Source organism: Schistocerca americana, chromosome 6, assembly GCF_021461395.2.
Source record: "Schistocerca americana isolate TAMUIC-IGC-003095 chromosome 6, iqSchAmer2.1, whole genome shotgun sequence".
Lineage (NCBI taxonomy): Eukaryota > Metazoa > Arthropoda > Insecta > Orthoptera > Acrididae > Schistocerca > Schistocerca americana.
In genome coordinates, this window is record NC_060124.1 from 11051926 (window position 1) to 11124014 (window position 72089).

Below are 72089 nucleotides of genomic sequence, written 5' to 3' on the forward strand. Positions count from 1 at the left end.
AATACACAAAGGCATGTGAGCCATATCGGTGCAAAACTGTACAATGCACTGCCAGTCAACATCAGGCAGTTACAAGATGATAACAAATTTAAAACAGAATTTAAAAAATTTCTAGTAGAACAATGTTTTTATTGTGTAAATGACTATGTAGGTCAATAAATTTTTTCTAATGATATTTATAAAGGCAAAATGGAAAATACTCAGTATGTACCTAATCATTCATTACCTAATCATTCATTACATTTACATACTTAAAGGACAGCTGTTGTGTGATGTAAATATGTACTTAAACAGTGTTGTGTATATAAGGACTTGCGGTTTAGGGAGGACAAAACTAAAGCCTTATGAAAAACAGACTATGCATTTAAAATAACAAGCAGGGATGTATATAGGCTATATTACTTTCATTGTATTATTATTAACCTCATTGTATTATTTTGTTTTGTACTTTTTTACGTATATATTGTTTGTGTCCATTTCTTTGAAATGGCTTGACAACATCCATACAATATTTATTGTCAATGGATGGATAAATAAAATAAATAAATAAAATATTTTATATTCTGTCCAGCAAACTGGCTCACTTATATAACATCACAATCTGATCCATTGGTCAGTATACAAAATGCTTCATGTCTCGACTTTGCCGCAGCAGGGTGGTACCCAAGTTAATCACAATGTACATGCTCACCTGCTCATCCACAAAGAAATGTCTTGTTATACTGTCAGTGACCACCCACATCCACTGACTGTAGTGCTGGCACTTATCTAACACATACTTGTAGCAAAATGGCCACAATTTTAATGCACTTTAACACTTTAAATAGTCCCCCAAAACCTTAATAACTTCTATCATAATTAGCATGAATATCAACTCTGGCCATAGTGCCATTTAAGTAAGCAGGTAGCATACAATTTTAATCTTACACTATTCTAAAAGACTTGATAATATATACAATTAAAGTAGCATGCCCTTTTAAATACAGCAGTGCTTGTAACATTCTCCTGAAGTGCACCCATTATATTAGATTTGAGCTCAGTGTGACTTGAAACACCTGCAAGAGTCATGCAATGTACAGTAAGGATGCACGTTGTTTTAGCACCTACAGAGCACAACAGTTGTGTGGACACAACCACCGTGCTGATAACACCTTCTTATCACAGCAACATAACACAGTACATATTAATTCAAGTTGCATTAGTCAAATATCTCTGCTATGTACCATTTATAAACACAGTGTATTTCACTCTGCCTAAAACAGAAAACTAATAGAAGGTGTGTTCTTCTGCCATGAATTCTGTTTAAAAGAGTTCACTTACTGTTTCGACACAGTGCCCAACAGCATCATTCAATTGAGCAGATTCAGTCTTCATGCAGTCCCACAAGCATATATCAATGGTAATGTCAACATTGAGTGCAGGCTGGACAGCTTTCCCTTCCAGACCACAGGAAGCAGTAGTATCCAGCAAAAGTCACACTGCTTGGGTGGGATATACAGGTCTATCTGACAACCAACTGATGACTCCTTTGTTAGAAGTCCATTCTATCTGCCTCATACTGCTCAATGATACTGACTGTCCTAACTGCTGCTGAGTATGCTTCTTGCCACTGCCTCAGGGTGGCACTACTGTACTGTACAGATTACTTCATGCTAAACATGTGCCAACTCATGGCATAATATGTCATAAATAACATTTGGATCTTAGTTTACTGAGAATGATTTTCTGAAAAATTATTTTTGTTGGTTGATGGATATGTAATGCAGTAGTTACATGGCTGCTGCAAAAAGAATGAAAATTTTAGGTTTTTCTTTTTTCAATTTTAATTTAATATGCTTATCAAACTACATGATTCCTGCTAGTATTACACCACTTTAAGCTTGATATAGTGTTGAGTTTTCTGTCGTTTGCTGTGTCACATATCACATTGTTGTCCTTTTTTTAAATGGGATCCATATGATGACGTGTTTCTTCTTTATCATCAGTAATATTTTGATTCTGTGAAAATATCATTTTTCAGTATAACATATAAATCTTAATTCTGCATAGCTATATAAAATTCATGTCAATATATAAGAAAGTAGTCAAATTTAAATGTATTTCATATGAAGAGAAAAAAAATTCTTTGCATCAGTATCTGTCAAAATTATGAAAATGCACACAATAAATAAGCCAGCTTTGACACACAATGTAACCCAATAACAACAAATTCTCCATTGTATATAAAATATCATCGTCACATGGATCACATTATTCTGGATAACGAAGATGGATTATGAAAATGGACAAAGCCCAAAGCTAGTCAGCCGGTAAATAAACAGCAACTTTGGTGTTAAACATAAAAAAATGTCTTTTTTTCAATAATTGAGAGCTGCAAGACATGACATAATAATAATGTCCATCCTAGAATGTTGCTCAAGTGAGTGGAATCCATACAAAATTGGACTAATAGGGTTTACTGAACATATGCACAGAAGGACAGCATGAATGGGCACAAGTTTCTTTGACTCATGGGAGAGTGTTATAGAGATGCAGAAGAAACTGAACTGGCAGACTCTTGAAGATCATGTAAATTATCCCTACAAAGCCTGTTTACATAATTTCAATAACTGGCTTTAAATGATGACTAGGAATATACTAGACTTCCCCCTCCCTTTACATATTACTCCTGTAGGGATTATGAGTGCAAGATTAGATTAAGTACAGCACAAATGGAGGCATTTCAATAGTTATTATTCCCACATTCCATACATGAATGGAATGGGGCAAACTGTGGTAACTTGTAAAGTGGGATGTATATTGTGTCATGCTCTTCACAATGGTTTTCAGAGTATAAATGTAGATTCCTTCTTTTTAGTAGCACTGCATTTGTTTATACTTGCAAGCATGAATGAGAAATATTAGTTGTAATTTTTGTCTGTGCAATGTAATACCTTTAATAATTGCCTGTAGCACTGACTGTACTCCTCTTCTCTGTCTAAGTGAAGATTGACAAGGCAAAGGTATGCCCAGATATTGGGACACTGTGGATCTAGCATATTAGCCTCAGTAAATGCTTTCTCTGCTTCTTCCACGTCACCTGCCTAGTAGAAGGAAAGATTTACTTACATGATCATGATAATTATGATTTCATACAGAGTACAGTACTACTTTGGAGTAATTCACTGGGTTTCTGTACCATATTCAAGTGGCAGAAGAAAGCAATTAGATGTAAATTAGGTCTAGCACAAATACAAAGCTGCAAAAATCACATTGAAGTACATAAGGTAATGACATTGCCTAGGAGGTATACCTACATTTGTTTAATATATGGTAAAGAATTTTAACTTAAGATACAAAGTGCATGTCAGTAATACTAGAAATAATAGTAATGTAGATCTTTCATACTCAGGGCTGACATTGACACATAAGAGCCATAAGTAGCTAAGTTTGAAATTCATAAATTCATAAAGACAGTGAGGAATCGAATTCTTAACAGCTTTAAGTACGTCATGGAAGTGCGGTTCATACTCACACATTAGTCCCATGCCTATCGCAATGTACAAAATGTGCATGATATAGGACATTGTCATGTAAATACAGAATATATGTTAAACACAATATATAGGTTACATAAGAGAAAATAAACACACAAAAATGTTTTGCCTTTTATTATATAATTTAAGAACAGATTCAAATTGGGGAACAGGTTTTATCAGCTAATCAAATGTTCAAAGTCTTAAAAACACACACAGATGAAAGGTATTATGATTGTCACCTTCCTCCCTTCCTCGTTATTATAATGATAATAATGTCAATGACTAGTGTAGGTTTGCCTTCATGCACTTACACTCATCAACAGTGTGGAAAATATTTTTTGTAAGTTATTATTTTTTTGACATTTTTTTTAAATGTACTTTTGTTCCATGTTATGGTGGAGCAAATAAAGAAAATGGCAACATGTTTGCTTCCTTAAAAGTTGGTTTGGTTATAGTATGTGGAACTAGACAATTAATGATTTTTAAGATTTTTAATTTTCTTTACTTATTTTTTACATTAAGAATTTTTTTCTGATATTAACACTTCCGTCTTCCTCTCTGAAAGGGTTGCCACATTAAATACAAAATGTGCCAAACTATGGTATGCTGTTTTTGCTGTATTAATGTTGCAGGATTGGCTAGGAATTCTGATAACATAGAAAAGGCTGTTTAATTTCTTTAGCAGTTTTTCTCTATTTTTTTCCCATTGCAGTTAGTTATCAGTCCATACACCTAAGAATTTAGTGGTGACACTTGCTTGATTTTACTGTCTTCTATTTCTACAGTCACTATGTGGGTCAAGTATTGTCTGGATGTATAGAATAAAATGTGTACTGTTTTGCTAATATCCAACAGCAACCCATACTTAAAGTCAAAATAGTAGCCTGCTAATAGCATATCTAAACTCAGTTCTCATTTACTGAGCTGAGCATGATTATTGCATTATAAGAAGATCAAGACAACGTTATTTGTCATTAACTCTTAATTGGAGAGGAAAAATACCATAAAATATCCCAAATTTTTCTGTTCATATTGGTGATCATAAATTTTAGACAACATTATTAGATCCCTTGTTACTTAACTTTGGAAAATTTCTAGTTTCTTTCAGCTACAAAATCCCTCTCTTGGAACAATAAGCAGTGGGCCATATTTGCCTCAAAAAGCAATCATCATATAAAAATTCAACGAGAGCCAAAAACCTTTCTGTTTGGCAGTCAAAAAAAAAAAAAAAAAAAAAAAAAAAAAAAAAAAAGTGAGAGAAACAGAGTTGCATCTGGAATTTTATCCTACATGCATTAATTAAATGTTCCTGGCTGAAACAGAAACAGTTTACCCACATTTGGCACAGCTTTTGTGACAGAATAATGAGTGAGGTAATCAATGATCAACTCCAATTCAATGGAATGGTGCTGCTGTGGGTGGGATTGGTACCAGATGCCTGGAGGTAAATGCAGCTTGTGTTTCCATCATTGGGATTCCTTACAGCGGCTCACACAGTGTCTAAAGGATTAATAGAGCTGCTGGCCATACATCCATACATTAATCCTTGTTCCATAGATCATGAATACAACACGTCATAACGATGTGGAACATGTCACTTTAACATAAGTTTTCTTTACACAAAATATATTTTTTTTAATACTACTTCATATCTATGAATTCATCTATTGAGTAGAAGGAGTTGTCATTCAGAAATTCTTTTAATTTGCTTTTAAATGTTGGTTGGCTATCTGTCAGACTTTTAATACTATTTGGAAAATGACCAAAGATTTTTGTGCCAGCATAATTCACCTCTATCTGTGCCAAAGTGAGATTTAATCCAGAATAGTGAATATCATCCTTTCTTCTAGTGTTGTAGGTATGCACGTCGCTGTTATTTTTGATTTTATGTGGGTTATTAATGACAAATTGCATAGGTGAATATATGTATTGCGAAGGTACTGTGAATACCTGTTCCTTAAATAAATGTGTGCAAGGTTATCTTGGGTGGGCTCCAGCTATTATTCTGATTACACGCTTTTGTGCAATGAATATGTTCTCTCTTAATGATGAATTGCCTCAAAATATGGTACCAGATGAAAGCACTGAATGAAAATAGGCATAGTAGGCTGATTTACTGATATGTTTATCACCAAAATTTACAATAACCCTAATAGCATAAGTAGCTGAACCTAATCGCTTCAGCAGATCATCGACGTGTTTCTTCCAATTCAATTTCTCATCAGTGCACACACCCAGAAATGTTGAGTATTCTACCCTAGCAACAGACTTCTGTACATAGTCTATATTTATCAATGGTGTTGTGTCATTTACTGTACAGAATTGGATATACTGTGTTTTCTCAAAATTTAGTGAGAGAGCATTTGCAGAGAACCACTTAATAATTTTCTGAAAGACATTATATCCAATTTACTCAGCTGATTCTTGCTTCTTGGGTGTGCTTACTATTCTTGTATCATCAGCAAAAAGAACTAACTTTGTATCTTCATGAATATAGAGTGGCAAGTCGTTAATATGTATTAAGAACAATAAGAGACCCAAGACTGAACCCTGTGGGACACCATTCTTGATAATTCCCCAGTTAGAGCACTCTGCTGGTTTTTGTAGACTTTAGAGCACTCTGCTGGTTTTTGTAGACTATCTGTACTGTTAATTTCAACTTTCTGCATTCTTCCAGTAAAGTATGAATTAAACCATTTTTGCACTGCCCCACTCATACCACAATATTTAAGCTTATCTAGAAGAATTTCATGATTCACGCAATCAAAAGCCTTTGAGAGATCACAAAATATCCCAATGGATGATGTTTGGTCATTCATTGCATTTACTATGTGATCAGTGAAAGCGTATATAGCATTTTCTGTTGAAAAGCCTTTCTGAAAACCAAATTGACATTTTGTTAGTACTTCATATTTACAAATATGTGATGCTACTCTTGAATACATTACTTTTTCAAGAATTTTGGAGAAATCTGTCAGAAGTGAGATTGGGTTGTAGTTGTCAGCATCAGATCTAGCCCCTTTTTTATGCAATGGTTGAACTATAGCATATTTCAGTCTATCTGGAAAAATTCCCTGTTTCAGTGAGCTACTACATATGTGGCTGAGAATCCTACTTATTTGTTGAGAACAAGCTTTTAGTACTCTGTTGGAAATGCCATCAATTCCATGTGAGCTTTTACTTTTGAGTGAATTTATTATTTTTCTAATTTCAGTAGGAGAGGTGGATTGAATTTCAATTTTATCAAATTGTGGAGATACTGCCTCTTCCACATACTGCCCTGCATTTTCTAATAAATAGCTGGAACCTATTTTCTCTGCAACACTTAAAAAATGATTATTAAAAATGCTTTCTACTTCTGACTTCTTGTTAACAAACTTTCCATTGTGTTTGATAGAAATACAGTCTTCCTGTGCTCTCAGTTGGCCTGTTTCCCTTTTCACAATATTCCAAATTGTTTTAACTTTATTATCAGATGTGCTAATCTCAGACATAATGCACATACTTCTGGACTTTTTAATAACTTTTCTTAATACAGTGCAATAATGTTTCATTGTTTTGGGATGATTACTCCTCCTAGCTATAAGATACATTTCCCTTTTCTGTTTACAAGATATTTTTATCCCTTTAGTAAGCCATGGCTTTTTACATGGTTTCTTACAATTATATTTCAATATTTTCTTAGGGCCACTCTTTTCCAATATATGCCCAAAGGTATCATGAAATAGGTTAAATTTTAAATTAGCATCATGTTCCCTGTACACCTCATCCCAGTCTAACTGTTGCAAGCTTTCCCTAAAATTTTGAAGAGTTAAATCGTTAATGGAATGCACTATTTTTGAGGACTGTTTTCCATTACTGTATGGAGCTACATCATATACTGTAACTAGCTGTGCATCATGATCAGACAGACCATTCTTAACAGGAAAAGTTTTTATTTGATTGAATTTATCTTGGTCTATGAAAACGTTATCTATCAGTGTGCTGCATTCCTGTACCAGCCGAGTAGAAAAATCAAAAACTGATCTCAAATTGAAAGAACCAAGTAATACTTCAAGGTCAAGCTTTCTGTCTGACCCTTTCAGAAAATCTACATCGAAATCCCCACAAACAATAATTTGCTTTCCTTTGTCTGACAGGTGGCAGAACAAAGAATCAAAGTTTTTCAAAAATAGTTGAAAATTTCCTAATGGGGACCTATACACAGCTACAATTATAAAAATGGCTTTATTTAGTTTAAGCTCACATGCACATGTTTCTATGTGTTGCCCTATACAAAATTTTTTAGTTTCCAAATTTTTCACACTATGACTGATTTTAACATGGCAACTCCTCCTCTCTCCATAGTGTCTCTCCTTACATGTGCTGAAAGCTTATATCCACCTATATATACCACTTCCATATCTGTGACTATATGATGATAACTATATCTGATCCTGTCTAGAGGCTTCATGAATCCCAGGTGAGCAGATGTTGATGTGCTGTAGGAAAACTTCAGGATAGCTGGTCATAGAAGAACTGGAATTGCAAGCACCATTTCTCATGTACAATGTTCCCTTTTATTAATTTTAATTGTTGTTTGGTCAGTTCCTCTTTCTTCAAGGCTTCTATGGTTTTCAGCAGTGCTGTATCTCCTCTCTGTCCAGCAGCAATGCCATTTAATGCAGCAATGACAAGTTTTACCCATACTGCTGTGTTCTGCCTGAGGATTTCTTGAAAGGCAGTCAATGTCCTTGCATTTGTGTTTAGTTTTGTATATCACTGTGATGTCATATCTCTGAAGTCTCAGTGCCCATCATGCCAGTCAGGCTCCAACTCTGGGTAGCTGTATGAGTATAACCACAGAGCAGCAAATTGAGTGTTCAACATTTTGTGTTTTTTCCTCATAGCATATTTATTAAATTTTGTGCGTGTTTCCCTGTTTAAGAGGTTTAATATCACATTTTTGTAAGTATAAATTCATTCAGTCTCTAGCACAATGGTTGCTCACTGAACAGCCAGCTATATAGCTCATTAACATTTCAGCATCCACTGGTGACACATGAGGAGGATAGCTAATTGCATTTCTAAACTGTCTGCTTTACTTGTTCACCTCTTCAGTTAGTCTTGCTAGGATGGCTAGAATGTGTGCATGCTGTGAGCAGATGCAGGAGGAGCTGGCCACAGTTCACAAACAGCTGAATGTGCTTTTGGCTATGGTCAGTCACCTTCAGGCTGCTGCCTCAGGGTGTAGCAGTGGCAGAGAATCTGGTGCATCATATGGAACATCTCAGGTTTCACTTGTTTTGCCCAGGGGCTCTGCTTCTGAGGCACCTCCTAGTGCACTGAATGTGATGGATCCGCCCTCACAGCAGGATAAGTGGCGCGTGGTAATGCATTCGCATCACTCAAGGTGGAGGGCCAATGGCCAATCATGTACAGGGGGAAGGGGGGGGGGGGGGTTTACTAGTTATTGGGAGCCCCAAACTTTGGCATGTTACGGACTCCCTTAGACAGATAGTGTTCAGAGCTGTAAATGAAGCCAATGTTCACACAGTATGTCTACTGGGGGAGGGCTCATCTGAGATGTTGAAGTGGCCTTGCCTGTGGCTATCGAGGGAGCAGGGTGCAGTCATCTGCATGTTGTGGGTCACGTTGGCACCAAAAACACCTGTCACATGGGCTCTGAGACTTCATTTTGCATAGGCGGTTGTCAGAGGTGATGAAGACTGCTGGTCTTGTGCACAGGCTGCAAGCACAACTCACAATTTACAGCATCATTCACAGAGTTGAGGAGGGTCCTTTCATTTGGAGTTGAGTGGAGGGTTTCAACCAAAGGCTTTGTTGACTCTGTGATGGTCTTGGCAGCAGATTTTTAGGCCTGCATTATCATGTGGGGATTTGTAGGACTCCCCTTGATAGATCAGGTGTGCACTACACAAAGGAAGCAACTACGTGGGTAGCAGAGTACTTGTGGAGTGCACATGAGGGTTTTTTTAGGCTAGGCAGTAGTTTGAGGTGCTCTAATGAAAACTTACCATTCGATACACAGCAAGGGAAGTCAGTGTTCAGAATAAAAAAACTTCAACCATCAAAATTTTATCAGTAAGCTGTCAAAATATTCATAATAAAGTTCCTGAATTTATTGCCCTCCAGGAAAGTTCTTGCATTCAAATTATTCTTCGGACTCAGAGCTGGCTAAAACCTGAAGTGTAAAGCTCTGAGATATTTAGGGAATTGTGGAACATATATCAGAAAGACAGATTAGAGGCCATAGGAGTGGAAGTGTTCATTGTATTTTTCAAAAATATTGTCTCTACTGAGGTTGAAGCTGAGTGTGACCGTGAAGTCATCTGGTTGCTTATAACAGGTGTAGGTGAAACCAAGTTCATCGTTGGATGTTTTTACCAGCCACCTGATTCCACTGTGACAGTTATATAGTCATTCAAAGTAGGTGTACGGTCAGTAGCGCATAAATACTAGTTAGAGGCAACTTTAGCCTGGGGTGTCTATGTGTTCATTGTGGGAGGGGTGCTACAGGCAGAAAGTTATGCAAAATACTTTTGCACACTTTTTTTGAAAATTGTCTTGTGCAGCTAGCTCGGCATTCCACAAGCAATGGAAATAGCTTAGACCTTGTAGTTACAAATAGGCCTGACCTTATTGACAATGTCAGTATAGAAACAGGGGTTAGTGATAATGATGTCATTATAGCAATTATGATTATGAAAATTAATAAATCAGTCAAGAAGGCTAGGAGAGTGTTTCTGCTAGATAGAGCAGATAAGCAGATTGTAAGTCGTGATCTGGAGAGTTATGTGTCCAGTTAGTGGATAAAGGATAGAAAAGACTCACCATGGTTTAATAACAAAATTAGGCAGTTGCTGAGAAAGCAGTGGTTGTTGCACTCTCAGTTCAAAAGGGAATCAACAAATGATGACAAGTGAAGGTTAAAAGAGAATCATGCATCTGTGGAAAGATCTGTGCGTGAAGTGTACAACTACCACCATCACACCTTAGTGAAAGACCTGGCAGAGAACCCAAGAAAATTCTGGTCTTACATAAAATCTCTAAGCGGGTCCAAGGCTTCCATTCGTCATTTGCTGACCAGTCTGATGCAGCAGTTGAAGATAGCAAAACGTAAGCTTAAGTTTTAAATTTCATGTTGAAGAAATAGTTCACATAGGAGAATTGTACAAGCATACCATTGTTTGACAATTAAACAGCTCCTATATGGACAACATAGTAATAAGCATTCCTTGCATAGAGAAACAACTGAAAGATATGAAGGCAAATAAATTACCAGGTCCGGTTGGAATCCAAGTTAGATTCTACGGCATTGGCCCCTTACCTAGCTTGGATTTATCATGAATCTCTCGTACAGCACAAAGTCCCAAGCAACTGGAAAAAAAGTGCAGGTGACTCCAGTATATAAGAAGGGTAAATGAACATACCCGCAAAACTACAGACCAATATCCCTGATTTCTGTTTGCTGCAAAATCCTTGGACATATTCTCAGTTCGAATATAATAAACTTTCTTGAGACTGAGTAGCTTATGTCCACAAATCAGCATGGTTTTAGAAATCATTGCCCATGTGAAACTAAGTTTGCCCTTTTCTCACATGATGTACTGCAAACAATGGATGAAGGGCAACAGGCAGATAGCATATTTGTAGATTTTCAGAAGGCATTTCACACAGTGTGCTAGTGCAGGCTGTTAACAAAGGTACGAGCATATGGAATAAGTTCACAGATATGTGAGCGGCTCAAAGACTTTTTAAATAATAGAACTCAGTATGTTGTCCTCAATGATGAGTGTTCATCAGAGACAAGGGTATCACCAGGAGTGCCCCAGGGAAGTGTGATAAGACTGCTGTTGTACTCTATATACATAAATGATTTGGCAAACAGGGTGGGCAGCAATCTGCAGTTGTGTGCTGATGATGCCGTGGTCTACAGTAAGGTGTCAAAGTTGAGTGACTGATGGAAGACACAAGACGACATAGACAAAATGTCCATTTGGTGTAATAAATGACAGCTAGCTCTAACCATGGACAAATGTAAGTTAATGTGGAAAAGTAGGAAGATCAGGCCTGTAATGTTCAGATACAGTATTATTAGTGTCCTGCTTGACACAGTCAAGTCATTTAAATCTCTGGCCATAACACTGCAAAGTGATATGAGGTGGAACAAGCTTGTGAGAACTGTGGTAGGGAAAGCGAATGGTCGACTTTGAATTATTGAGAGAACTTTAGGAAAGAATGGTTCACCTGTAAGGGAGACCACATATAGAGTGCTTGTGCAAGCTGTTCTTGAGTACTGCTTGAGTGTTTGGGATATGTACCAAGTTGGTTTGAAGAAAGAGAATGAAGCAATTCAGAAGCGGGCTGCTAGATTTGTTCCTGGTAGGTTCTAACAACATATAAGTGTTATGGAGATGCTTCAGGAGTTCAAATGGGAATCCCTGGAGAGAAGGCAATTTTTATTTATTTATTTTTTTTTATTTTTATTTTATTTTATTTATTTATTTATTTTTTTTTTTTTTTGTTGAGAAAATCTACAGAGAAAATTTAAAGAACTGGAATTTGAAGCTGACTGCTGAACGATTCTACTGCTGCCAACATACATTGTACGTAGACAGTCATTTCTCCCTCACTCTATTTGCGAGGGAATAGAAAAGGAAAAGACAACCAGTGGTACAGGGTACCATCTGCCACACACCATGTGGTGGCTTGTGGAGAATTTATGTAGATATAGACCTAACAAACCCTTCAGGCTTGTAAGATAGTGTAGTGGAAGGTGATCTGTCACACCAGAGAATTGTTTGCCAAATAAAGATGGCTGGAACTTGCTGTTGGTCCAAATAACCACAAGTCGCTCTTTTCCAGATGTAGAGTAGTTCATCTCAGTCTTGGAGAGCACTCTGGAAACATAGGTCAGCACCATTTCAGCACCTTCCTGAATTGGTGCTAGAATTGCACCTATCCCATAATCACTTCAATGTGAAGTTCTATCTCCACATTCTCATTATACAATGCTAGGACTGGAGAACATACTACTGCCTTCTTAAGGACAAGGAAAGATCTTCTTGTACCTTGTTCCTCAAAAATTCAGCATTGTCTTGCAGTAGTTCTTGCAAGAGATGGGATTTGGTACAGAAATACTTTATGAATCACTGGTAGTATGAGAACATTCTGAGAAAACTTCTCACATCATGAATGTTCCAAGAAGTTGGAAAATCTCTGACTGAACTTACTATCTCTGGATTGTGACAGACTCCTTTGCTATTCATTAGGTGCCACAAGCTTTTTTTTTCCTTCCTTGTGTGATGAAGAGACACTTTTTCAGATTCAGGTCGAGGCCTGTATCTGAACACACTTCAACATGGTTTTTAGACAGCTTAGAAGGTTTTCAAACATTGTCAAAAATTGATGATGTCATCCAGATAACAAAGACACATTGTCCTTTTAAAGTGTTGAAGCAAGTCATTCGTCATACCTTTGAAGGTTGCTGGAGCACTGCATAGTCCAAACAGCACAACTTTGAACTCGTAGAGGCTGTCATGAGCTATGAAGGCATTTTTTCCATCACCTCATCGACCTTGATTTGCCAGTAGCACTGGTGCATGTCTTAAGTTGAAAAAAACTATGCTTCTTTCAAGCAGCCTAGCATACATCAATGTGTGGCAGACTTATTTTTCTTAATTTTGTTCAGTCATGTACAGTTGTTCTTTACAAGGATCACAGGAGAGGACCAACAACTGTCTGAATGTTCAATGAAGTCATCTTGCAACATCTTCTCCACTTCCTCTCAGATTATCTGTCATTCAGCAGGTGACAAGCTATATGAGTACTGGCTAATTGGTCGATGATCCCCAGTGCTGCTATGGAGTCTGGAGCTAATGAAGGAACTGTCAGTTTATGTTGATGATGTATTGTTAGCCACACCCACCGCGAAAAGCATTGTAACTAGTTGGAACAAGTATTGTGTTGGTGGAGACATTTGATGAATCTGTCAAGAAATTAGAGGGAACAGAATAGGCATGATCATTTGAGGAATTAAAACACAATTTGGGCTTGCAAAAACACCCAAAAATGAAGGTATATTATAAAATACACAAAGTGGTATTCTTTCGTTGGAAAAAGAGAAATCAGGAAGGCTGGAAGTAGTGATTTCTGAGTCAACATGTTGATGCTCTGAATAACCTGATTCACAAAAGCTATGGTCATTATTCTGGTCAAAAGAGTATAGCTTAATTACAAGAGACACTGATTTTTAAGATCATGTGAACGTGGGTGCAGAAGTGGATCAATGCATGTGACCAGGTCAAAAAGTATAAGCTGCTTCTATATCAATTCAGCACTTTTGTCAAAGCATTCAAGTGGAAGAACCAGGCAATTAATCACTGTGAATCTGTTTGGTCCATTGGCTGTGCCAAGAGGGAGCTGCTCAAGCCCAAGCCAACTGCTAATAATCCAGGGGACTTGGTGTTGGTAAAGACGAAAGAGAGGTCAAAGAAAGTGCCACAAGAAATCAAAGAGTTCTACTAGTGTATCATGGACCATTTCTTGTGTAGTGCTCACCACATACCAATCTTTATCACCTGGTCTACCCAAAATCTAGAAGAGTTTTTCGGCTAAGGAATGTTCTTCTTTTTCTTTTGCCTTTGTCCTGCTTCGACACAGTGTCGGCATTGTTGTTAATGAATTTAGCATGGTCAGTTTAAGGGGTGACTGGATGTCCTTCCTGTTGTCATCACATAACCCTCCATGGATGGAATATGTGTACCTAGCTGTCTGAATGTAGTGTTATTCATGTTAAAGTGAAAGAAATTTTTCAAAATACAAATCATGTAACTGAGGTGGGACCTGGGTACCAGCCCAATATTCACCTAGTGGGTTGTTGGAAGTAATTTAAGAACTACATCCATGCTGGGCAGCACACTGACCATTGTTGTTAATCTGATAGGTTGATTCGATCCAGGGCCAGCTCACCTCCTGGTCCTGGCAGCTGCACTGTAACGTGTACAATTATCTGGGTGGGTGGTGTAAGGAATTTTCTGGACCTAAAAAGGTACATTCAGTAAGTATCGTATTGTTATAAGTGTAGGGGATTTCCTGTGCTTTTGAAATGAACAGAGTTAAGATAAAATAGAAACTAGTCATTATTCTGGCTAAAACAGGATCTGGGAGTTATGGTCAAAGATAGTGGCACCTGAATAATGTTTGAATGGTTTAAGCTAAAAAGATTTAATGAGGTCTAAGTATGTAGGAAATATGAATGGAAATAAAGTATCAGTTTGAAATGTACAGTACGTATAAGGGAAAGGTTTAGTTTTAAGGAGACAAATACCTTGTGACAATGACAGTTGAATAATCTGTAAATGTTGTGCAGTAAGCTAAGAAAACAGACTGAGTAGCATATAGCTCTAGAGTAATATTAAGGTGAGAAATCATAATATTTCATGCTGTTGGTAAATTCTGGACTGAGATGCATCAAACACCAGAGTAGGGTTAGATTTTTGAAAGTGCATAAGACTAGGATTATTGCTGTGAAATAAAAACTGGGGTGCTGTATGTGCCACAAAATGTGGAGAATAAGTTGTGTACGTACTCAGATATCTAATGATCTGTGAATCTTCAGGTTTTCGAGGCACAAAGACTGCTCCATTAAATTTCGGGAATGCAGCCGCATAAATTCTGCTTCTTCTTCTAATATTTCGGCTGTATATCTTTCAGCCATCTTCAGAGAGAGCCGTACGACTGACGCTCCAGCGCTCGCTCCATCCTTTTAAACTCGCGGACCGCGCCACTGCGCATGCGGCCACAGATGAACAAGGTGCCAGTGATGTTGATCGGCGGCAAAGACGTAACATATGCATGAGTTACGTCTGTGGCTGCGCATTCGATCCATGCTGGGAGATCGATGTATTACTGGGAGCTGAACTGTAGCGACGTCTTTGTAAGTTCAATATTGAAAGTGCCGGATTCCATGATCTATCTAATGTGAAACCGCTGTCTCTATTAATTAAATTCTTTGCCAAGCGGATTTCAATGGCCTCTTTTACTACGGAGTCCCAGAAAGATGAAACAGAAGTCAGAATTTCGACATTTTCATATACCATAGAGTGACCTGAATCAATACAATGCTCTGCCACGGCCGATTTACTGGGTTGTAAGAGCCGAGTGTACCTGCGATGTTCCGTACACCTCTCTTGGACTGTACGATTCGTTTGTCCGATATATGAAAGGCCACATTCACATGGTATTTTGTAAACTCCAGGTTTGCGGAGTAGTAAGTCATCTTTAACGGAACCCAGGAGTGCAGCCGTCTTCGCCGGTGGACGAAAAATCACTTTTACTTTATGTTTAGTGAGGATCCGTCCTATTTTGGATGAAAGGCTTCCCACATACGGCAGGACAGCCATGGATTTAAATGTTTCCTCGTCATCTTCTGCATTCCTTACGGACACCTTAGGTTTTATTTGTAGTGCCTTACGTATCTGTTGTGGAGAATACCCGTTGTCCTCAAAAACTCTCTTCAAATGTAAAAGTTCGTCTTTTAAACTACTTTCATCAGATATGACGTGTGCTCGGTGTACCAAAGTTCTTAGAACACTACTTGTCTGCAAAGGATGGTGACAGCTATTTGCATGTAAATATAAGTCCGTTAAAGATGACTTACTACTCCGCAAACCTGGAGTTTACAAAATACCATGTGAATGTGGCCTTTCATATATCGGACAAACGAATCGTACAGTCCAAGAGAGGTGTACGGAACATCGCAGGTACACTCGGCTCTTACAACCCAGTAAATCGGCCGTGGCAGAGCATTGTATTGATTCAGGTCACTCTATGGTATATGAAAATGTCGAAATTCTGACTTCTGTTTCATCTTTCTGGGACTCCGTAGTAAAAGAGGCCATTGAAATCCGCTTGGCAAAGAATTTAATTAATAGAGACAGCGGTTTCACATTAGATAGATCATGGAATCCGGCACTTTCAATATTGAACTTACAAAGACGTCGCTACAGTTCAGCTCCCAGTAATACATCGATCTCCCAGCATGGATCGAATGCGCAGCCACAGACGTAACTCATGCATATGTTACGTCTTTGCCACTGATCAACATCACTGGCGCCTTGTTCATCTGTGGCCGCATGCGCAGTGGCGCGGTCCGCGAGTTTAAAAGGATGGAGCGAGCGCTGGAGCGTCAGTCGTACGGCTCTCTCTGAAGATGGCTGAAAGATATACAGCCGAAATATTAGAAGAAGAAGCAGAATTTATGCGGCTGCATTCCCGAAATTTAATGGAGCAGTCTTTGTGCCGCGAAAACCTGAAGATTCACATCAAGTACCTCTTCGGGGAGGAGATGATTTTATGTTTTCGACGACTGGACAAGCTACGACATTTGAGAGCGAGATTATTGAGCTCTTTAAGTTTTTTACTGAGGTGCCGTGACCATGGCATAATTCCGAGGTTTGCCAGGTTAGTACATTTTATAAAATCGACTTCCATGAATAAGATTTTATTTAAAGCTGGTTCTGCTATCGTTAAGGAGAGGATCCGATTTACACGAAGGAAGCTGGATCTTGTTTCTCAAGAACTTTATCGTCTGCACTTGAAGATGTCTGTGGAGTTACCCAGGGACTCTTGGAACTGGATAGAGGGTACAACATGGGCCAAATCAGACTGGGTTCGTGAGGTAGCGACATCAAGACAGACTGCAAAGTTCAGCCGACTTGAGCCATCTCCACAGCAAGAAAGTATCATTCGACGCTCCGTCATTAATATGATGGATAGAGATTTGGACGACGCTACGATGATGGTCTTAAGCAAAGGACTGAATTTTGCACCCACGCCAAAGGTATTGCCTATACCTGCATTCATCAGTGCCGTTGAAGAAGCTGTTCGACCACTCTCTACGGATTCTGCAGATGAAATAAGACGCGAAACTTGTCGAGCTGTTATGAAGGCTCGCCCCAAAAGAAGCAATATATCAGTGGCAGAGAGGACTGCACTACATATGCTCCGCCAAGATACCGAAACGGTGGTTCTCCCTGCTGATAAAAGTAATGCCACTGTTTTAATGTCCCATATCGACTACCATGATAAGATATACAGCTTACTGAATGATAGTATGTACTGGAAGATCAGTAAGGACCCCACCAACAAGGTGGTAAGGAAGACGGCGTCGCTTTTGAATGCCTCCCCATTTCCACCGGAAGTCATACGAAGACTGAAACCAAGTGGTGCAGTGCCTCCAAGGCTTTATGGTCTCCCAAAGATCCATAAGAAAGACGTTCCTCTACGTCCCATCGTGAGCAATATTGGTTCTCCCAACTATGATTGTGCCAAGCACCTGGCGTCACTATTGAGGCCGCTTGTGGGAAAATGTGATCATCATATAAGGAACTCTGCAGATTTCATTGGCAAATTAAAATCTTTGAAACTGAACACCTCTGATCTATTAGTCAGCTTTGATGTAGTGTCGCTATTTACTAAGGTACCTCTCTCTGAATCTTTAGATCTCATTGGAAAAAGTTTTGATAAGGAGATTTTAGCTTTGTTTCACCATGTGATGACCTCCACATACTTTTTATTTAATAACGACTTTTTTGAACAGACTGACGGTGTTGCCATGGGTAGTCCTTTGTCACCCTTGGTAGCCAATTTATTTATGGAGGATTTCGAGGAGAAGGCCCTGGAGTCTGCTAGTTTGAAGCCTACAGTTTTTTGGAGGTACGTTGACGACACCTTTGTAGTGTGGCCCCATGGCGAGTACAAATTGCAGGACTTCTTAAACCATTTGAATTCCATCCATGGACAAATTCAGTTTACAATGGAAGTGGAAAACGAGGGATGTCTTCCATTTTTGGATGTCTTGGTTCGGCGTAAAGAAGATGGCACTCTGGGTCATGCAGTATATCGGAAACCGACCCATACGGACTTATATTTACATGCAAATAGCTGTCACCATCCTTTGCAGACGAGTGTTCTAAGAACTTTGGTACACCGAGCACACGTCATATCTGATGAAAGTAGTTTAAAAGACGAACTTTTACATTTGAAGAGAGTTTTTGAGGACAACGGGTATTCTCCACAACAGATACGTAAGGCACTACAAATAAAACCTAAGGTGTCCGTAAGGAATGCAGAAGATGACGAGGAAACATTTAAATCCATGGCTGTCCTGCCGTATGTGGGAAGCCTTTCATCCAAAATAGGACGGATCCTCACTAAACATAAAGTAAAAGTGATTTTTCGTCCACCGGCGAAGACGGATGCACTCCTGGGTTCCGTTAAAGATGACTTACTACTCCGCAAACCTGGAGTTTACAAAATACCATGTGAATGTGGCCTTTCATATATCGGACAAACGAATCGTACAGTCCAAGAGAGGTGTACGGAACATCGCAGGTACACTCGGCTCTTACAACCCAGTAAATCGGCCGTGGCAGAGCATTGTATTGATTCAGGTCACTCTATGGTATATGAAAATGTCGAAATTCTGACTTCTGTTTCATCTTTCTGGGACTCCGTAGTAAAAGAGGCCATTGAAATCCGCTTGGCGAAGAATTTAATTAATAGAGACAGCGGTTTCACATTAGATAGATCATGGAATCCGGCACTTTCAATATTGAACTTACAAAGACGTCGCTACAGTTCAGCTCCCAGTAATACATCGATCTCCCAGCATGGATCGAATGCGCAGCCACAGACGTAACTCATGCATATGTTACGTCTTTGCCGCCGATCAACATCACTGGCGCCTTGTTCATCTGTGGCCGCATGCGCAGTGGCGCGGTCCGCGAGTTTAAAAGGATGGAGCGAGCACTGGAGCGTCAGTCGTACGGCTCTCTCTGAAGATGGCTGAAAGATATACAGCCGAAATATTAGAAGAAGAAGCAGAATTTATGCGGCTGCATTCCCGAAATCTAATGATCTAACCAAGAAAGTGTGATAGTCAAATAAAACTTTGTGCATCTGATGTAATAAATGTACACAAACCAAACTGGGGGAACACTGGACCTCAACAATGTATTGAGATTTTATCAGATTTGTTTGCTGTTCAGATATCGATGTGCTAACGTCTCCCATAGTGTTGTTTTAGAGTAATGCATAATCAGATTTCATACGTTGGGGCACTGTTTACTGACAACTGCACTGCAGCTAAGGGCCAGTATGTTTAAGAGGATGAGGGTGTGCAGTTGGAATTCAAAAGTGCAGGCACCAACAGGTAGGTTTACATTGCAACTGAGTCACACAACCCTGTTAGGCCTCCCCTCCCTGGTACAGTCAGTTTGTTCAATAGTGCCTTGTTGGTTAGGATTTGGGCAGTTATTTTCTTTTGATGTAAGCCAATGTGTTTTGTTGTAATTATCACCAAAAAGACTAGATTCAATTAACTTCAAACATGCGAGGAAGTAATGGAGATACTCCAGGTTGAAGCATCTGGACAGATTGGCCATAAATGACGAAGATGTCGATGAGATTTCCTGGCATCTTAGCAATACTGTCATACATAGAGAATTTCAATTTGTGGCAGCCTCACCTCCCTAGATGGTTGTCTTGCTTAGTATTCCTGACTTTGCCTGTGAGATGAGTGGCCGGGACCTGTTTACAGTGACAGAGAATGGCTACGGCATTTGGGGAGTAATCTCATCCAGGGTAAGGTGACAGGCTTTGTTCAATTTGTTGATTATAACTCTCTGCAATTGACACATGAATAGGACTGCTGTAATGGCTGGTATCTTGAGGCATAATAATCACTCAACACTCATATTTTTTCTCAACAGTAGCATACAGTATGTCCACAGTTGAAACATACAGGTATGTTGTCATTCACCCTCCAAATGTCTGCTCTTTAATGGGGGAGGAGATGGTTGTACTTCAATTGGTCAGGTGCTGGACTGTTTTTTGATGGCTGTGGCATGAATCCAAGTTGGCCAACTCCATATTTCATGGTGTATTTCAGTGGTGGCAGGTACTGAAGACCACTAAAGCTCTTTTTCAACATTCTCATGATGCACTGATCAAAAGTTGTGGCTGCTCTTTCTTGCGCACTCAGTCCAACATTTATGACTACCAAACAATTGCTTGAGGTGCTGGCACCACTTGATAAAGTGAAGGGGGTCAACAGAAGTGAGTGCTCACCTACAAGATCTATATGTTCAATTAAATTCAAAGGCAAAAGCAGTAAGATAAATAATTTATGTAGTAGACAGTCCTTTCTAGCTATATGTATGGAATTATGAGTTACTATCATTTGATGTATTCAAAAAAACAACAGGTAAAGTGATCATTCCAATTGTAACTGAAGTGAGAGTTAGCACTTTTTCTGCCGACCCCTTAAGTTGCCATGTTGATGTTACATCCTGTTCCAGAACAGCTTGGTATATGTCTTCTGTGACCCCTTTCATCAAGTGTGACATTTTGTCAGTTTCTGTTATAGTGCCTTCTGTCCACAAACCAACACAGTTTTAGGAAGCATTGGTCATGTGAAATTCAGTTTTCCCTTTTCTCACATGATATTTTGTGAACCATGGATGAAGCACAGCAGTCAGATCCATATTCCTAGACTTCTGGAAAGTGTTCAACATGGTGCCCCACTGCAGACTGTTATCAAAGGTACTGCTTCCCAGGTACATGAGTGGCTCAAAGAATTGTTTAGTACTAGAACCCAGTGGGTTGTCCTGGACAGCAAGCATTCACCAGAGACAGATGTATCATCAGGAATGCACCAGGGAAGTGTGACATGACCCCTCTTGTTCTCTACATGTATAAATGATCTGACGGACAGGGTGAGCAGCAATCAGCAGCTGTTTGCTGATGACACTGTATTGTACACAAAGGTGTCATCATTGAAAGACTGTAGGAGGATGCAAGATGACTTAGACAAAATTTCTAGTTAGTATGAAAACAATTCTATAATATTAGAATACAACATGAGCAGGAATGCACCAGGGAAGTGTGACATGACCACTCTTGTTCTCTACATGCATAAATGATCTGACGGACAGGGTGAGCAGCAATCAGCAGCTGTTTGTTGATGACACTGTATTGTACACAAAGGTGTCATCATTGAATGACTGAAGGAGGATGTAAGATGACTTAGACAAAATATCTAGTTAGTATGAAAACAATCCTATAATTTTAGAATACAACATGAGCAGTGTGCTGCTTGACACAGTCATGTCAATTAAAAAATCTAGTCATAACACTGCAAAGGGATATGAAATAGAATGAGCATGTGAGGTTGGTAGTTGAAAAGGTGAACGGTCAACTTAAGTTTATTTGGGAAGTGTGATTCATCTGTAAAGGAGATTGTGTGTGGAACACTAGTGGGACTGATTCTTGAGTGCAGCTTAATATGTGAGATCCCAACCAGGTCAGATTAAAGGAAGATATTGAAGCCATTCAGAGGTAGGCTGCCAGATGTCTTTTCATGACATTATCAATTTCATTCAACTGATTCTGTGTGTCCATTTCCATCTCTTACATAACTGTAATATTAACAGTAGACCTTAATTTTTTTGTCTCCAGGAATTTTATTCCCTTTACAAATATCCCCATAGTTCTAGAATCATCCCCATAGTTATCATTAATGTTTGATATGTTTGCAAATTGAATAACATGGATGATAGGGTACAGCTCTGCTTCACTCTCTTCTCAACTACTGTCTTCCTTTTATGTTTTATGGCAGCAGCCTTGTTTCTGTACAAAATGTAGATAATACATGAGACCTAAGTTTCTCCCAACATATACAATGTTCAAATAATTTATGGGAATGCATATAGGTGACATCATCAGCAACTGTTGATATTTTGACAGTAGCAGGCCCTGTCATTCTCAAGGCAGAACTGCAGCAAGTAAGTGATGTGAAGGGAATTTAAAACCTTGTTTTAAACACACCCTCACTTGGCAAAGGGTGAATATTTTCCACCCAAGGGTAATATAACAACAGCTGAAAGGGCTGCTTTACATTCACTTGGAGTTGATCCAGATATTGTTATTTCACCCACAGATGGGGGCAACTCTACAGTTGCTTCGGACAAGCAAGATTATGCTCAAAAGATGCAGTGTTTTCAGCATATCGCAGTATCAGTGCTGATCCCACAAATAGTGTTGGGAGAAAGATTTAACAACCTTGTGAAGAAAAGTTGTTTGTCACAGGAGACTATCAAGAGTTTTAATTCTTATTGTTCAGTTCCCTGTAGGTTGTATGGTCTCCCAAAGGTCCACAAGGAAGGGGTTCATCTCATGTTGATTGTGAGTAACACTGGTACTCCGACATATTATGCAGCAAAACAACTTGCTATTCTGCTAGTAGGTCCATGTGAGCATCACATAAAGAACCTGGTAGAGTTCTTATATCACTTAGAGGGAATGCATTTGAATGAGTCTGATGTTCTAGCAATTTTAATGTGGTCTCTCTCTTCACTCATGTTCCTCTGTCTGATTCATTGCAGTTGACTGAGGTTAGGCTTGGTGTTGAATTAATAAACCATTTTTGACATGTGTTGACTTTCACTTACTTTTTATTCAATGACCAGAAGCATAAGTAGACAGGTGGAGTTGTGATGGGAAGCCCATTGTCACGTATTATTGTCAATTTGTTTATGGAAGACTTTGAGGAACATGCCTTGGAGTCATCAGCTTAGAAACCTGCATGTTATTTTCTTTTTTTTTCAGATATGTAGACAATACTTTTGTTGTTTGGCCCCATGGCAGTGAGAATTTGAACATCTTTTTAGAACATGTGAATTCAATCCACCCAAATACTTGTTTCACAGACCGATGACCTCACTGTTTGGTCTCTTCCCCCAAAACAACCACAACCCAACTTGTTTCACAATGGGTGTGGAAAAGGATGATGTATAAAATGTGTGGCAGGAACTACAAATTGGCTAATGCAAGGCTGTTGAAGCATGTATAACTAGGAGTAATATAGATACCACGTATAATAAGATTAAAGAGACCTTCCGAGAAAAGCAAAGTGACTGAATGAATATCAAGAGCTTAGAGGACAAGCCAGCACTAAGCAAAGAAGGGAAAGTTGTAAAGTGGAAGGAATATGTAGAGGGACTCTGCAAGGGAAACGAACTTGAAGACAATGTTATAGAAATGGAAGAGGAAATAGATAAAGATGAGATGGGGAATATGTTACAGCAAGAAGAATTTTATGGAGCACTGAAAGTCAAAAGAAGACCTCTGGAACAGATGACATTCTGTCTGAATCATTATAATCCCCAGAGAGTCAGTCATGACAAAATTATTCACCTGATGTGCAAGATATATGAGAAAGCATATACCCTCAGTCTTCAAGAAGAATGTAATCATCCCAACTCCAAAGAAAGCAAGTGCTGACAAGTGTGAATTTTACCAAATTGTCAGTTTTATTTGTAATACATGCAAAATACTGACAGGAATTATTTACGGAAGAATGGAAAAACTGGTAGAAGGTGGCCTCAGGGAAGATCAGTTTGGGTTCCAGAGAAATGGAGAAACATGTGAGGCAATACTGACAGGTGAACAGAATGTATTGTGTCTTGAAAACAGATTATAAGATGAGCATCAACAAAAAAGTAAAACAAAGGCAATGGAATATGGAAATTAGTTGAATTAATTCAGGTAATGCTAAGTGAATTAGATTAGGAAATGGGACACTAAAAGTAACAAATGAGTGTTCTTATTTGCATGGCAAAATAACTGTTGGTGGCCAAAGTAAAGAGAATATAAAATGCAGACTGGCTATAACAAGAAAAGAATTTCTTAAAAAGGAACATTTGTTAACATTAAATAGCAATTTAAGTATTAGGAAGTCTTTTGTGAAGGTATTTGCCTGCAGTACAGCCTTGTATGGAAGGTAAAAGTGTAAAATGAGCTGTTCAATCAAGAAGAGAATAGAAGCTTTTAAAATGTTGTGCTACAGAAGAATGCTGAAGATTAGATGGGTAGATAGCATAACTAATGAGGGGGTACTGAATAGAATTGAAGAGAAAAGAAATTTATAACACAACTTGCCTAAAAAAAAATATATATATATATTAAATAAATAAATAAATAATGTAGACGGCCATGGGTTGAGCGCAGTCAACAGGTTCACAGGTTCTAGTGCATGTAGGTTGCAGTAGTTGTTTGGAGATGGAGAATCTGGTACAGAACAAACTAGTGTGGAGAGCTGCATCAAGCAGGATTTCAGACTGAAGACCACAACGACAACAACAACTATAATCACCTCTGTTCTCCTCTATTATTTCCTGCTTTTATTTGTTTTTCACTTCAGTATTATCTCTTGAGCTAAACTCTACAAATTGTACTTCTGGAATTTCATGATAATTAGTCTGTGTATTAATACTACTGTATTTTTTCCTACACCTCCTACCTCTTATGAGTCAGGATTGGAATAATTTTCTTTCATCTAATGCCTACACATCTTATTCTGCTATTTGTATGCTTGCACTCTTAATTTATCTCCTAAAAAGCTGCTTAAAGAAACCTAGATACTAAATAATTATATTTTTAATTTTTCGCTGTCAACAAAACTTCAGTTGCTCCTTTTCACAAGCTCCTGAGCACATTACGGTATATTGATAACAGGTGCATGCATGAAACTGAGGAAGACAGGACTACAAAAAGTTGAAGATGTCCTGAGCACATGATCATTTTTTGTCTCAATTTCAATTCTGTGTATTCTTAGAGATTTTATTTGCGTCTAATTAAAAAGTTCTGAATGAAATTATATACCAGTAGCCTATAAAACAAATGAAATGGAAATATTTCTGACAATGCTGCTGGGCATCAGAAATAACATTAAAATCAAGGCAAGGTGTCGTAAGAGAAATAAAGTAAAATGCAATAGTGCCATACAAGTGTCAATTTCCCTATTATACAGCATGAAGAAAAATTGGCACACTTGGATTTTGCAGTGTGATTCCTCACATACTAGCAATACAAAAAAGTATCTCACAAAATTTCGTCCTGCACGTATTTCCAGCAATAAAGTGACATTGAAGATTGGCTGTCTGGCAACACAGTAATCACATATATGGTAACTACCTCTGTCAGGATGCAGTAGTAGTGCTGTGCAGCTGGTGCAAAGGATAGCGTGTTTTGCAATGGTGCATAACAAAAACGTGGTCAGACAAGTTAGAAATACAGCTGAAACAAATGAACTGTCATAGGACAGAATAACTACAAAAACAATATCAATTTCGAGATGCTAAAGGTGGCTGCACAGTTAAATAACTCAACATCTACTGTTCATTTATACTACATGCAGTTTGTCCACTCAAACACCAGATGTAACACAATAGCAACCACTGACATTAATAATTTCCATATTAATGACTGCATGACATTTGCAAAAGAATACATTGTCCTTAGATGCTCAACGTGAGCCCCTTGCATGTCCAAACATTGTGCAATGTGCTGGTTTATACAGCTCTAGACTCTGCAACATGACTGCATACACAGATACAAGAGCAGCATGAAAATGCACTATCAGTTCTTCCACATGTGTTGAATACACATGCGCCTAAAGCATCCCCACAGGAAGGAATCCAGGGTATTTCAGTCAGGTGATTGCGGAGGCCATACTGCTGGACCTCAACCTCCAAGCCATTTTTTCTGGAAATGATCTGTCTAAATACCGTCTCACATTAATTTCAAAGACTGGGGGTGCACCATATGTTGGAACCATAACCTCTGTGAACATAAAGTGGAACATCTTCCAGTGTGTCAGGCAGATAGTTTGAGAGGAATGCATGGTATTCTTCTGCAGTAGTCAACTGGTCAGGCAACAAGTAGGGATCTACACTCCTGTCTTGTAATATTCTGGACCAGATGTTGATGCCAAAGTAAACTTGATATCCACAGTCGCAGGTGAAGTGCAGGTTAATGCCACACCAATGGTTGGCACTGCACATATTGAAGACAGCCTCACAAGTGAACACTGCTTCACCTGTCCATATTACTGTGTTTATTAAGTTGTCATAGGCTTCCTGTTGTTGTAACTATTCACAGAATTGCATCCGCAGATAGCAGTTTCCAGGATGCAGGAGTTGCGTTAAAGAATAATGATAGGGGTGCAGCCCATACTTCAGCATGTCAATGACTGTGCATTGTGAGACATGCAGCTACCTTGCTATGCTATGTGTACTTTACTGGGGTTCTTGGTGTATGACCTCCAGAATAGCTTCCTCAGTAGCTGGAGTATGGTACGTCTGTGGATGACCTCTGTCATGCGATGGTGGAGGGAGAGGACTTGTGCCCCGAAAATGATGCTCCAGATGACAAAACATATTTTTATCTGACTCACATCAACCAGAATATCTAGCAGCATATTCATGAGCACTGACACCAGCCTGGTTATCAGATGCACTAAGGACCAGAAGCATATCCACATATTCATTGTTTGTATATGTCATATGTCTGCCACACTGCATTGGATTAACAGAAGAAGAAAATATGTGTACAAATATACATGGAGTCTGTCAGGAGCACCTTACCCCACCACTATCAACTGGTCCTTGTTTGGTGAACAGCACATACAGTATAAACACATCATTAATCACAGCTGGCTGTTCCACCTAACATGTGTCACCTCTCTTATAGCTTTTCTTCTGCATGATTCATCATGACACTGCTACCTGTGAAATGTTTGTTTTCGAATTACACTGTTTCCTTAATGGTAATGAACGTCATGTTTCCACATTTCCCTCAATTATAATAATAACAATGATAGTAATGCATGGAGTTACTTACTAAACAGCATGTGCTTATACACTCAATGTTGAAGGGCATAATTAGTGGTTTCATGGTGATAATACATACAAATGATAACTGAGCTTTGAAATGTAATGGACCTGAATGTGAGAAGAATAATAGTAGGTATTAATCAGTGGGATCTTGGAGAGGCTACACAGAAAATAGGGTTGGAATCTAGTAGATGCAATGGTGCAAAGCAATTCATTTTGTAGAAGACCCACGTTAATCACTGTATGATGATTAAGATGCCAGATACTGTACCATACAGACCACATTTAGCAAATAAAAGCAAATATTCCCAGACCCAGAACTAAACCCTCAACCTCCTGCATGCTAACATAAAATGCTATCCACTGCTCCAACTGCACAGCACTACTCCTACATGCTGACTGAAGAAGTTAGCGTACATGTGATTACAGTGTTACCAGATTGCCAGTCTTTAACATCCATTTACTGCCAGAAATATGCACAGAATGGAATTCTAAGAGACATTTTACGTTATTAGTATGTGAGGAATCATGCTGCAAAGCCCGAGTGCACAAATTTTACTTCATTCTGTTTATCAGCAAAAATTTTGCATAGAATATGAGGGTCACTCCAAAAGAAATGTACACTATATATTTTTTAAATCCATCTTTTATTCTACATGTTTGAAAGTTTTGCAGTGTGTAGATACATCCTTTAGGAACAATGTTTTCATTTCTTCACATAATTTTCATTTCTCTCAACTGCCTTATGCCATCTTCGAACCAGTGCCTGTATACCCGCACGGTAAAATTCTGGAACAAGCTGTTGGAGCCACTGTTTAGCACCATACACAAGGGAGTTATCATCTTCAAACCTTGTTCCGCAAAGAGAGTCTTTCAGTTTCCCAAAGAGATGATAGTCACATGGAGCCAGGTCAGGACTGTAAGGCAGATGTTTCAGTGTTGTCCATCCGAGTTTTGTGATCACTTCCAAAGTTTTTTGACTGACATGCAGCCGTGCATTGTCATGCAACAGCAAAACACCCTGCTTTTGCCAATGTGGTCGAACACGACTCAGTCGAGCTTGAAGTTTCTTCAGTGTTGTCACATATGCATCAGAATTTATGGTGGTTCCACTTGGCATGATGTCCACAAGCAAGAGTCCTTAAGAACTGAAAAACACCATAGCCATAACTTTTCCAGCAGAAGGTGTGGTTTTGAATTTTTTTTCTTGGCTGAATTTGCATGATGCCACTCCATTGATTGCCTCTTCATCTCTGGTGAAAAATGATGGAGCCATGTTTCATAACCTGTCACAATTCTTCCAAGAAATTCATCTCCACCATTCTCGTACTGTTCCAAAAGTTCACTGCATACTGTTTTTCTTGTTTCTTTGTGAGCCACTGTCAACATCCTGGGAACCCATCAGACACAAACCTTTTGTAGCGCCAACACTTTCAGTATTCTGCAAACACTTTCTTCCCCTATTCCAATGAAGCGCGACCATTCGTTCACTGTGATGCATCTGTCAGCAGTCACCACTTCATTAACTCTCTGCACATTGTTTGGAGCGTGTGCAGTACAAGGCCTGCCACTGTGAGGACAATCCTCAAAATTGCCGTGCCCGCTTTCATCACATAACCTGCTTGCCACCGACTAACTGTACTGCGATCGACAGCAGCATCTCCATACACCTTTTTCAACCTCTTGTTGATGTTTTCCACTGTCTCATTTTCACAGCACAGGAATTCTATGACAGCGCATTGCTTCTGACAAACGTCAAGTGTAGCAGCCATTTTGAAGACATGCTGTGACGGCACCACTCACGGGAACAGGTTGAACTAAGTTTGAAAACAAGCAGGAAGGATGTATCTACACAATGTAAAACTTTCACATATGCAGAATGAAAACTATTTTTACAAAAATAGTGTGCATTTATTTTGTAGTGACCCTCGTACAATTAATGTGTCAATATTTGTAACATTCTCTTACCATGAAACAAGCAGAACCATAACCTAACCACGTTCTTGGGGTTGGAGAACTGAGACACGCTTCAAGGAAATTTTCTTTTGCTTTTTGAAAATTGTTTATTTGCACATTATATATTCCAAACCTGAAAGAAAACATTTATCATTACTACTATATTTTCTCAGCTGTAAATAGAGGCATTATGGTAAACAGTTTCATTACATTCTGAAGTAATAGGTTACATTTATAATTTGTTATAGTGCATGGAAACAAAAATAATTGTGCCTGATTGTACTGTGACTCACAAGTTTGTAATCAGTTCAGTTCAGTACAGAAACTACAACTTGTGTATGTACTATATGCTCTTGCAATACAGATTGTGTTCCAAATTCTCTTTCCTGGTCTGATTCTTTTACATCAAAAGAAGAAATGAGAAGACAGTTTCATAAAAATTACTTAAAACTGTTTTATATAATCCACAGTGCATATTTGTACATTAAAATGAGATAATAAGTTGCTGTTCTATTATTATATTAATGTAATTTATAAATGTGCCAATGTGCAGTAGAGTAGGTACACATCCTCATCTCTGTATACCGTTTCCAATCGGGAACATAATTATCACAAAAGTATAAGATGAGTCATTAAATCATCCAAATAATAGTATGTGAATGTGTGCTCATACTTCACTGCAATTTAATTGTAAGCATATTAAGCATTGCTGAAATAATAAGGCATGCATGGATGGTACAATGGGCCATGCACCCTCCAAAGGCAGACATATAGATTTAATCTCGGTACAGCACACAATTTTAATATATCACATACCTTCATCGCAACACATGCCCCATTACAACCTAGAAATATGTCATTTCAGAAGGAGGCAATGTTATAGTTCAGTAACTTATACGTAGTTATATCTAAATCATTGCTTCATATTTATTAACTTCTCTATCATTTCAATCTGACAGTTGCACTGTCCATTAATTTTTCTTCTGTTTCAGACAGTAAGTAAAAAAATATAATTTTGTAGCAGAATCAAACAGTAATAATACTGCATAAAGTAGATACCATAACCACAAATCTTTCAAATTATCCTTTGGTTATCTGTCTTGTGGCAGGTTTAGATTTTATAACCCTCCATGCTTCTCTGTTCTTTACTTTCCTCTCCATTCTTTGGTACTCTCCTTGTGGTTTACTGGGAGTCAATCCAGCATCTAGTATCTTCTTCTGCCCTTCCCTGGAATAAAACCTTCAATTGCCTCTACTAGAAGGCAATCTTATGTAAAATTATGTCCTATCCAGTTTAACTTCCTGTTCTTCACTGTCAGCAAGATCATCTGATTTCCTCCAAGCCATCTCAGTACTTCCTCGGTCCTGACTTTATCTGTCCAGATGATCATCCTGTGCCATATCCACATTTCACAAGTTCCAGTTCTTTCAGAGGAGGGTATTGTTTCTAACAATATGGTGACTTTCAAGATAAATGTGATTCTTGCAACTATAGAAAAAGATAAAAAACTAATTTCCATTTAAATTGTGCCTTTCTGTGGTTCTTAGGGGATTTTTTGTATTTTGGTACAAATACTTTTGATGACCTCTCACCAAGTATAATGCTAGGATTGGAAATTGTGCAAATGCAAAAGAAAAGCAAATGCCTCCTTACTACTACTACTACTATGGTAGTAGTAGTGCTAGTAGTAGTACTACCTACCCCTTCTATAAACTGTCTGAGTATCTCAATTCAAGAACTTAAGTTTCCTGTTTACTTACTTACTGATCAGCACTACAGTCCTTGCACAGGGTGAAGCAGAGGAAACTCATGTTTTTTGAACCACTAATATGTGGTGACAAGAGGGGGTATTGACCTTGAATGAATGTTGGCAGACTGCCCATACAATGCAGTTTCAGTTGCTATGGAGCGTTGGAGCATAGAGCATCATGTGTTCATTGTCAAGCAGTACTTTTGAAACAATGATTGCGTAGTCACAGTGCAACGTCTTTTCCGTCAAAATTTTAGAGTTTGACGTCGAGGTGCAGTGCTTGATTAAAATACTGTACACTGATGGGTTGCAGCGTTTAGAAATACTGGATCTGTGATGAAAAAGAAACCACCTGGTCTTCCCCATTTCAAAGATGGGGATTGTTGAACCCTATTTTTTTGAAGAGGAATGAACTGCAGTTACTGTGACATCAGCGGGCTACGTTAAAATGTGAAACATTTTTCTTCATCCAGAACTTGAAAGGCATCAAGTGAACATGAGAGAAATATGGTTTCAGCAGGATGGTGCCACAGCTCACATGGCAAGAGCATCCATGGAAGTGGTTCAACAAATGTTCCCAGGACATATTATTTCGAGATTGTGATATTTGCTGGCCCATTCGCTCACCCGATTTGTCGATATGCAACTTATTTTTGTGGGGATATTTAAAATCGAAAGTCTACATGAACAAGCATTGCACAATCAATGACCTGAAGAATTCCATTCATCAGGAAATTGAAGCGGTGCTGAATGAAATGTTGGAGAGAGCCATGCATAACTTTCGGGAGAGAATCCAAATTTGTATCCAGCAAGAAGGACGTCATCTCCAAGACACTATTATCCGAACCTAATTAAAGTATGTATATTTCAAAACTCCATTAAAGATCTATCACTTAATGCTTGTTTTTATTATTTTTATCAAATCGTGTCCCAATCATTAAATAGTGAAAAAAATGTGTTTCTGCTCCACCCTGTAGAACCTTGGCCTCCTTTGTCACCTGCCTATATCCTTCTCTGTTTGTCACTTTCCTTCTCCAATTCTTGATGCCCATTGCTTTGATATCCTCCTCCATATCTTCAAGCCACATTTTCCCTTCTGCCTTTGAGCTTTACTAGAAACACTTTCTTAACACTTCAAGTTTCTTGCATTCTCTGTATATGTCCTGCCCATCTTATTCTTCATTGCTCAGTTTTCACTATGATGCTCCTCTGTCTAAAAAGCACCAGTAGTTCTGCAAGTTTTCCTGTTCTCCAGCTTTCTTCCTCTCTCACTGCCCCAAATATCTTTCTCAAAATCTTCCTTTCCCATCTTAATAACCAGCCTTCCTCCTTTGTGGTAATCATCCAATAATTTACTGTAGATCTTAATATAGTCAAATATATTTGGATTTCTGTATTCCTGCTAACAATTCTGGACATGAATATATCCTGCAAGGAATAATAACATCAGTTCCCATCTGCTACCCTTTCTTGAATTTTTGCCGCTGTCCTATTATCTTCTGTTATCATCGTGTGGGGTGGCGGGTGGTATAATTGTTAAATGTTCCTTTTATTTATTTAATGCTGTTGTTTGCCGTTCTCAATACTGGCTCTCTAACTACAATATTGGCAACCAGAAAGTGATTAGCAAAATGTGAAGCTTGTAATTAGAATTCTTAGTGCCCACTTCATCTGAGAAATACATTTATAGCTACAGCTTATAGCTCTGAGGAATTAGGAGATTGTCTGGGATTCATAATCAAAAGCCATTCTCTCTAAAATGTTCACTATATTCTGAAAGTCACAGACCAAAAAGAATCCACACAATCCAACTACCAGAGCAGTTCAGAGTCTAATGCACTGATGCAACTATAACTGTTCAAATTAAATGTTTAAGTGAATGGTCGCCATAATTTGATGATAATGTTCATCAAACACCACGCTAATAATGGTAGAATGTCTGTCCTGCGGCGTCACGTGAAAATACGACATACACAAACTAAAGATAGATCATTAACGTCATCCCAAAATTAACACTTCACTCAAAAATGATTTCATGGTTACGCGTATCCCAAGTAACTTATTACTGCATCCGAGGCTGTTTATATCAACGATACCGACACGACGCGACTCCCGGCACAGGTGGTATGCTAATCAGCATCTGGAGAGAACTGGGGCCTTCCTTTTCTCGCACAGCATTCTTACATATAAAGCCGCGGTGCGGACGGCAAAGGGAATGCCTGATCAAATCTCCTCTCCCGACTAGCCGCTGGGCTGGTAATGCACCACTTTAAGTTATCGAATAAATCATTGCTTCCTTTGCTGATGGCTGATGAAGCTCTCAATTTAAATGTGCAATCAGCACACAGGTAAGTAATCATAATAAAAGTCTGACGTGGCAAGTCAAATATTTTGGGCGAGATAATTAATTTAATTACACTACACGCAGTAGACGAGCTCTGAACTTGCCCTTTGGAGATACGCTATTGCTATAGTTTTATAACTATTCAGTTGAAACTTCTCACATCTTTGTGATTATAGCGGATCTCCCTTCTACTTAAATTTAAACATCCTAGCTCTATTTATTCGCCTTCTTAATCTATCTTGCTTCCTTAATTTCTAAGACCAAAACCAGAAAATCATGAATTTCAACTAAAATTTTAATTTGTGAGATCCAGAATACTGTTTCTACTAAATTATTATGCAAAAGGAACCTAAATATAAATTTTTTAGTTTCTAGCTCTTTTCTGTTGTGCCAATGATTTTCACAGAAAAACGTCCAAATTTCAAAAATGGTTAAAGTTATTGAACTGATATCCAACACGTATTGATTTTGTATTACTCCTGACATGCTAGAAACGTTTCAGGTTATTTACTTGATTTTTAAAGTATTGCGCAACATTTATGACGTCAGAGCTAGTTACAGCGGACTGGCTGGCTCACAATGGAAAGACTGATGTGAATTTTATAAGGCGTGAGTAGACTGCTTCCCTACAATCAGAGCAAGGTATTTACCAGTCTTTGGTACTCTTTCCCATTTCTCTATCACAACCAGGCTCTCCCATTTCAATACACTTTGTTTTACTTGTATTAACTTCCAGTCCTAACTCCTGTGCTGCTCCTTCTAATGCAACCTAATTATCCTTCAAAACCACAAACAAATAATTAAGTAAAAAAGGCAATCATTTTCTTGCAGATAAATAACATGTAGCTATGCAACCACATTTCAGAGGGCAGTAAAATCACATTTATTTTTGTTGGTGGGACATCCACAATGTTCATGATTGAAATACGCACTGCAGTTTTACATCAGCAAAAATAATCAATTTTTGAAAATATAATGCAAGTCGATAGATAACAATTGTGAATTGTGATTTGTTAGTCTCATAACATACACTTACAAAACATGTGATTTGGTACAGGAGACACGCCAAAAATTACAAACTAGAATCTAATATTAATTTTTAAAACTATATTTAGTCTATGTAGCAGTACCTACATTTTCTTATTTATAAGCATAGGTAAATATCTTTCTTGCTAATGGACAATTTTTTTTTTCCACAATGTAATGCTAATTTACGGTTGGATTCTGCTCAAATTATCAGTTCATCTCCCATGAACTCTTCTAATGAGTAATAACATTTGTGTATAAGAATTTCATGTAACTTCTTTTTTAGTATCCCTAGTTCCATGTTTAGAATGTTTTTGCCTTTAAGTTTGTTATAGTCTTTCATGCCCATATATTGTGGGGTCTGAGGATATAATTTCAATCTATGGGCATGAAGCATAAAATTATCTTTATTCTTTGTGCTGTATGGATGATCAAATTAGTTTTTAATGAACAATTCCAGTTTGTTATGTAAAAATATCATATGTATAGGCAGTGGACAGTCAAAATTTTTAGTTTCTGTAATAATCGATGACATGATTCTCTTTGCTGTGCAGTACACATATTTATGATAATTTTCTTCTGGAGCTTCAGTACACGAAATATGTTATTGGAGCTCCCCCAGAAAATAATGTCACATCTTATCACTGATTCAAAGTAACTTAGATATGCTACTTTGCGAGTGGACATGTTAGTAGCTCTTGATAATATATTCATGGCATATGCAAAGCTACCCAGTTTGCTGCACAGGTACTCAATATGTGTGTTCCATTTTAAATTCTTATTGAGGTGTAGACCTAGAAATTTGGCAGAATGCACTTCTGTTAATTCTTCACTTTTATGATATGTACTAATTTTTTGGTCTTTTGACTGATTCTGAATTGGATCAAGTTTGTTTTTGATATGTTAAGCTTCAGACCATTTAACTGGAACCATGACTCTAGCCTGTCTAATGTACCAGTGACTCTATCAGGAATTTTTTTGGTTTTTTTGCTTTCCATCAAGACAGACGTGTCATCAACAAAGAGAACAGATGGTGAATTTATGTTTAATGGTAAGTCGTTGACATATAATAGAAAGAGGATTGGACTGAGGATCGAACATTGTGGGACACCCTGTGCTATTGTTTTCCAGTCTGAATGGTAGTTTACACCATTTGAAGAGGTGATTGTTCTTTGTTTTCTGTCAGATAAGTAAGAAGTAAGCCACTGAAGTACTACACACTTAATCCCATATTTTTCTAGTTTGTGGATTAGCAAGGAATGATTTATGGAATCGAAAGCCTTTGTCAGGTCGCAGAAAATTCCGGCTACTTTACTGTTTTTCTCTAGAGCTGTGCTAATTTTTTCTATGAAATTATTTATGGCATCTGTTGTATTTTTCCCTTGCTGAAAGCAAAACTGATTGCACAAAATAATCCCCTGTGATACAATAAATTTTTGGAATTGGATAGTAGCTACTTTCTCGAAAATTTTTGACAGCACTGGAAGGAGGGAGACAGGACAATAATTCCCCATGTCTTCTCTTGACCCTTTCTTAAAAAGTGGTTTTATTTCTGTGTATTTTAATGATTCTGGAAACAACCTTCTTCAAATGATTTGTTGATTAATTCAGCTAGTGGAGTACTTACTATTTTGTACACTGATTTAATTACTTTCGCAGGTATCCCGTCCCAACCCACCAAATTTTTATTTTTGGTGATAAGATAATGTCTTCTATTTCTTTCATTGTAATATTTCTATATTTCATGGGAGATATATTTTTTCGATCAAGCCCATATGGACATAAATTTTTATTGTAATTTGTAACATTGACGTTTGATTTTGTCACATTGATAAAGAATTTATTGAAGTGTTCTGATGTTGGAGCAGGATTTGCAATGGTGGTGTTTTCATGCTTTATTTTACAAATTTCATGGCTGCCGACTTTAACGTCCAATTCTGATTTAACAACAGACCACACTGCTTTTGATTTATTCTTATAGTTTGAGATTAGTTCGCTGTTAAACATTTGCTTTGCTGCCTTTACAACATTTTTGAAAACATTTTTATAATGCTTCACATATTCAATAAAAGCTATATCTTTGTTATATTTCAGCTCTTTGTGCAGCTGCCATTTCCTAGCACTAGAAATTTTTATTCCTTCTGTTATCCAAGTTAGTTTACTTGTCACTTTGGTGTTGGTACACTTAGGTGGAAAGGTTTCACAGCCCAGTCAGTCGGATCAGTTGAGCACTCTATTACCACAGGACACACTATGGATTTTTCTGCCACGAAAATCTTGCCCCCAGTGAAAAGTTTCTGGGATTCAGTAATTAAAGAATCTGTGGAGATACGCCTAGCGCAAAATCTTATAAATTGTGATGGTGGTTTTAACTGGACAAGGATTGGGATCTGATGATCTCTCTAATTTCCTCTGGGAGAAGACATTTTATTCATAATGACACGTTTGGCGACGTCTGTTTTTAGCAACGCGGGTGCTTATTCTGACAGAGGGCGGTCATGTAGTTTTCACCTTTACGTATGTGCCTGCGCACCATAGATCGAACAGTAGCTCCAGAGGGTGCGGATTTTGGTAGAGGACCCTCCTGTGACAGAGGCCAATGTGCATGCGTTTTCACGTCAATTTTTTGCTATAAAGTTGACTCTGGGAACTTGCAGTCTCCAGTGGCGGACACTCACCTGAAGATGGCTGGACGATTGCCAGCTGAAATATCATGGCAAGAAGTCAACATGATCCAGCTGCAATCCTGAAATCTCATCGAATATTCAATATGCCAGGAAAACTTCAAGAATAAAAAAATTTATGAACATCTTCAAACACATAATTTGTCAGAATGTTATCAATGCTGGTTGCTGACTGGGAATTTTCTCTGGTGTATTCTAACAAGTTTAGTTTGAAGGCGGATTTTCTTTTTTTATTATTAGAGCAGTGAATTTGTCAGCTTCATGGCATTCACTTAAGACATTGATGTTGAAGTCAGCTGCTGTTACTACTTTTTTCTTTTTTTCTTTAATTAGGATTTTGAGCATATTTTCAAATTTATACAGGAAGTGGTTCGTTATTTGATTTCCTGGGATTCTGTAAATTGAAATTACAATAATACCTAGATGTACAACTAGTTCTACACAGCAACTTTCAAAGCTACACTCCTCATTCAAATGATCAAACTCATTCCTTATTTTAAACGCTATGTTAGAATGAACGAGTATACATGAGCCTCCATGTGATTTATTTTATCTGCACTAGCTAGTAGCTACAGTGTAGTTTGGGATTTTATTTAGAAATTTTAGAGTGTCTTTCGTCAACCAACGTTCGTTCGGACATACAATTTTTACAAATTTGTATTCAGACAGAAATATTTGCAATTCATCTATTTTACATCTACTATTCGAGGAGTTAGAGTTTAGACCATTTATATTGTAATGCATAATATACATGGTTCCAGATTTATTTATTACTGTGGGTAGATTTTCATTTGGTAAGCATTTTGATATTATTTGGTTTATTTATCTATTTTATTTTGATCCAACATCAACTGATTACAAAAAAAGGTTTTTTTTGTTCCAGTCTTCTGGATAAGTCAGAGCCTTACTTACTAGAGTCACATATTATTGCCTGACACTTTTATCTACACAACTTTTTCTAAATTTAGTTGAGAGAACAGTGTTAAATATATGGACTATACATAAAAACAATTTATTATTGCAATACTTAGATTAAGGAATCTACAGCTTGTGACACAGATCTGAGATTCAAATATTTACGGTTTGTGACACAGTCTAAGATCTGAGATTACATATATTTTCAGATAGATGGTCTTCCATCATATCAGTGTACTAAATCTAGAAACTCATCTATTGAATATACAGGATTGTTTAGGAACCATAATTTTAATTTTGGTTTTAGTTTTGTAATGGGCAATTTGGAGATATTAGGATGGAAGCATTCAGTAGCTTTATGCCTGCATAGTGAGGGCTTTTCTCATAAAGTGTTGTTCTATGAGAGATGATGTGAGCTCTCTCTCTACCTCTAGTGTTGTGATCATGTATATCTTTATTAAGTGTTTTGTTACTGTTTACTGCCATGATTATCTTCAGTACATACAGGTTATGAACAGTTAGTATTTTAAATTCTTTAAACAAATTTCTGTAGGACTCCCTGACACATTTATTTCCCATAATTCTAAGTGCCTTCTTTGTAAGATAAGTACACTTTTCATATTACCTTTACTGCTGGATCCCCATACCTCTATCCCATAGCTTAGATGGGATTCAAATAGTGCAAAATATATTTGCCTCAGAGTGGTGATGTTACAAAATGGTGTCAATTTTCTTAGGACATATATGGTAGTACATAGATTTTTGCAAATATCATTCACATGATCAGACCAGTGTAACTCTGCATCAAGTGTCAGGCCAAGAAATTTGGTAAAGTATTGTTTTTTAATGTATGCATCACCAATTAAAATTTGATTTTCATGAGTTTTTTGCCTCCAAGGATAAAATTCAATATAGACAGATTTATTTGTGTTTAATTTTAGTTTGTTTTCATTAAAATACTGCAGAATTAAGCCTGCTGCAGTATTGGATTCCACTTTGAGCTGCGAATAGCTTGGATTTCAGCATATTAACGTGGTATCATCTGCATATAAGATAGCTGTTGCATGGTTTTCTTATGGACTGAATATCATTAAAATAAATATTAAAAAGAAGTGGTCCTAATATTGACCCCTGTGGAATACCAAAATTTATGTAAGTGGTGTTTGATTTGTATGCTCCCTCTGTAGTGCTAATAGACACAAACTGCTTCCTATTTGTCAAGTAGGACCTCATCAGATTATGGGCTGTACCTCGTATGCCATAGTTCCACAGTTTGTCCAGCAATATGGTCTTATCAACGCAGTCAAATGCTCTTTGTAAGTCTAGAAAGATGCCACATACATGTTCTTTATTATCTATTAGTTCAGTGACACCTTCGATTAAGTTGGATGCTGCTGTAATGGTGGATGATCCCTTGACAAACCCATACTGCCGCTTAGAAATCACTTTTTTGCATACCAGGAAGTTCGAGATTCTTATGTATATTACTTTCTCAAAGATTTAGGATATTATTGGAAGAACAGAAATGGGTAAAAAGTTTTCTACTAGATTTATGTTTCCTTTTTTAAAAATAAGTACAACTCGAGCAATTTTCAACTGGTCTGGTAATAGACCATCTTCCATATGAGAGTTGATAACTGTTGATAAAGGTGATGCAATTTTATGTATACATTTCTTAAGAGTGTCCAGACTAAGACCATCATATCCTGCTGCATGGGAATTCTTTAAGCTACTCACTAGTTTAATTGTTTCTTCTTTACTTGTTGGCGTCAACAATATACTTCCTGACACTGGTATTCCTCTGAATTTGTATTTATGATTTTTAAGCTGATAGTTTATGCTGGAGCCAACAGAAGCAAAGTAATTGTTAAATAGATCTGCTATCTTATTCTGATCAGTTTCTATTGTGCCGTTAATCAGCAAGTGATTTTCAGTTGTATGTTTCCCAGCTTTACCTATTTCTCTAGTTACTAGACACTGGTGTTCCTCTGAATTTGTATTTATGATTTTTAAGCTGATAGTTTATGCTGGAGCCAACAGAAGCAAAGTAATTGTTAAATAGGTCTGCTATCTTATTCTGATCAGTTTCTATTGTGCCGTTTATCAGCAAGTGATTTTCAGTTGTATGTTTCTCAGCTTTACCTATTTCTCTAGTTACTAGTGACCATGATGTTTTGGAGATATTATTTGAGTTCTGAATGACACTTTGAAAATGTTTCTGTTTTTCCGAAATTATGAGGTCTACATAGTATTTCTGATACTTTTTGAACTCTTCTTTTAATTTTTTATTGCTCAAGTCATTTAACATAGTATACTCATACCATCTTAGTTTTTCTCTAGCCTCAGTGACTGAACTTGATATCCAGTTTTGGGTTACAGCATGTGAATGAATTCTCTTTTCTATTAATGGGCAGGCTTGATTGAGAATGTAGAATAGTTCACTCGAGAATTTGGCATAACTATGATGTGTTGTTAGAATACTGTTCCAATCCACACTCCTTAGCACATTATTCAAATGAGTTATATTTTGGTCTGTATTCATCCTAATATATCTACAGCAACTGTGTGTAGGAACCTTTTCTATGTGCACACTTAGTTCTACTGCATTTTTTTGCTCACATGTAATTTTGCATCCTCCTCACTGCTTATTCGTTTCCCTTCATAGTACGTTTTAAGATGTGGCATACATCAATAAACATTTTACTAAGCAATTTGGAGCCTAGCCTGTTTAGATGAAGGCCATCTATCCCCAGGCATTTGTTACACAAGATTTTGTTTGGGTCTATAAATATTGCTCCAAGATCATTATAATGTTCCCTGATATTACTATTTATCCTGTTTACATATTTATAACTTACTGACCTGCTGTATATTATACCACTGATAACAATTTTTGAAGTCCTGTATAAGCATCTTGCTGCTTCAATTAAGTTTTGTGTTTCATTGGTGAGGTCTTCTTCACTGGAGCTGCAAAGAGAATTCATTCCTACGTGAATGAACACACCCTTGCAGTTTTTTGGAGAAATTTGAGGAGATCATTCTTTTGAGTTTTGAATGTTATTTAAATGTTTGTTTAGTTGCTGTGTCCTGATTCCTGGATGTATGTCGATCTTTGCATTCAGCACGATGATGTTTTTCAGCATAGAATCGCCAATAATAAGAAATTCATTATTTTCGTTTTTGACTTCGGCAACATGATGACTTTCCTTGTTTTTCTTGTAAGTAACACTATTCCAGTGGTATTTGTTTCTTGAATTTGCATTTTATAGTGGTTTTTCAGAGTCTGCTGTCGATGTATTTGGTGAAACTGTGGCAATTTAGTTTTTGACATTTAGATTGCAGGCTCACATGCCTTCTTTTGTTGCTTAATTCCTTGCTTAAGCGACAATATTTCACATTTTAGAGTGTCAATTTCTGTTTGCATCACTTTTATGATTTCATCTTTCATCTTAACAGCCGATGCTAGATGTACGTTTTCTTCGTGTAAGCAATCAAAACAAGACCATTTAAAGTTTTCACTTATGAATTTAAGGCACGTTTTCAAGCATTTGTCATGCATCTAAAAGTTGCACTTTAACACATACTATTCCTTTCACTACACGTTTTTGACATTTCTTGCGTGACAAACTGTTTATTTTTTTTTTTTTTTTTTTTTTTTTTTTTTTTCTGAGAGCACTGTGTCACTGCACTTTTCACTGGGTGCCATCTTGGACTTCAGCAGTGGCAGGAGAACACACATATAAAAGATTTACGTATGCGAGCTCTTGGAACCAGTGGCTCCTGCTGGCAGAAGGGTCAAAGGGGAAGGAAGAGAAGTGAAGGAGAGTGGTTGTTAGGGTTTAAGAAAAGGGATAGAGTTTGGAAAAGTCACCCAGAACCCAGGGTCAGGGGATACTTACCAGATGGGATGAGAAGGAAAGACTGTTAGGGACTGGTGTACTCCTAAGTTGTTTTGGAGGGATTAGCAGTACCAGGATTGGATGCGATGGCCCGGAAAATCTGCTTTTGAACTAGGCTGGTGGGGTAATTACATCCACTGATGGTTGAGGTGAGAATGGTGGTGTATTGGTGTTAATAGTCTGCATATGAACAAATACATTTGCCTGTCACTCAGTGTTATCCTGGTTTTGAATGTATATCAGATACTTTGACAAAGTCATGACTTCCTAAAATGAGGTCTATTGCCTTCCACACCTTCCAGTCTCTGCAATATCATTGTGAGACATTATTCTCCTGCTGCACCCACCTGTCTACCCTACGGCTCCTACCCCTGTGACCAGCCCCACTGCATGACCTGCCCTGTGTACCTTCCTACCACCACTAATACCAGCCCTGTAACTGGTTAAACAAATAGAGAGCCACCTGTGAAATGACACACATCTTATACTAGCTGTTAAATAAACACTACCTGGCCTTTTACATCAGGATGACTACCACTAAGCTTCACCACACATGCCATCTGGATTCTTCCTCTTGATACCAATTTCTCAGAACTCCATAGGTGTGAACTAGCAATACAACATGTCCTTGGTTCTTGCCACCCACCTGGCCTTAATTTACATTAATTTCTTTGGTTTCAGCGTTTCTTCACAGTAATTGCTCCTTTCTTCACTCTGCTTTAATTTTTCTACATCTTTCATTTTCTGACCTGTCTATTTTTTTGTTCTTCCCCTTCCACCTCTATCACATACCTTGCACTTGTCTTTTCACTCTTGTTAACTCATGCAAGATCTTTTAGCAGTAATCTCTGTCTTGCATATTACTCTGTCTTCCACCTTTAAGGTCTCAGGTTTTCAAATCTCATCTGGTGCAGTCGCCAACAATCAGTCTTTCCTTCTTGTCCCATCTGGTAGGTCTTCCCTGACCCAGAGTTCTAGGTGACTTTCCCGAATTCCACTTCTTTTGCTAAACCTCACTAACCCTTTTCCTTCATCCCTTTTCATTTCCCTTCAGCCCTTCTGCTGTAAGAAAGAGCCATTGACTCCAGTGTATTCTCTTGCTGCCACTTCCTGAACAGATTTTTTATCTATCCAATTACACTTAGTTTTACATTCATTTGTTGACTGAAGTTTTTACACTGATAGGTTTTTGGGACTCAGCCCCATCATCAGCTGCGCTTGTAAGTTAAAATAAAACAATATCTCTAAACTGCAAGACCATAAACAAGCTAAGAGTAATAGAAAGAATAAGGTAATTGGGATCACATATACCCGCTCCATTGAGCATACCTGTAAATTGTAGATCAAAGCATCCATGTTGAAGCTAAATTGGAAGGCAACATGTCTACTGTCCATAGCTCATCAGACTGAATACCCAAATGTGCCCACTCAACAAACACTTTCCAACTGTAACTGACATAAGTCATCCTTATTCTGAAAGTGCTGTCAAGAGGACATGGCATCTAAATAACCCACATAAGGCCAGATTATCACTATGTGGGAAGCAGGAAACTGAGACAACAGACTACAAATGATATCAATCTGTAGCTGCCCATACAAAAGGACCAACTGTCATTAGAAAGCAGCACACATCTACCATGTAACTGGATCAAAGAAACCTCTATTCAAGTATCAGTGACTAGGAAAACAAGACACCTGAAACATGACACTACCATGCTGCAGCCATAGTATCAATATATCCCATCTACCAATGGAAAGAGACCTGAGAAGTGGCACTATGGGCCACATCATGTACGAGGGTCAGTCAAAAAGTAATGCCTCCTATTTTTTTTTCTACGTTTAATTGTCAGGAAATTTAAATGCAATTACATAGGTTGAAAACCACAACATTGAGGATCATTTTGTCATTTTTCAATGTAATCTCCGCCCATCTCTACAGTTTTGGTCCATCTTTGAACAAGGGCATGTATCCCAGCACGGTAAAAATCACAGCTCTGCTTCCTAAGCCATTGACGCACGGATGTTTTGACGGCCTCCTCATCTTCAAAATGAATCCCACGATGAGCTTCTTTTAGTGGCTCGAACAGATGGAAGTCTGATGGTGCCAGGTCAGGGCTGTATGGGGGATGAGGCAAAACTTCCCATCCAATTTTGACAATCTCGTCAGAGGTGTGACGACTGGTGTGTGGTCTTGCATTGTCATGCAAAAGAAGAACATCTGCCATTGATTTTGTTGGGCGAACTCGCTGAAGACGTGCTTTAAGTTTGTTGAGGGTTGTGGCGTATTGAACAGAATTTATTGTGCATCCCTGCTCCAAAAAATCAACCAGAATCACACCCTCTGTATCCCAGAAAACTGTTGCCATAACTTTCCCTGCCGATCGCACAGTTTTGAATTTTTTCTTCCTCGGCGAGCTTGTGTGACGCCACTCCATTGACTGCCTCTTTGATTCGGGTTCAAAAAAATGCACCCATGTTTCGTCCCCGGTCACAATTTTTTTCAGAAACTCATCTCCCTCCAAACGGAAGCGCTGCAAGTGTTGGGAGGCTATTGTTTTCCTTGCCTCTTTATTCTGATCGGTTAACATTCTTGGAACCCACCGTGCACAAACTTTTGAGTACCCCAATTGTTTAATAATCGTGATCACACTGCCTTTACTAAGAGAAATAATGCGACACACTTCATCTGCAGTCACCCGACGGTCACCACGAATGATGTCATCAACTTGCTGAATGTTGTGTGGAGTCACTGCACTCATCGGCCTGCCGCTCCGCTTTTCGTCAGTCAACGGTGTTTGCCCTTCAGCTTCCTTACAACGATGAACCCATCGTCTAACAGTGCTGACATCCACTGTCACAACACCATACACCTTCTTCAGTCTTTCATGAATGCGTATGGGCGTTTCACCTTCTGCATTCAAGAATTCAATCACACAACGCTGTCTCAAACGAACATCGATGTCGGCCATCTTACAAACTTCTGCTGTGCTGCCACCTGTTGACACAGAAAGTTACTACTGCAGTGGATTGCAGAAGAAGGTTTGAGGAATGGCGCCAAATTCAAATTTTTCACTTAACTTAATTTCTTTAAGTAGAAAAAAAATGGGAGGCATTACTTTTTGACCGACCCTCGTAAATATTCTGTAAGAAGTGCACATCATGGGCTGAACCGTAAGTAGGGTAATGGTCAAAGACACAACAAAAATCGGAACTCAGAACTTGCTGTAGATAAACACCCCGAAGTAATTAAGGCATATGTGTGACAGATGTTCACTCTTAAAGAAAACTGGACAGCAACCACAGTTAATGGAACATGTAGCAAACCTGAACTCAAAATAACCACAGAACACAAATACTCTCACAACTTACTACTAAAGCTGAACAACTGCTCAATGCCAGATGCATGTGAAAAATAAATCAGTATGTGCTGAAGTTAGAAATACTACATAAATTACAGAAAGAAGCTGTTGCCATGAATAAAACTCTAGGCCACCTAATTAAGAAAAAAAATATATATAGTTAAAACAGCAACAAAATCCAGAATGAAATTTTCACTCTGCAGAGGAATGTGCGCTGATGCGAAACTTCCTGGCAGATTTGCCCATGAAACGCAAAGGTCCTGAGTTCAAGCCTCAGAATGGCACAGTCTTAATCTGCCAGTAAGTTTCAATAACAATATCATCAACCACATGGCATAATGAATAACAATGCCATAGTCTAGAACCAATGGCAAATATGCCCAAACATAACATAAATGCCAGATTGTGGGGTACTTCATGAAGAAAAAGTTGAAATTAGTATCCAAATGAAAAAAGGAGACCACATTACCATACAATATTCAGATAACGTAGTGCTAAAACAGCTTCGAAACACTAGCTCCAGGCACTATGGTACAGCACCAACAATCCAAGTACTATAGTATAGGTCCAACAGTCAAAGCTAGCTATAGAAAGTAATGGGATATTGAAAGAATTGCACAAAATTATTCAAACAATGGAAAATCCAGGATGGACTGTATCACAAAACTACTCAATTTATTCATATGCTAAGCTCTACTTGTTTGTTAAGAGCAGTGTCAGGATTACTAGCCAGTTCTGATTCCCAGTTGTCATTGTCTTTGACCTTTGCCCTATGTTCCACATCCACGAGGATCTCCTCAGCATGGATCTATGGAACGAAAAACTAATCCAATCTAATCTAATCTAATCTACACAGCCATGTTTACAGTGGTGTGGTCTGCAGCACAACTGCTCATTTCTCCTTCCATTGGGAGATGGGATGCATTGGCACTCTGTTCAAGTGTTTAGTAGGTGTTGGCTGCAGTACAGTAGCATTGTGTTTCATGTGTTTTGGTTTCTCGGTTCATGATACTCAAACAATGGCTTCATTGTCCCAGTTACATGATACGTGCACGCTGCCTTCCAATGACAGTGCTACATAAACATTTGTTCAGTTGGACCTTTTGTAAGTGCAGGTACATATTACATAGTTATTACCCTACTTTTTCAACTTTCTGCTTCTGACAGAGTCTGATCTGGCTTATCTGGTTTATGTACACTCCATTCTCTCTTGCCAACACTTTCAGGACAAGGGTGACTTAAATAAGTAATAGTTGAAAGGTGCTTGTTGCATGGCAACATATGGATATTCATTCTGATGAGCCATGTATGAGAGATGTATTACCTTGCAAGTTATCTTTGACATTAATGCTTCAACCCACTATTCATAGGTATGCTAAATGCAGAGGATTTACGTGATCCCATTTATATTTTTTTCTATTACTGTTAGCTTGTTTATGGTCTTGCAGTTTAGAAATATAGTTTTCTTTTAACGTACAGATACAGCTGGGGAGGCTAAGACCATGAAACTTGTTAGTATAAAGCAAACATGGGCAACCTATGGTAACATGCATGCCTGGTTTACATACTTACTTCAGCTCATGGGCTGCCTCATAGCATGACAGCAGTGCTGCTAGTGCATAAAGTCAAAACTATAGTTTCCATGACCTTAATGTTTAGGGGGTAATATACTGATATGAATAGTACTCCTTACCTGACATGTCACATCAACATATAATGCCTCAAAATATGTGTTTTGAAAGTATATTCATTTTACGTTCACTCTGAATTTGTTCTGCAGGCTGGATTGAAACCAATCACATGCTGTATGTGGCCCATAGGCCGCTTGTTGCCATCTATGGCGTGAAGACTTCAGTCAATAAGTAACTGTACAAACAGTGTTTTCTTTCATCATGAGAGAGAGAGAGGGGGGGGGGGGGGGGGGGGGATGGGAAGAGAATTAAAAACTGATATGCGAGAAGAAAGGGGGAGCAAGGAAGCAAGGAGAGTGGTAAGCAGTTAAGGAAGTCAGAATAAGTGACTAATGATGAAAATTAGTGGAATTTAGGCCTGGAGGATTGCAGAAATGGAAGGATATGGTGGAGTGATATTTGCTGTTTACTCTAGTTTAGAGGAGAACATGCAAGAGGGGGAAGGGAGGAATGAGGAAGGGTGGAATCAAATTGTCATGGATACTGAAATAATTACTGAAATGTTTAGTGTTGTGCTGTGCAGTATGTCCATCAACTGAGTGATTGAACTTAGGGTTATTTAAAAAGTTTTACAGTGATGATTCATGTGTGTACACAGCCATTTAATGTCATATTCACATACAACTCTGTGTAGTACCTAAAATACTGCTAACAGATGATGAGGCTGCAATCAAATGTGGTTCTACTTTTGATTAGACAGGAAATGCCTGTCACTGGACTGTAACATTAGGTGTTGGTTGTGTGTAAGGAGGATGCATTACACATGGTTTACCTACCGGAAAATGACCTACGGGGCACACAGTTTGAAGGAATAGTGGCTTGTATAAACTAGAATATAACTCGGGTTAGGTAAGCACTAGAGAATAACTTTGGACAGTATAACAAGATTTTGAGTGGAATATCATTCGTCACATGAAACAGCAAGAGGTAGTCAAGGACCAAGCACAGGAAGGAAGCGGCACTGAGTGCAGAGAGGAGTGTTAGTCAATGGATGCTTCACAGTGCTGATAGGTTTGTTAATATCATGAGAAGAAATGACATGAAGAATTTGTCTGTTTTTAAAGGCTCTGGTAAGTTTACAGCATATTGGGTCATCTGCAGGTTGCCATGGCAGATTATGAGATTATGCTTACATGTGAGTCATGGCTGCACAGAGAAAACATTCATTATATGGAATGGAAAGTAGCTGTCCAGTCAGTGATACATTTTATAGATGATCTGACTTGAAAAGAGTTTTTATGAAGCTACTGAGAAAATGCAGGTTGCCATTCATGTAGTATCTCCTAGAACTGAGACTGACCTGATGAAGCAGGTTTGAAGTTCTGGAAGAAAGAACAGATGTGTTCTTTGTGATGGTTCCAGCAAATGAAAATGCCAACAGTACACCTGAAAGAATTCCTCTAGGTGGTCCACGAGAAGGCTGGTTCGTGAAGATGCCATGTATGTACCTACGGTACTTCTGCAGTTTTGTTTGTAGATTTGAACTTCAAAGCAAAAATAATAATTGGTCTGAATGCAGCTGATCAATATAATTAGGAACAAGATGGTGTGTTTTTGATGTCAGGTGGAGATGGGAGAGAAAGTCTTCTATGGTATCATGATTATGGGGTATTTTTACAAGGACGCATCATTTATAGTGACAAGCAATGTTTCTGGTGCTAATTATTGTGACCATCCCAGAACAACCGGCATGAACCAGTATTCTGAGCGCAACAAAATACTAACAAGCACCTTTATCTAAGTCTCAGTGAATACAGTTAAGTCTATCAGTGGATACAGTGTCAACATTATCCAACAGTTAGTAAAGGTGCAAAGATTTTAGTCTATATGTTACAAGTGCCAAACCATTATAAACAAGTCCAAGCACCATATTGAGACACAAGGTCCAAATAATGGAACCAAATGATAGCTTTGAATGGGAAGTTAAGATCATTCTGACTTTCAAGTCCAGATATGGAAAATAATGTTCACTTGTTTATTAAGTGTACGTTGCCTGATCACTTGAAGGTTAAGTCCAACTACAAGGATAATTTGATCACTTGGTGGCTAAGTCCACAGAAGACAAGGTTGATTATCACTTGGAGACTAAGTCCAACTAGTAGATTACTGTTTGCTTGAAGGCTAAGTTCAACAATTCTGTGGTTCGTGGTGATAACAACAGCTCCACATTGGGGCTTGGCTGCTCATTGACGTGCTGGAGAGGAACTGATCCAGGATTGGCTCCATGAATGGAACTGGGTGCTAGGTGCTGGTCAACCATTTAAGTACTCATAATGGTGCAGTAGGTTACATGTCCTACTTCCAGGTGGACACATGACCAGTGTAGAGAAATAGCCTGGTGACTACCACCACCTGTGGTGATGTGGGAACCATGGGTGGCATTGCTGGCACAATGAGTTTGCATGGAGTCTTCCAATGGACAGCTAGTAAAAGTCTTATCTACCAGTGGTGGATACCAGCTTGTGCCATTATTTACTGTTGGTAGACTACTATAAACTGGCAGTTGACACCTACTGGTTCAGGAACCTTGGCTGTGTTACAGTCTAGCTTAACTCCTAGGGTATATCACTAGGATACAACATTAATAAATAAAATATCTGTCTACTTGTCAAGAAGCTTGTGGAACAATGTAGGACTACTAGGGGTGGCTGTAGCTGACTTCGGTACGATTGATCATAAATCACTGGAGCATGTTCTTGAAGTTTTTTCTGTATGTACTTAAGCTGTTGTTAAAAACACACACACACACACACACACACACACACACACAGAGAGAGAGAGAGAGAGAGAGAGAGAGAGAGAGAGAGAGAGAGTTAATCTTCAGTTTGACAGATTAGGCACAATAACTAACATTTATAAGTTTGACTGCATGAAAGCATGTTCTATAACTCTGATTACTAATTTACGAGTACTAAATTAATATTCACCCAGATCAAATTCTGAACTGAGTTCAACACATGCATCACATATAAACCCATAAGTGATTTGGTAAAATACTTCCAAGTACAAATTAGCTTTACTTTATCCAAAATCTAAGTTCAGAATATCACAGAGAAATGTTGAAAGTCTCCAAGTGAACATCCCAAAATAACTCAAAGTCTATACATGATACCCCACACTGATGCAAATTATAAATTTGTAGTGGAAACAATGTAGGACAGGATAGATTGCTACTTACTGTAAAGATGACACGTTAAGTTGCAGATGTGCACAATTAAAATACACTTACACATAAGCTTTCCACCACAGCCTCATCAGGCAAACTAAGAGAAATACACACCATTCATTCACACAACAAGCACACCTCACACGACGTGACGGCCAACTCTGGCAGCTTGAACCAGAATGCAACTGTCGTGGAATGGAAGCAGCAATGTGGAGGGGTCAGAGAAGTGGAAAGGATAGCAGTGTACAGGTGAGAGGGAGAAAAGAGCACTGTGTTATGGAGTGTGCAGAGACTAGACTGCTGATAGGCACAGATTCAGGAAGTTTGGAGGGAAGGGAGGTGGGGGAAACAGAGTGAAAAAGGAGAGGAGTGGGGAAAGATGGGCATGTGCATTGGCAGAGGCTGGCACACAAAGAGTGTGGGAGATGTGAATGGGGGGGAGGTGACAGGGCAGAGGGAGTGGAAGCTGCTGGGTGGATGGAGTGGAGACAGTACATTATCACAAGTTGAGGCTGGTATAATTACAGGAGAGGAGAATGTGTTGTAGGATAACTCCCATTTGCGCAATTCAGAAAAGCTGGTGGTGGAGGGGAGGATGGAGATGGCTTGGGTAGTGAAGCAGGAATTGAAATCAAGCATGTTATGTTCAGCTGCATGTTTTGCCACAGGCTGCTCTACTTTGATCTTGGCACAGTTTGATGGTGGCTGTTTATCCTGGCGGGCTGCTGGTTGGTAGTGATACCAACATGAAAAGCTGTACAATGATTTCAGCAGAGCTGGCGTATGGCATGTCTGCTTTCCCAGATGGCCCACACTCTGATGGAGTAGGATAAGCATGTCACAGGACTGGAATAAGAAGTGGTACGTGGATGGATTTGCCAGGTCTCTCACAGGGATATGATCCTTGTGGCTAGGAGTAGTGATTAAGAGTGGCATAGTGATGGACTAGGTTGTTATAGAGGTTGGGTGGGTGATGGCACACTGCTTTAGGAGGCGTGGGACAGATCTCAGGTATGATGTCCCTCATTTCAGGGTATGATGTTAGTTTGTAACAGTTTCCATCAGTTCGGTGAATTTCACCCAGAAATTTACCAAGTACAGAAGTCACATTTCATAAAAAAATATTTGTTTTTGTAATGCGTAATGAGGATCCTCATTAAGTCCAGCTAATATATGTGATCTTGTGTGATTTTAGCATTTTGGTGTTGTGGTTTATTATTATAATTGTTGCCCTTTAGGAGAGCAATTGAATTTGAATTCATAATTTCATCTCTGGACATTTTTCTTTGGTATTGTTATTATTATTACTATTATTTCTTTCCTTTCTCAGACGTTATGTCTGATTAAAAATGGAAAGTGACATGGACCTTGATCAAGCATGACTTCCTTTTAACTGTACTGTATATGCTACATTGCATTTAGGAACTTTCGGGTAATTGAACATGTATCAATAATTACAGATTTCTGTAGTTGTATATATACGTTTGGATGTAGCTGTATTGCATTGATGTACTGGTGGATATTGTGTGATATGACTCCTGTAGTTGATAGTATAATTGGTATAATGTCAACTATATCCTGATGCCACATGTCCTTGACTTCCTCAGCCAGTTGGATGTATTTTTCAATTTTTTTCTCCTGTTTTCTTCTGTATATTTGTTGTATTGGGTATGGATATTTCAATTAGTTGTGTTAATTTCTTCTTTTTAATGGTGAGTATGATGTCAGGTTTGTTATGTGGTGTTGTTTTATCTGTTATAATGGTTCTGTTCCAGTATAATTTGTATTCATCATTCTCCAGTACATTTTGTGGTGCATACCTGTATGTGGGAACATGTTGTTTTATTAGTTTATGTTGTATGGCAAGTTGTTGATGTATTATTTTTGCCACATTGTCATGTCTTCTGGTGTATTCTGTATTTGCTGGTATTGTACATCCGCTTGTGATGTGATCTACTGTTTCTATTTGTTGTTTGCATAGTCTGCATTTATCTGTTGTGGTATCAGGATCTTTAATAATATGCTTGCTGTAATATATGGTGTTTATTGTTTGATCCTGTATTGCAATCATGAATCCTTCCATCTCACTGTATATACTGCCTTTTCTTAGCCATGTGTTGGATGCGTCTTGATTGATGTGTGGCTGTGTTAGATGATATGGGTGCTTGCCATGTAGTGTTTTCTTTTTCCAATTTACTTTCTTTGCATCTGTTGATGTTATGTGATCTAAAGGGTTGTCGAATTGGTTATGAAATTGCAGTGGTGTAGCCGATGTATTTATATGAGTGATTGCTTTGTGTATTTTGCTAGTCTCTGCTCGTTCTATAAAGAATTTTCTTAAATTTTCTACCTGTCCATAATGTAGGTTTTTTATGTTGATAAATCCCCCTTCCTCCTTCCTTTCTGCTTAATGCGAATCTTTCTTTTGCTGAATGTATGTGCTGTATTCTATATTTGTCGCATTGTGATCGTGTAAGTGTATTGAGTGCTTCTAGTTCTGTGTGACTCCATTTCAGTACTCCAAATGAATAGGTCAATATTGGTATAGCATAAGTATTTATAGCTTTTGTCTTGTTTCTTGCTGTCAATTCTGTTTTCAGTATTTTTGTTAGTCTTTGTCTATATTTTTCTTTTAGGTCTTCTTCAATATTTGTATTATCTATTCCTATTTTTTGTCTGTATCCTAGATATTTATAGGCATCTGTTTTTTCCATCGCTTCCATGCAGTCGCTGTGGTTATCCAATATGTAATCCTCTTGTGTAGTGTGTTTTCCCTTGACTATGCTATTTTTCTTACATTTGTCTGTCCCAAAAGACATATTTATATCATTGCTGAATACTTCTGTTATCTTTAGTAATTGGTTGAGTTGTTGGTTTGTTGCTGCCATTAGTTTTAGATCATCCATGTATAGCAAATGCGTGATTTTGTGTTGGTATGTTCCAGTAATATTATATTCATAATTTGTATTATTTAGCATGTTGGATAGTTGGTTCAGAGCAAGGCAGTACCAGAAAAGACTTAATGAGTCTCCTTGGTATATTCCACGTTTAATCTGTATTGGGTGTGATGTGATATTATTTGAATTTGTTTGGATATTAAGTGTGGTTTTCCAATTTTTCATTACTATGTTTAGGAACTGTATCAATTTAGGATCTACTTTGTATACTTCCGATATCTGTAGTAACCATGAGTGGGGTACACCATCAAAAGCCTTTTGGTAATCAATGTATGCGTAGTGTAGCGACGTTTGTTTAGTTTTAGCTTGATATGTCACCTCTGTATCTATTATCAGTTGCTCTTTACATGCTCGTGCTCCTTTGCAGCAGCCTTTTTGTTCTTCATTTATAATTTTGTTCTGTGTTGTGTCATTAATTTCTGTGTAATGACTGAAGTTAATATTTTGTATATTGTTGGTAGGCATGTTATGGGGTGATATTTTGCTGGGTTTGCTGTGTCTGGTTGATCTTTAGGTTTCAGATAAGCTATTCCTTGTGTAAGTGTATCAGGGAATGTGTATGGGTCTGCAATGTAACTGTTAAATAATTTAATATAATGGAAGGAAACATTCCACGTGGGAAAAATTATATATAAAAAACAAAGATGAGGTGACTTACCGAACAAAAGCGCTGGCAGGTCGATAGACACACAAACAAACACAAACACACACACAAAATTCAAGCTTTCGCAACAAACTGTTGCCTCATCAGGAAAGAGGGAAGGAGAGGGGAAGACGAAAGGAAGTGGGTTTTAAGGGAGAGGGTAAGGAGTAATTCCAATCCCGGGAGAAATTCCGCTCCCGGGATTGGAATGACTCCTTACCCTCTCCCTTAAAACCCACTTCCTTTCGTCTTCCCCTCTCCTTCCCTCTTTCCTGATGAGGCAACAGTTTGTTGCGAAAGCTTGAATTTTGTGTGTGTGTTTGTGTTTGTTTGTGTGTCTATCGACCTGCCAGCGCTTTTGTTCGGTAAGTCACCTCATCTTTGTTTTTATATGTTAAATAATTTAGTTAGATGTGGATGTGTTGAGATGAACTTCTTTAGCCAGAAATTTGCTATTTTATCTTTTCCAGGGGCTTTCCAATTGTGTGTAGAATTATTTGCTTGGGGGACTTCATGTTGCAAAATTATCACTTCTGGCATTTGTGGTATCATCTTATATGTGTCTGTTTCTGCTTATATCCACCGTGCATGTCTGTTATGTTGTACCGGGTTTGACCATATGTTGCTCCAGAAGTGTTCCATGTCTGTTATGTTTGATGGATTGTCTATTTTAATGTGTGTGTTATCTATTGTCTGGTAAAATTTCTTTTAGTTTGTGTTGAATGTTTGGTTTTGTTTCCTTCTATTTTCACTTTTTTGTATCTTCTAAGTCGTTTGGCCAATGCTTGTAATTTCTGCTTCTTTTCATCTAATTGCTCTATCGCTTCTTTTTGTGAGATTTTACCTAACCTTTTTCATTTCTTGTCTGATATTTCATTTCTTATAAATTGTGTTAGCTGTCCGATGTCTTTTCTCAGTTTTTCTATTCTGATCTGTAGCCTGTGTTGCCATGCTAGTTTTGTGGGTTTCTTCTGTGTGTTGGTTGGTTCTGATCTCTGCCTAGTGTGTATATTTAGTGTAGTGAGTGCTCCTATATAAACCAGTAATTTTAACTCTTCCATAGTTGTATTTTCACTTATTTTATTGTTTATGATTGTGTTGATAGTTGTTATTGTTGTTTCAACTTGTGGGTTATTTGGGGGGTCTATGCAAGAATGGTCTAATGTCTGTATTTGTGTCTTTGTATTCTATATATGTCAGCTGAAATTTTTCTTCTATATCTAATATGTGTGTCACTTCATGTTCTATTTGTGCTTGTTCTGGTGGCTGTCTTAAGATTTTGTTTTCCTCTGATTGTTTAATTGATGTGTGTTGTCCTTTGTTTGTTTGCTCTGGGATGTTTGAGTCCATTACTGTATTTTCTTCTTCTTCTGATTGCACATTATTTTGTTCCAGCATTTGTTGTACTTGTTGTTTGATGTTTTCTAATTCTGAGTGGGGTATCCTGTTATTTTTGATTATTACATGGATCTGATCAGCTAGTCGTTGTTCTGTTAAAAATTTTAATTCTGGGTATCTGGTAATAAATGTTGTGTATACTTGTGATCTGTATCCAGTTGTGTTGGTTCCTAAGTTTGTTGCTTGGTAATAACAGAACATAACGTGTCCATTAACTTCATCTGACCATCTCATCCTCTGTCTTTGTTTTCCTTCTAGACTGGTTGCAGGAAGCATATCCTGCAAAACATCCCTATTTGGATTTAAATCATTTTCCGTGTGGCTAGCAGTGTCGTTACCATTGTGGATGGGCATAGGGTTCAAGCGTTGTCCCCGACCATGACAGTGCTTGTCCGAGGCTTCATTAGTTCTGTCCTGAACCAACTAATCACACTAAAAGGGGGTTAGCCCTATTAGCGGTTTGTTCTTTTCGTCGCCTTTTACGACTGGCAGAACATACCGGAGGCTTATTCTTTTCCTGGGCCTCCATGGGGTTTATTATTATTATTGTTGTTGTTATTATACATTTTTAGGGAGTTAGTATTGTTCTCTTTTGTGGTTTGAAGAGATTGGTGGCATGCACAGTGAGACAATGTTGCATGGTGGAGAAGCCATTTGAACAGAAAAGGCTTTTTGAATATTGTTTGTGAATATGTTGAGACAATTTTTCTCTTGTGTAGATTAGGTTTTCTTTTATTGTGTTTAGGTTACTTTGAACATTTTTTTTTTCATTTAAGGTCTGAAAGTGGATAATTGTGCATGTAGCTCAAAAGAATTCAGAGGAATTTATGTTTCTTCTTCTTTTGTTCTCATTCCACAGATTGGTTGGTAGCAATTCTCACTCTTCAAATTTCCCTGTCTTCTGTAAGTCTCTTCAGCTCAGACTGAGTTGTCCGTTTCAGATCTTGTTCCATCTCCCAGATGTACTGAATACTTGGTCTTCCTTGTGCATTCTTCCCAGGTATTTTTCCTTATACTAATTTCACAATGAAGAGACACTGTCTATACAGGCACCCAACACACTGGTCTTTTCCCCCCAATATTGTTTCCAATAATTTGTCATACACAATATCAACAAATGCTAAATACTAATGTTTTGCACACTCTAATAGAACTTCATGAACAGACTAGACTGGCGTTGGTGCAGCATTTCCTTATGGTATCGACTCCATCATCATGCTTGCTGCACACGATGCAAAGGGGGCATCTTGAAGCCAGCTGCACATTGGCAGCACAGTCACATGACTTACTGCCAGCTTCTCAATGTGGACAGCCTGGTGTGGTACAGCATACGCCACCACAGAGACTACCGAGCTTTTGCATATCTGATACACATATTTTTATGAACAAAATTGTACGTAGCGTTTGAATGAGCAAACACTGGGAGCAGACTCAAGTGAGATGTTACATGTTTGTTAGGTCAACCAGGAGGGATTTCAGACTGTCAATTTTGAGTGATGTCTCACCTTTTAAAGAGTGGCATGTGAAAAATTGTCATTTTAGAAATTACACAATTATTTGAAAAATGGCTAGGTTAGAGTTTGCTGTTTGGGATATAAGTACTGATAAAAATTTGGTTTGTGAAAAATATGTTTGTTAAGGAATTTAGAAAAGTTCATGGCATCATTTTATACATCCATACATCCGTGCTGATAATATCAGACTTATGAGTACAAATGCTGTATTGAAAATTGTGGTAAATTATGTAAAAATCTTAATAAATGATGTGTTAAGTTTATGTAGTGTCTCACCTTGTGCATTAAAATCAGGCCTACAAAAGTATAATGGCAAACTTTCACATTTAAAAAGCTCGGAGGCAAAATCTGCAATGGAAAATGTAGCTACTTCAGAAATTCAGTTTTAATTATCCCATAAATCAATTAATTTCACAGAATCTGAAATATGTTATTTAAAAGCTGAACTGCCAATCTCTATAACTAGTGGTTTCACTAAGCTCAGAAATACATATTATCTCACAAGGTTTTACTTATTGCTTAATCAGGAGGAAGTTTCTATTTGGGATAACCTTTGATTAACTGATTTTTCCAGTAAAACGTAGCTGGTATTTGTGATATCACAGATATTTGATTTATGGGCATAAGACAATGATCTGACACATAATTCCATGTGTAATGTTTTGTCTACAAGTATTGGAGGCATCATCAGAGGCTATAATGACTCAGATTCAAACAAGACCAGCATGCCAGACAGTTTATATGTATCCATGGCAACAGCCAGTTTGTGATGTCATCAGATCACAGCCTAAGATCATGGAGTTGTGCTGAAATTTGCTATGGAACCTGTAGTGAGTAAGATTTGGCACTGTTCTTTTACTTAGCACTAAGGCCAACAACTTGTATAATTTCAATCCAACTTCTTTTCTGTTGAAATTGTTATTGTGCTTTTGAATTTCAAGGGTTCTTTGTACATTTTATTTTAGTAATCATTAGGTCCTGTTGAAACCACAGATTCATAGAAACTTATGTAGTGTTTTCCCAGTTCTAGTGCATGATCTGCTACTGCTGATTTATCCATATTGCCTAGGCAACGACTACTCTTGTGCTCCTTTTGTCAGGTTTTAATGCTTTTTTGTAGTTCCTAATGTATACTAGACAGCAAGTGCAAGCAATTTTATGTACACCCACTGTGGCAAGCTGTGGGCACAGATACTTTGCTGTGGTCAGATTCTTTCATACCCTCCTTATTGGTTTAAACATCATGTTAATACCACTGTATCAATACTGTGGTTTCTGGTATTTTGCTACTTTCTCTTTAGCTGGTTATTTTTAATTCAAAGCTGTAGACCTTTTAGGATGCAGTGCCCTGTCTATTTGTTTGTCAGAGTAGCCGTTTATGCTGAAGGCCATTTGTAAATGATCAAGCTGGTCCTCCCAGTACTATGGTTCCACAGATTCTTTTAGCCTTGTCCACCAATGTTTTGATCATTCATCTTTTCTGCTTGAGATGGTGACTGGAATATTTGTAAAGGTATCTACATACCTGAGTGAGTGGGCTTTCTGTAGAATCTATCCTATAAAGTTCCGTCAACTTTTCTGGGTGTGTGTACACCCAGAAATGCAATCAGACTTTTTTTTCCTTTTTCCACAGTGAACTTTATATTAGAATTAATATTACTCATAAAACTTAGAAATTCACAAATTCTTTTTCTGGAAAAGTATCATCCATGTACTGAAACCAATGTCATGATTTCTTCTTCACAATCTCAATGGTTGTTTCTTCAAATGTTTCCATGTAAAAATTCACCACAAGTATGCTGAGTGGGTTCCCTACACCTTCATCATCAATTTTCTCAAAGAATTTGTTGTCCCACTGAAAGCAAGTTAATGAGAGATATGGTGTAAAGAGATCTACCATATCCTTTGTGAAAATAGTTTCCAACTGTGACAGCTTGTCTTGGAATATTTTAACATTTTTCACCATTTTCTAGTGTTTCAGTTCCACCCACATCATCATACAAATCTTATGTATTAAATAATATTCTAATTTCATCATACCAGAGGCTGAATGTACTTCTGTCTTTAAGCAGTTGTACATGACAAAGTTCTTTGTTTCCTTGAAACACCTTTTAAGTGGATTTTATTATATTTTATTTTTATATTCTTAGAGCTCTGTGCCCATAACCTGTTGCGTTTTTTTATTACTTTGTTTTCTATTTATCGGGAGTATAATAAGAGACACAACACAGATTAGAAACTATGTAAGTTGCTATGTTGCTATGACAACCAACCACACAGGTTTTCATTTAGAAGCACTTAGATAACTCACACTGCTCGTTTTATGATTTCCAACCATTAAAAACACACACAGTACACATTATTTTTTATCTGTTCTTCAACACTTTCATCATCATCATTATGACAAATAATGTTAATAAACATAAGATTGAAAATCTCTTCCAATGACGTAATGTCTGACTATTTTAAAAATCATTTAAAGCTCCTTGTAATCAATAAATGAACTTAGGAAATACAAAGTCTACCAAGGAATATGGTTATCATTTCTGTGAACTTACACTGTGAACAAACATTACAGGAAACCAAGGAAAATTTTGGAAAAGAAATTAACGTTCAGGCAGAACAAATTGTAACTTTGAGTTTTATCAGTGACATTGTAATTCAGTTATTCTCTCGGAGACAATAAGGGACTTGGAAGAGCAGGTGAACAGAATGGATACTGTCATGAAAAAAAATTATAAGATGATCACCAGCAACAGTAAATCAGAAATAGTGGCATGTGGACAAATTAAATCAGGCAATACTGATGGAATTGGATTAGAAATGACAGCTAAAAGTAGTAATTGAGTTTTAATACTTGAGCAGCAAAATAGCTGATGATGGCTGAAATAGAGAGGATATAAAATGAAGAATTGCAGTAGGAGGTAAAGCATTTCTGAAAAAGAAAAACCTTGTCACACTGAATATAAACTTAAAAATGCTAGTGTGGTGTCGATCCACGGATCGATAGGCCAGAACATCGTATGTGTATTATGTCTTCGAGTTGATCTTTGTTTGCATACTTTCGGGACCTGAGTTCCAGCCTAGTCTTCGACCTGTATGTTTGTTGTGTAATAAAAGTATTGATGATTAGAAGAGAGAACCATGGTCGTTACCTTACCACCTTGATATCTCCTTCAGTGGTGACCCCGAAGTTCGAATAATCCGTCAAACCAAGTACAAAGTGACTACCGCGCCGGTTTCCGCGTTCTGTGTGGACCTTTGTCCGCTACACAATGGCCTTCTACAACACATAACCGCTGCCCGGTTTTCACCAGCAACAGCAACTAAATTCAAGCACGCCAGGTGTAGTCGGTGCCCAACGTGAATTTCTGCAGTCCTATAGCCTTGAGAACCCAGAGACCTCGTCAGGTGCAGAGGTTTTGAACATGACGCCAGCAGTCTCCGACTCCAGCTTTGTTAGCCCCGAAGTGCTTCAGTTTTTGCCTCACAGCAGTACAAGAAACAACTACACACTGATACCGAACTTTAATGCAAGTACTGTAAATAGTAGGGAGCATAGGTTTCATAATGTGCCACAACAGGATGCCTTTTTGAATGTGCAAGCTCCACATGTGTATCACTTCATGCTGGTTGCACACTATGTGAATGACATTCGCCAGCCTGTTACTCTGAGTGTTCATCAGTGCAGTAATTTGAGCGCATCAGGTTTCACCAAGCTCATCAGTGACCCTGTGATGGACAATTTCATTGCAGATGTGGAGGACCAATTGCATAATAACCTGTCTAGCAACCGCCGTGACCACTTTGATCTTCTGCCGCAACAACCGGTCCTGCTTCGCTCCACGCCGGGCTTCCTGCTAACGGATTTCGCTTGCCCTCCAGCTACTATGAACACAGAGTTAACTTTGACTTGCATACTCCTGTGTCCACGAGCGGCTGACCGCATTCTTCGACTGCCAGTTCATCGACTCTACCGAAACTTCCGGCCTTCAAATCATACCACCCAGAATTCTGGTTCAATCTGGTCGAGCAAACTTTCAGTGTCTGTGCACTTGATGACAACGCCCATTTCACATGCCTCATGAACCACCTCCACAACCGTGTTGACTTAATTTAAGTCACCTCCTCCAAACGAGAAGTACACTACAGCTAAACAAGCAATACTGGAACGTGTCTCCAAGACAAGAAGAGAAAACATTCAGTGCAACATGCCAGATGCCACGCTTACCGAGATTTGGCGGGAAAAGCTGCCTCTGTCTGTCCAAACAGCCACCTCCGCATATGAAGATAGACCAAATAGTGAACACTTGCGTGCCGCCGACCGAGCTTACTCCGCTGTACTACGTGAATGCCATGCCCAGCAGTCCTGCAGCTATGCCAGTTTCCAACCACAACCAGGGCCCCAACATGGATGCCCCACTAAACCTAAATCTGTCAAGCCTGCTGCACTACTGGCAACTTCACGTCTGCACAACAACAGCACATCTGACTCTGTGGAAGATTCTGGGCGGCTGCCGTCTGACCACTCACAGGAGCAGATGTCAGCCCATAAATACTGTTTCTTCCATGCAAAATTCGGGGATCAAGCACGCAATTGTAAACTGCCATGCTCCTACCCAAACTTCAACCACAGGTAGGCAGTGGCGCCACCTCCTGCGACGTAAACAACAGGTGCCATCCCACGCTCTATTCTGTGTCCAACACTAATGCTTCAAATGGATGAGTCTATGTCTGCGACTTGAACTCTGGCACAAACTTTCTCATTGACACGGGCGGAGATGTTTCCCTACTTCCATCTCGTCTTGCTACCGAAAAGATCCGACTACACAAAACTGTCCTACATGCTGTAAACTCATCTAGTTTGTCGTGCTTAGGTTCTACTTCATATGCAGTGTCCCTCTCGCCTGAGTGAAACCTGAAGTGGTCCTTCCTGGTGGCTGACATCGACGATCCCATTTTGGGCATCGACTTTCTACGACACCACAAACTGTGGCCTGACCTTGTCAAGAATACAGTGTTCCACCACCCTACGCAGGAACACATCCCGTGTGCTTCATCGAGTGTCAATAGTACTGCTAAACAGGTCCACCTGGCTAGGAAGTGTAATAACCCCTCCTCCAAGCTACGCCGTCGCCTCAACGACTTAAGTAATGAGTTATCTTCGGCAGGTCAGCAGCTTGCAGCAGACGACGCCTTGGCAACACACAAGGTTAATCGGTGCCACTACAGTGTTCTTGTGCCCGAGTGCATTTGTGACCGTGTGCCACATAAACTGTACAGTGTCCGCGCTCCCATCACCTCTAACTGCGTTAATTTGAGTGCACATTCATCCCCCTCCTTGCTTGGGCAGCTAACTTCTCAGGCGCAGGTTAGTGTTTTTGATTTACTGCCATCAGCTGTTCATTCGCACCCGCTACCACCACCAAGCTCGACAGCGGCGCCTTCGGTTACTAATAAACAGTGTAGCAACCTTGTTTCGCGTGCCTCATTTGTTTGCCACTCCCAGCCACCCAACAGTTGGCACTTAAGCAAACTTTTGCCGTCTGTGCCACAACCCAGTCTAGCGGCCACCATGCACACTATACCAGAGACAGTCGCCTTGTGTACCATGTCGTGCATTTCCATGGTTAAAGACGGCACTGCCCACAAACCTCACTTGCGAGATGGACTGCCTATCTCTTGCCAACCACACTGTCTCAAGCCAGAACTCATGAAAGTGGCTCGCGAACAAATAGACGACCTTTTAACAACCAGTGTCATCGAACCATCTGCTGGATGCTGGGCCTCGCCTATCCACTTCGTCACAAAAAGCGACGGCACCTGGCATATGGTTGGTGTCTATACTAAGTTGAACTCGTACTATCATAGACAAGTATGCGGTTTCTAACGTCGCAGATTTTAACCATGCTCTTGCACCCGCCAAATATTTCTTGGTAGTGGACTGTAGGAGGGCCTATCATCAAATTCCGATGGCACCAGAGGATATTGAAAAGACAGCTGTTACAACACCTTTCGGCCTTTTCCAGTACCGGTTCATGCCCTTTGGCCTCCGTAACGCTGCACAAACTTGGCAGAGATTCATAAACGAGGTGTTGTTTCATCTGAATTTTTGTTTTGTTTACTTGGAGGAAATTCTTATTTTCAGTCCTACTTTGCAAAAGAGCAAGGAACATTTGCAGATTGTTAAAGACACTCTTACCACTGCCAGTGTTGAACTGAATAATAAGAAGCTCCAGTTGCACCAGACTTCGCTAAGATTCTTAGGCAACATCGTGTCAGCTAAGGCCCTCACTCCTCCCAAGGATAAAATCAAACCTGTTTTGGATTTGCCACGCCCTCACTCGTTTAAGGAGCTGCGCAGGTTCATCAGAACAGTTAACTATTATAGGAAGCACTTGCCTGCTACAGCCGAGGTTCAGGCTCCCCTAACAGATGCCCTTGCTGGCAAAAATATGACCGGTATCCGCCTGGTCCCCTGGACCCCTGCCATGGAACAAGCTTTTGACAAACTGAAGCACCTACTAGCAAACGCAGTGACTGCTGCCCACCTGCATCCAGACGCTACATTTTTTATTATTGTGGGTGCCAGTGATACCACAGTAGGTGCTGTCTTCAGCCAAACTGTCAGAGATACTACCTCTACTTTGCAGTTCTTTTCTAAGAAGCTCAATGGTGCTCAAAAAAAGTACTCAGCCTTTGATAGGGAGCTCTTGGCAGTTTACGAGGCTGTGAAACACTTTCGCACTGAGGTTGAGGGTAGGGACTTCTACATTTTAACTGACCATAAACCTTTGGTTGCTGCTGTAAAGAACCCCCTGACCGACACTCCACCAAGACGCTTCTGTCATTTGGACTTTATATTGTAATTTACCTCTGACATACGATACATCAAGGGTGAACAGAATGGGTTTGCAGATTTTTTGTCTTGTGTCGGCGCTCTCACAACTCTGATAGACCTCTCTAACTTGCCTCAACTGCAGTCTGCCGACATGGACACTATGGACCTTATTACCGATCACAGCTCGTCACTCAAAACTGTGCGATCCACCTTTCCCGGTGTCATAGGCGAGGTTTGGTGTGACGAATCAACTGGTACACTGCATCCCTTCATACCCAAACCTCTACAGAGACAAGTGTTTGGCAAATTAGACAACCTAGCTCATCCAGGTGTGAGAGCCTCCACTGGACTTATTTCAGAGCACTTTGTCTGGCGCAACATGTGTCGCGACTGCCAAGCCTGGGCCCGTGCCTGCATTTTGTGCCAACAAAATAAAGTTTCATAAAGTTTTGCGGCATCCATCGCCCCCACTAGGCAGCTTCACCGCTCCTCCCAGTCGCTTCCAGCACATTCACATCGACTTGTTGGGCCCCTTACAGATACGTGCTATCTATTATAGACAGAACCTCTCATTGGGTGGAAGCTGCCCCGCTACCCAATATTACATCCGAATCAGTGGCACAATCCTTCATAGACACTTGGATTTCACGCTTTGGCTGCCCTGTTTACTTGACGCCCGACCAAGGCCCTCAATTTGAGTCTGCCTTGTTTTCTGAACTATGTAGGCTGTACGGCATCAAGAAAATTCATTCAGCATCATACCACCCCCAAAGCAACGGCCTCGTGGAACACTGGCATAGGACACTTAAGACAGCCCTACGTTGCCATGGCCTCCTTTGGACGGAAGCCCTGCCATTCATCTTACTCAGTTTGTGAGCCACTTTCAAGGAAGACCTTAAAGGCTCAGTGGCCAAGTTCGTCTATGGCCAGTCCCTTACACTACCAGCCGAACTTGTTGCTGCTACTCCAGTCGCCAAACCATCTGAACTGCCATCCTTGTTACACTGTAACAAGCTTCAACTCCCACCCCCTACCAGCCACACTCCACCACACATATATGTTCCCAAGCCACTCGACACTTGCGAATTTGTGTTCCTTCGTGATGACACTGTAAAAGCTCTGTTACAGCCCCCTTACACAGGCCTGTACAGAGTTGTCAAACGAACCAGTAACACAATGGACATCGTAATTAAGGGCTCAGTAACTACTGTCTCCCTCAAAAAGGTTAAACCTGCACACGTCAAGTTTTCCCCTACCTCACCCACCATTGAAGAGACCACGCTCTCTGGCCACCCTCAGTCTTCTTCCTCTGCTCATGATTCGAGTAAACTCATGCCTACACTGGCCCCGTCAACGAGCCCACACTCATTCCGGAGTTTTCCGCCTCCTGGCTCCCATAGCAGAGGCCCCAGCTCCCAGGGCTCTAATATAACAGTTCCATCTTCGTGCGACAGCACACCGCGCCGCTCTTCTAACCGGTGCAGCCTGCAGGTTCCTGCCACACCCACTCAGACCTCACCGTCTGACACTCACCCCTCTACTCACAGCACACCGCCCTCACCCTGCTACGGTTTCCCCATCCCACCGGCTCAGCATACCTCTCCGTTAGCAGGCGCCACTTATGAGCTCTCTACCCACGTTCATCCTAATGACATTTGTGGTTTCTTTTTTGTCATTAGTGGTGATACCGCATTAGTGCTGCTTGTGTGTGACTATTCATGCGACTTATTAGTTGGTGTGTCACAATGTGTAGTGAAGCGTTTCAAAATCTCTCGAAGTGCTACGTGTGGCAACTTACATGCTTATGTTAGGCCAAGTGGAAAGGTGATCATTAGATTCCCTGCCAACGACACTTTTCCACACCAGCGCTCCCGCACCAGCCGACGACTACAAGTGCCGATGTCGCTTCAAGACTTCAGCATCAGCATTCCAGGATGTGCTCCATGCTCTCCTCCCACACGGCCCGTGAACACGGCGCAGAGGAACTCACTGTAACCCACTTAAACTCTCACCAACCCCCCCCCCCCCCTCCACCTTCAAGTACGTACTCCATACTGCAGGGTGGGAGTGGGGGGGGGGGGTGGGGCTATGTGGTGTCGATCCACGGATCGATAGGCCAGAACATCATATGTGTATTATGTCTTCGAGTTGATCTTTGTTTGTATACTTCCGGGACCTCAGTTCTGGCCTAGTCTTCGACCTGTACGTTTGTTGTGTAATAAAAGTATTGATGATTAGAAGAGAGAACCATGGTCATTACCTTACCACCTTGATATCTCCTTCACTAGAAAGCACTTTCCAGAAATATTTTTCTGGAGTGTAGCCTTCTACAGAAGTGAAACTTAAGATGAAAAACAGTTCAGACAAGAAGGGAATACAAAACATAATATTCTCAAGATGGCTGCACTTACTACAGTTCTACTCCTTAAATATACATATATATTTTCTTTTTTCATTTATGCAATACATATGATTTAGTTACATGAAATGACCAATTTATTATTAAGTCCAATGTTTACAAAATTTAATTGTTCACTAAGTATGCCCATTATGTCTAACTACCAATAAATAATTAATTTACCTAAAAATTTATTTAAAAGGTACCATAATTAAACATTTTTGATACCTACATAACACATGGAGTTGAGATTTTCAGTAAGCAAAAGCAATTTGTAAAATAATGTACCTCAGTCAAAACCTCTTCAGTCCCTCTTTTCATTGTGTAAATCATGAAATTCTGCTAGACAAGCTCAAGTATTGTGGCATGAGTGGGACAGTGTACAAATGGTTTAATTCGTACCTAACTGGAAGAGTGCAGAAAGTTGAAATAAGTAGTTCTCGTAACATGCAAAGATCAGCACATTCCTCAAACTGGGGAACTATCAAGAATGGTGTTCCACAAGGGTCAGTCTTGGGTCCTTTGTTGTTCTTATTATATATTAATGACTTGCCATTCTATATTCATGAAGAGACAAAGTTAGTTCTCTTCGCTGATGATACAAGTATAGTAATCACACCTGGGAAACAAGAATTAACTGAGGAAATTGTCAATACTGTCTTTCAGAAAATTACTAAGTGGTTCCTTGTAAACGGACTCTCACTGAATTTTGATGACACAGTACATACAGTTCCGTACAGTGAATGGTATGACGCCATTAATAATTATAGACCTTAATCAGAAGCATATAGCTAAGGTAGAATATTCCAAATTTTTAGGTATGTCCATTGATGAGAGATTAAATTGGAAGAAACACATTGATGATCTGCTGAAACGTTTGAGTTCAGCTACTTATGCAATAAGGGTCATTGCAAATTTTGGTGATAAACATCTTAGTAAATTAGCTTACTACGCCTATTTTCACTCATTTCTTTCATATGGCATCATATTTTGGGGTAATTCATCACTGAGGAATAAAGTATTTATTGCACAAAAGCGTGTAATCAGAATAATAGCTGGAGTCCACTCAAGATTATCCTGCAGACATTTATTTAAGGATCTAGGGATATTCACAGTAGCTTCTCAGTATATATACTCTCTTATGAAATTTGTTATTAACAACCAAACCCAATTCAAAAGTAATAGCAGTGTGCATAACTACAATACTAGGAGAAAGGACGATCTTCACTATTCAAGATTAAATCTAACTTTGGCACAGAAAGGGGTGAATTATACTGGCACTAAAGTCTTTGGTCACTTACCAAATAGTATCAAAAGTCTGACAGATAACCAACAAGTATTTAAGAAGAAATTAAAAGAGTTTCTGAATGACAACTCCTTCTACTCCATAGAGGAATTATTAGATATAAATTAAGAAAAAAAAGAAAAAAAACCAAAATTATTTAAAAAAATAAAAAATAAAATAAAATAAATAAATAAAAAAAATTAAGAAAAACAAAAAAACACAAAAAAATAAAGTTGTTATAATAACTTAAGTATATTGTTAAATTAACCTAATTATGTCATGTATTGGAAAATTCGACTCGTTCCACATCATTACGAAATATCGTATTAATGATCCATGGAACTAGTATTAATCTAATCTAATCTAATCTAATCTAATCTAATCAACAAGCATTATGGTTTTCCCAAGAACTTTCTATTTCAGAAATTATTGATAATTAAAATTACCACCCCGGTAAATACTTGTGTTATTTGACCTTAAATGTGTTTTCTTGCCCTAATTTTTCTGACATAGGAAATAATTTTAGTTATCACAATAATGTGTTAGTTAAGAAATTAAGCAAATTAACAATATTAAGAACCTGTGAAATTTACATGTAGCTTGGTAAGTATTCATGAATGTATACATTGTATGCCCAGCATGGTTCTTATTATTTTGTTAATTTTAAAGTTATCCAAACCATTTTTAAATAGTTATTACTATTATGTTGTGAAATAGACTTGTTATTTTTCCCAGTATAATTCAGTATCCTCTAAACTTGCTCTCTTTTGTATGAATTACCTGAATGTATATCCATATTTTGTAATTTATTCTTATGTTCATCTATAAATGTGAGTAATGGAAAATGCTTCTGTCAGTGTGTGTACAGCAAGCAGCAATTTAACATTAACATCTCAGTGTTCACGGTTAGTATTCACTCAATCATCATCTCTGTATAAGAGTTAGCTGTACATGATAAGAAAGCATCAAGTTAACATCTCAATTTTAGTTGGCACCCAGTAACTAAATTGCTGACACCTATATGTTGTTATTCCATGCCAGTGTAAATGTCTTTGTGCTAGTTCTTTGATTCGGTGCTCATTTAGTCACCAACTTGTAAACATGTGTAAATGTCTTACTGTGTTTCATTAAAAGAATAGGAGAGAGAAAAAATACCAAAATTAAGTCACCATTGTCAAAATACTCCATGACGTAGTGCAATTACTACCTGTGATCAAAATGCTGTGTGAACTCATGTGGACAAGCTGACCATCATCATAAGACTATGAATGATAATAACTATAATAAGAAGCCAAGCTAACTAGTACGGTGTTGCATCCATTACTTAAATTTTTTATAGAATCAGATTACAGCAAGGAACCAGATACCAAAAAGACATCAGTGAGACCAATGTGGCAAATTCAGGTTAGTCAAGTTTCAAATAGATATTTAAATATAGTACTAAAGAAGAGTGTTGAAGATTTGCTGTGCACAAACTGATTAAAAGAAAGAATCAGTTAGGGGTGGGGGATGCTGTAGAGGGAGACTAAGGCTTAAATACGGCAAGTGGGTTCAAATGGATGTAGGCTGCAGCAGTTGTCCAGAGATGAAAAAGCTTGCAGAGAATACAATAACATGGAGAGTTGCAAGAAGTTGGACTTGGCACTGAAGACCACAACAACAACAACAACAACAACAGCAGCAGCAGAAGTAGCAGCAGTAGTGGTAGTCCCAGGTGAGAAAGGGACATAGGAAGTTTAAATAGCTTTTTAACATAATGTAGTGACTATTTATCTAGCAGATGGGAAGGCATAGGTCTCATTCTCAGAGATGGGGTGCAAGAAAAAGATTGTTAGAATAATAAACCATGCTAAGTACAGAGACTCCTGTAGACCAATATTTAAAAATCTCAATATACTGGCTCTTCCTTGCTTATATATGTATGAAATACTAAATTTCACAAAAGGAAGTATTTTAAAAGATGGAAATATCATCAAGTATAACTGTGATTTCCACCCTCATGATACTAGGCAGAAGCGTTATTTGCATGTCAGTACAGTAAGTACAAACATTTGTAAGAGAGGAGTGTATCATACTGGCATAATGCTGCACAATCACATGCCATCCTATTTGAAACATATGCAAAATTTACAAAAGTTTAAAGTGAAACTGAAAGAGTACTTGCTTGACCACTGCTTCTGTTCTGTTTCTGAGTTTTTAGAGTACCAGAAAAGTATAGTGTAACTGCTCAAATATTCTTAACCAATCTATCATTTTATTTTATTATATAAATGTTGTCATCAATATTCAACATGTATTGAATAATTTTTAATTATTTATCTTTTCAAAATAACAATGTGTATGATGTTGTATATACTGTACCAACCTGACTTGTCCTACATCACTTGTGCAAAATATGTACCTAAACATGATTTACAGGACCAATAAAGAAATACAAATACAAATCGTAGTTAAGGATGAATTGATTGGGTTAAATGAGCACAGTTTTGTAAAGCTTGTGCTGGGATGGCATAATTAAATAAAATCATAGGATCTGTGTATTTATCTGGTATAAGTAAGCGGGCCTGAACAACAAAACTCATTTGACTGTTGAATAGGATGATTTAATTTTGCTTGCAAAACTAATTATTGTCAACAGAAAATTACAAAGAAAATCACACTTGTGTGTGTTTCAGTGTGGATGGAGATAATGCTAAATTCACAATAGGTGTTCTTAAAGTAGGAGCAGACAATATATAGATACCCTGCATAAGAGGGGACTTCAGAAAGTAAGTTCCACATTATTGTGACAGACCAAGTAACTTTTATTGAATGCTGCACAACACTTCAAAATGACACAGATGCATGACACTAGTTTTCAACATAGTCACATAGTCACCAAGTCTCCATAGCCAATGGTCAGAATGTTCTAGCAATAGCTCATCTGCCTGATAATAGAAATCCCGTCCTTGATCATGGAGCCATTTGACAACTGCCGTGTGAGCACTCTTTTATTGAATAATTTATGAGTTGTGAATTTACTCAACTGCCTGGACATTGTTGTCTGTGGTTGATCTTGGTGGCCTTCCTTCCTCATCACCATGATTCTCATCTGTGCAGCCTTGGTTAAATTGTTGGCATCATTTCACCATGGCTGGATGCAACATTGTATTGGTCCATATACTTCCAGAATGTGATGGTGAATGCTGCATGTGATATAGGCATTTTGTCCGCAAGAATTTTAATTTTGGTGTATGTTTTCAGCTGCTGTACCATTTGACTTCCATGTCATGACGCACCTGTTAACTGTGTCACAGCAGAACTGAGTCTGCAGGAAGCCCGGAACACTTACTCTGTTTTCATAATGCATCACTCTTGTTTTGCAGTGGTCTTAATATGGAACAACAAGTGTAATTTACTTTCTAAAGTCCGCTATGAAAAATTTAAAACAGAAGTAATGTGTGAAACATGAGTTTACCTAATGTTTACCAGGTGTAGGTTTTTGGGACGATCTTCAGCATCTACAACGAAGTTATAACATTCAGCAGCCTTTTTTTTATCACCTAGTTTATAGTAACAGTGTCCTATGAGACTTCGTGCAAGATAATTCTGTGAAAAAAAGTCATTAAAAAGAAAATTTCACATGTTGTGTAGTGCAAGAAATTAGCAGAAGCAAGTGATAGATGCAATAAACAGTGAGCATTCCTATTCACATTTTATATAAAAAGTATTTGTACAACCAAATTTAGTAATGATAATTAAGTGAGAGATTTATAAATTGTACTACTGCTACAACATTTCTGAGTTGTTGTTGGTGCACACAATAGTATAAAATACTGTAAGAAAAATGGATTTTTTAAGTAGATATCAATTTACCTTTGGCTCTGGAAGAAATTAATTACAATTTCCTTGCAATACAAAAATTTAAAAATATCAGATTTGCAAGAGATTGGTTGTTACATGACACTTTATAGCTGTTTCAGTTAATAGAAGAGATGATTTTTTTAATCCCATACCATGTACATTTTCTTTTAGTAGGAATTAAAAGTGTAAAAAAAAAAAAAAAAAAAAAATTTAAAAAATTAAAAATCTTGAAAGAAGAATTAACAAACAGAACAAACATCTGTGCCAATACTGAAGAATTGATGTATAGAACATCAGTAGGAGACCCAGACAGCAATAGGCTACAAACACTGCAACAGAGTCTAGTGGTTGACAGAAGCTTGAAATTAAAAGTTGATCTCCATTTACATGCGGCTTCAGTTTCTATCTTTGGTGAATTTGAGTTTATTGTCTAGTGAGACAAATAAACCATTTCAATTTCCCATTAGAATATCCTTTCAATACTGTGATGTTGTGGTTAGTATTGCTGGCTGGTGTGCTAAAGGTGACTGGTTCAAACCTGACCAGCAGCAGTTATTTGTTATTTTGGATTTAACATTTGTGGAAAGTTTTTGAAATACCTTATGTTTGTATAACCAGAATATTCAATGTTTGTATAAATAACTGCACTCTTCATCCAGGAGGTCAGTTGTGTTCTGGCTATACACTGGTGTCAGAAAAAAATTCTACCGAGGAAGGGGAGAGTGCGGGGGAGGGGGGATCACCTTTGGCTCCAATTAGGCAATGTAAAAGCCATTGCCTACATGCACAGGAACCAAAATACAACCAATACACTGTTCCTAAAATCTATACGTTCAGGCAACAGATGGATTCCATAAAATGGTAAGTCAGCTGCACATCACCTCATCACACATCCCTCAGTGTATCTTGGAGTCATAGGTCAGATCCAGATGAAAAGACTGAAAGGACTCAACCGAGTCACCAAATACAACAGGTGGGATGACATGATGGGTCTGATGAATATACACTTTTACTTGGATGACACATACAAGCTATGGATGAACAACAGTGAATAGAAGCTCAATAGCTGGGACAAATTCCAGGCTAAACTGAAAAAAACATCTGGTGACAATTAAGTCTGTTAGCAGAAATAAAATTCAAGAAAAGTGCCAACATCATCG

General features: G+C 38.5%; 1 long non-coding RNA gene across 1 annotated transcript; it reads right to left on the reverse strand.

Moving 5' to 3' along the window:
* Positions 1-1840: 1840 nt before the first annotated feature.
* On the reverse strand, positions 1841-29349 carry LOC124619258. Its single transcript, XR_006980064.1, has 3 exons — positions 29228-29349; positions 2934-3083; positions 1841-1998 (listed from the first exon to the last, which is right to left on the reverse strand). It is a non-coding gene; the product is annotated as an uncharacterized LOC124619258 (long non-coding RNA).
* Between the last annotated feature and the right edge of the window lie 42740 nt (positions 29350-72089).